At 39.0% G+C, this 72,089-nt stretch overlaps 1 long non-coding RNA gene across 1 annotated transcript; it reads left to right on the forward strand.

Moving 5' to 3' along the window:
* Window positions 1-12,171: 12,171 nt before the first annotated feature.
* LOC123379261 lies at window positions 12,172-48,073 on the forward strand. Its single transcript, XR_006583515.1, has 3 exons — window positions 12,172-12,373; window positions 14,805-14,972; window positions 40,407-48,073. It is a non-coding gene; the product is annotated as an uncharacterized LOC123379261 (long non-coding RNA).
* Window positions 48,074-72,089: the final 24,016 nt, after the last annotated feature.

Consider the following 72,089-nt stretch of genomic DNA (forward strand, 5'->3'; position numbering starts at 1 on the left):
AAAGAGATGTGATTAACTCTTCTACATCCTAACAGAAACGAAATGAGTTGAATTCCACTCTCTTCCCATTCCATCTAGTTTTGTTTAAGTGACTGCTTTTACCTTGCATAGGTGGTAGCTAGAATAGTAATAGCAGGACACTGTCCATTCATTCATTCGTTCATTCATTCAACAAATATTTATTAAGCACCAACTATGGACCTGGCATTGTGTTAAATGCTGAAGATGCTCAGAATCAAAAGACAAAACATAGCCCCGCCTCCTTGGTGTTGTCTAGAAAAGTCAAATTGCTTAGATAGGTCTTCTTTCTTTCCCTCCTGCCATTTCTTCTGGTCTATCAACATTCTCTTCCTGTTCTCAGTGTTTCGCCCAAGCACACTGGTAGCATTTGAACCCTATACTTGTTTCAAGCCTGTATCTTAGCCACTTAAGATAACCTACAGTGTAATGAAATCAACACAGTAAAAAGTGCAGTCAGAAAGGAAGTAGGTGATACTCTGGCAGTTCTCTGTCTAGTGCTCACTGTGAAGGGCTCTAATAAACCCAGTGTGGATCCACGCCCTTTTTTCCTTCCACTTGCCTTGGCAGCGCTGGCTGCGAGGCACAGGTGCTTCTCATGAAGGTGAAGGACACTTGGCTGGGGCTCAAATTAGACACTGAAATGCTGGCTCTCATTGAAAAGTTACGTAATAAAAAGATGAAGTTGCAAAGAAAAGATACCTGGCCAGAGTGATTCCTTTCAAATAAGTCTGGTATCAGCAGAAACTAAGCCCCACGTGCTAAAGCTGTAGCTCAAAGGCTATACATTTGGCAGATCAGAGGAACAGCATCTTGAAACACTTTAATGACTTGCATTTAGAGCGCAAGTTAATATTACTCCAGGGATTATGCTGCATATCCTCTTATTTAAAATGTTATCTAATACTTGAAAAGGGGAAATATATGCTGATCTTAGCCTCATTAACTTTGTGAGTTGGTTATAGAAGATTGGGTTATGTCTTTTAGAACTAAAGCCCCTAGAGTCCTGTAGTCCTGTGTGTGTGTGTGTGTGTGTGTGTGTGTGTGTGTGTGTGTTCAAGTGTGAGCTGATCATCATTTCCCTTAGGAATCATCATAGTTAAGACTGGGAAAAAATGAAATTAAATGAGGGCTAGCACTTTCCCTCATTCTTTCTTAAAGACACTAGTGAGATCAGCTATCTCTTGGGTTTACTTAACTTTTCTACTATGCTATCTGCAAGGGAAGCAATCTTTTCTCCTAAATGCTTATTTCTAACACAAAAATACCTCATCTGCTCATTTAATTCTCTGTAATACCAATTCCTCACCAGTGCTTTATAATTTCTATTTTATTAAGGTACTTTAAAATCTCTTCCTCCCTGGAAGCTACCTGGAATGAAAACCAGAGCAGCCCAAAGACAGGTGCCATCAGGCTCTCGAATGAGTCCCAACAGATTCCAGGACACCACCTAGGACCACTTAGTAGCTGGCCATTGGGTATGATCTTAAGGGGACTCCATGCTTGTCATTTTTCCGTACTGTCTGCTGCTATGTGCACAGGCATAAAGAGCAGTTCTTGATGGAGCACCTAAAGAACAGAAATGTTTTCCTTGCTTCACAAGCTGGGAGCACATTCTGTAAAGAACTCCTGGTAAGTCCAGCAGGAAAGGATTATGGCTAAGAGCGAACAATTCAGTGCTTATTGCTGGCACATGTCATACATCAGTATCACGATGCATTACACTTCAATGTACGAAATTCTATAAAGGATATTCTATAAAGGAATTCTATAAAGAACTATAAAGTTCAGTGAAAGGAACTGGGCCTGTTCATTTCAAATATTGCTTATTAACAGCTGTAACAGCTACCGATTATTTTCAGACTAACAGATACTTCATATGAGAAGATCCACAACAAGCGTTTTCAAATACAAGCAATTATGAGGAAAAGCTTCTGTTCTGGCCCAGTGAATTTTCTACCCTGAAACCATGCTGAATATATTAATTTAGGATTAGGAAGCATGGAAACAACTTCTATAGCACAATGCTGGAGATTTCATTTTCCTGGCTGCAAATGCCCATAAATCTTTCCACGGTTTGCTTTATGTCCGATCCCAAATAACTTCTTCCTATAGACTTTTAAATAGTTATTACTCTTGCCTGTCTAGCTCATGTTTCCCTCTTTCCTTCCAAATTCCTTTCATGTTTTATCCTAATTTTTTTCTAAAACACTTAAAACTCACTAGTCATTAGTCACCTCTAAAATGTTTGGACAGCACGAGTATCATCATGTTAACCACTGCTCAAGCGACCCCACCCTACAGCTCATGTGCACACATTCTCCATACGTGATACATCCTAAAATGTAGGGAGTGAACCCAGATGTAGAAGTGGAGAGTAAATACACACACAGGCACACACTCTCATGGGGTAAAGACAGGGCCTCTAAAGCCAGACTTGCTGAGCTGAAGCTTAAGTTTCTAATTTACTGGCTATGTAACCTGGAATAGGTACTCAGCCTTGCTTTGCTTCAGTTTTCTCATCTGTGAAATGGGGATACAAAGAGTATCCACACCACAGAACTGTTCTGAGATTTAGGTTAGTTAACGAATGCCAAGACTTAGAATGGTGTCCTGGCATATAACATTAGTTACTGCCATATGTGCGCACACACTGGATCCTGTCATTCAAATGTCAATCCCAGCAACGTTTTATTAATAGGCATCATTTTTAATCTTTACTTCTGTCCTTTATCAGTCAAATGATCATGAAACTGCATATTGATGATCCTCATTCCCTTGGGAACCAAAATTTACTCCATATATTTTATTATTAAATTACTGAATTCTTGTTTCTGAACATCAGTAATAAATTGTTAACTCTCAATTACTGCCTACAAAATTGATTATTCACAATACTTCATTCCTGGATAAGCATGAACCCCAGAGCAATGTATTACCGTAACTGCCTCAATGGCCAATATGAGACAGCTGCAGGTTTGAACAATTCTCCCCTCCTTTCTTTCCTAGGGTAAAGGCATCTTATTTCTGTGTTGTGAATAATAATAATTAAAAAAAAAAAAAAAAGGTAAAAGTCAGTTAAGCCTCTGACTTAGGCTCAGGTCATGGTATCACAGCTTGTGAGTTCAAGCCCCGCATCGGGCTCTGTGCCGACAGCTCAGAGCCTGGACTGCTTTGGATTCTGTGTCTCTCTCTCTTTCTCTCTCTGTGTCCCTGCCCCTCCCCCACTTGGGCTCTGTCTCTCTCACTCTCTCAAAAATAAACATTTAAAAAAAAAAAGGTAAAAGTCAGGAATACAGACTGTAAAACTGCACTGTGACACACACAGCATGTAAATATGTAGGCTTTAGTGAAAATGATGCTTGAATCCTATTAAAAGCCTACACTGACCGTTCTCATCACTGTGTTATATATATCCTCTGCTTCCATTTTGTAATAAAAGCCAAGATAATTTCAGTTGTAAACTAGTTTGTAAAGGCAATGTACTTTCTAAAGCAATGACTTGCTACTTTTAAATTTTTATTTATCCTGTACACATCACCCTTACCAATAAAGCATTATGCACACAGTGTTTTCTAAAGCATATATAACACAGGTACAGAAATTCTAATAAGTAGCTTGTCACTCTTAGTCTCAATTTTTCCTAAAAAAATAGAAAGTGGGAAAAAATGATGGGAGTCCAATTTTTCAGTTTTAAGTGCATATGTGATATTAAAAACACATGGGCACGGCACCTAGGTGGCTCAGTCGGTTAAGCATCCGACTCTTGGTTTTGGCTCAGGTCATGATCTCACGGTTTGTGATTTCGAGCCTTGCATTGAGCTCTGTGCTAGCAGCAAGGAGCCTGCTTGGAATTCTCTCTCTCCCCCTCTCTCTCTGCCCCTCCCCTGCACATGCTTTCTCTCTCAAAATAGATAAATAAACTTAAAAAAATAAAAGAACAAAACAAAACCACATGGGCTTCTTTACTAAAACTTTCATTTTCAAGATCAAGTGAGCAACTGAGGCAAATCCAGTGATAGCATGAATGAGGTATTATGAAGCTGGACAGTTTCCATTTGTAGCTTTTTATAGTCACGAAGCAGAAACACAGACATATGACTATGGGGTTTACTATGGATTAATGCAGGGTACAAACAAATTAAGAATTTTATAACCCTGTGACAAGCAAGCCGGAGTTTGAGAGGATGTGGAAAGGAGAGGCAGGTAACGTTTCAGTCACGCTGAGAAAACGCTAACATCTCCCAGTCTTTAGAACCAGTTGCAGCCCCTTTCTTGATAGAAGTTACACTTAGCTCTAGAAAAATTACTTATGAATTGGCATTCCTATCATACTTGCTTTCAATGGCAGGTTTTATGAAAGGACTATTACTTATTGAAATGAAAACAAAATTAAAATAAAAGTGTTTTGAAACAAACTCCAAATGTGAGTCTCCCTAGACACCCAGAGCAGGCAAAATATTGTTTAGGAAACTTCAAAATATTTTAAAGATAAAAATTCCCTCCAAATTGGCAGACATTAGAGATCTTTCTATAGGTGGAAAAAAATTAAGGCTCATTGTCCAAATGCTTTGTGCAAACAATAAAAAAAATCATTTTTCTTGTTATATAGGACTTATAGCAGAGATTACTAGGATCTTACCCCAAATCCACTTAACCCCAGCTAACAGACTACGTTTACTATCCTTCCTGACAGGAGTGACCATGTGACTATGTTCCAGACAATGAAAAGTAGGTAGAGTTGAAATGTTGAGTGGGGCTTCCAGAAAGTCCTTTAAAAGGGGACGAGGGAAGCTTGTTGGATGAGAGGGCTCAGTTGGTTAAGCTTCCGACTCTTGGTTAGGCCCAGGTCATGATTTCACAGCCATGGGATAGAGCCCTGCATTGGACTCCATGCTGACCGCACAGATCCTGCTTGGGATTCTCTCTCTCAGCCCCTCTTGGCTTGTACTCTCTCTCTTAAATGAATAAATAAACTTAAAAAAAATAAATAAAGGAGAGGAATGCATTCTTTTTTTTTTTTTTTTGCCTCTTTTTCCTTTCTGCAGCCTGAAAGGCTGATGTAATGCATTAATCTTCAGCAGTGATCTAGCCAAGAGGTAGACGCCAGTGGCTGAGGGATGATAGAGCAGAAAGATATCCTGAGGCCATTATATCAACCCTGAACTGCACTGGCCTTCTTTTACAGAAGAGAAAAATAAACCTCTATCTTATTTAAGTCACTGTCATTTTGGTTTTTTCATATATGTGCAGCAGAACCTAACCCTATTCTAAATCCTAATTCTATCTGAATGAGCATGAACTATTAGATCATACTTCCACTGGGGAATGAAACTTAACAAAATAGGATGGTAACTTAAAGTTCTAATTAATAATAATCATAAAGTTCTCTCATACAAACTACATAATGATCACCAAATGCTCAATAAATACCAATGTTGACGAAGGTGATCAAGTTTTAAAGCTTTTCTGTAATAAATTAGTGTTTCCCAAAGTAATATAATTTGGACAAGTTAGCAACAAGAACAAACAACAATTAATATTTATAAAAAATATGACACTAAATTTTGGGAACAAGTTAAAGAAAACAGAATCCTTATTTTCTAAAAAGTATCCCTCTTTGGAAGACAGAAAGGGGAATACAAAGAGTAACATACAAATTAATACATAATTATGTAAACACTGGTTTGACACACAACACCAAGTGTGTTTATTACCTTAAAATATTTATGAATCCACTTAATGGCAATAAAATAGCAATAATGAAGAGATGATACTTGGTAAGACAGAACAATGGGAAGAGAAGGTACTGACATGATTTCTTGTGTCAAATTAACATTACGTAGTTTCTTATGCAACTCAGAGTTTTATGCGTCTGAACACTGGCAAGGGAACAAAAGCATTTTACTTACGAAAACATTGGAGGAGACAGTCCATTTTATGTGGGAATAATGGCTTTTTAACAGTGCTCAATTAGCAGACATCAGGATCCCTTCCCTCCAAAGCCATTAGCAAATTTATCTAGAAGATTTTATGCTACATCATAAAACAACCCAAACTGCTTAGTATGCCAATTTGCCTAAGACACTTGCCATATAAGCTGCTTTCAGGAGCCAGCAGTAAGTATCATAAATACTTAAAGACAAAAAGTTGAAGGATATTGGCATTCAAAGGAGATGACACTGGAAACTCATACTGCCAAAACATTTAGCCACACTTGCATTTTGCTTGGAGTGGAATTCCTTTTCTATTTCCTCTTCTATTTAACCTTTAGTATCTCATTCAGCCCCAGCAGTAGAGGGCCTGACTGGTTTTTCAACATTGTCAAAATACTAATTCAAACCTGAAGTCAATCCCCACTTCTTTTCTCCCTAAAGCAACGTACCTTATAATATGAAATAATAATAGCTCACCTGAATGAGTGAGTAGGACAGAGATTTCAGTCATTCTTTTTGTAGTCAGGGAATTAAATCTAGCCATCTGTCTTACTCTTTTTTTTTTTTTTTTTGCCAGGAATAACAAAATAATAGAAACTCCAAATATATTGGGAAAAGATCTGTAAGTGTGGGCTTTAGATGTGGAAATCAAGAGGAAAGCTAAAGATAACCACACATTGTACTTGTTCTATTTTGCTCAAATACTTGTAATTTTTTTTTAATTTTTTAATTTTTCTAAAGTTTATTTATTTTGAGAGAGAGAGAGAGAACATGAACAAGGCAAGGGCAGAGAGAAAGGGAGAGAAAATCCCAAGCAGGCTCCCCTCAGTCAGCGTGGAGCCTAACGTGGGGCTGGCTGATCCCATGAACTGTGAGATCATGACCTGAGCCAAAACCAAGGGTTGGACACTTAACCAACTGAGCCACCCAGGAGCCCCAATTCTCACAATTTTAAATAAAAAATAGTAATGTTCATTTAAATGAGAAATGTTGTTACAACTTTCTTCTTGAAGCAAAATACTTTCACATTTATTCTCATTTTCAATAAACCTGGTATTAAGCTTCTAAAATCCCCCGGAAGTATAAAACGAAGCTAAGAAGGCAGGCCGAACATTAACTAGTCCATTCCTTTTATTTTAGAAAATAATGACCTTAAATATCCTTAACAGAATTTTATTCTGATTTTTATCTGCCTCCCCGCCCTCATAAGGACAGAATCACTTGTCATTACTAAAAGGTTTGCTATTAGTAAATTCCTGCCATAGAAAAACTCTCCAAGTGCAGTCCACAGAGGACTATATACATCAGGACCACTGAGGCTTGCAAAATGCATATTCCTGGGCCTCACTCAAGACCTGCTAAACTGATATCTCCACTGTGAGGCCCAGGAACCTGCATTTTCATGACAAGCAACACTGCCTTGAAATCTAATTCCTTGGGCTGAAAACTTGTTCCTCCTTTTGCCTTCTTTTCTGAGTAACTGGAAAACAGGGAGTCTCTAAACCGTGCTTCTTCAAGATTATAAAGCCGTCTTTCTGTCTCTCTACATCAGTAAACTCAAGTTCTTCAGCGTTCCTTCTTTGGTTTCTCTCTCTCTCACTTCCTTGAAACCTATATACTATTTCTTCCCAAACTTTGTCCATGTCTCAATGACCAGCAAAACAGTGAATGCAAACCAACTAACGATGACTATCTGGAAGGATCAGTTCAAGCAATCTATGGTTCACGCTGTGTTCGTGTACGATCCCTGTTTGTTTCCTGTGGATAAATTGCCTTTATTTCTGTCTCACATGTTGTATTCTGAGATGCTTCCCAGCTCTTCCCACTGAAATTCCATCTCCAAATTGACTATGTAATGCTAAGCATCATGTTTTCTTTCCACAAGCAGCTATCCAAATTTGTGTCAGGTATGACATATTCCATGAATATGCTTACCCTGCCCTAAATTCAGAGCACTGTTAAAAACCCAAAGATATCAAGGCTAGGCTGAGAGCACCGCATTCTCCCGGAAGCAATTACTCATATACAGATGCAGTAAGCACTTAAGGGCGTCCCATTCTCTCAGACAGCTCTCCAAAGGTAATGCTTTGGCTCTCCTCTGTAATGCTTATGCCAGCTCACGGTCAGCACTTCATACCTGTCCAGCCAGTGTAAACAGTGCTATCCCGAGGGTCTGCTGACTTTAGGCCTCTCTCCATTTGCTGAAGAAGCTCTCGAATCTTATTGTTCAAGCGTTGTGAGAACTCGGGAGTTAGCTGTAGGTATTAAAGGGAAAACAAGTATCAAAAAATATGGACCACTCAACTTCCCAGACTATAGGCTATCAAAAATAGGAGGGTACTTCATTTCCACTTAGGTCACATTTTTTTTTTTTGCCTGGGAGAACTGGACAATTATTTTATTCTTAACAACAAATTAATAAAACTTTAAAGTGCTACTATATTTTCCTACTCAAGGCAGGAAATACTTTTGTTGCAACTTAAATGTTTTACATAAAATTTGTAAATAAATGCTAAAATAGACTGCTGTAATTTCCACCTATTAGGGAACATCTGTTATTTAAACCAATATTTTTTATTATAATAAAAATCATTTTAATAAACTAAGCACAAATCATAAGATGTTTGCTATTTTCTAGCCATTCAAGCAGCAGCAATATTAATTTCCAAAAGAAACACTCTAGTTGTTTTTGTTATTTAAAAAATGAGGATAAACATTTATTAAAGTCCATCTGTGAAAAAATGGATAAACAATTTTTACAAATTGTAGAAGTAGGATAAGAAAATCAAAATAAATTCAGGGATATCAGGAGGCTTAGGCAGAGGAGAAAGAATATCAGACCTAGTATCAAAAAACCCGTGCCCAGCATAGTGCCTGGCAAAGGAGGGGCTTTGCCCAGATGAATAAGGCTGCCTATATCTTTATCTGTGATTGGCTGGGTGATCTCGCTCTACATATGACTTCTTTATGCTTCAGTTACCTCTATAAAGTCAGGATGATAATACCTGCCCCACCAATTTCAAAAAGTACTTTGAGGATCAAATGAAATCATGGGCCTTGGGTCTTTCACATTTCAGGGATATAAATGTTGATATTTTTAAAAAATTTAAGCAGTCCAAGGGTCTATAACAAGTAATTAGTTGGATATGGATTAAAAGCACACAATGGGGCGCCTGGGTGGCGCAGTCGGTAAAGCGTCCGACTTCAGCCAGGTCACGATCTTGCGGTCCGTGAGTTCGAGCCCCGCATCGGGCTCTGGGCTGATGGCTCAGAGCCTGGAGCCTGTTTCCGATTCTGTGTCTCCCTCTCTCTCTGCCCCTCCCCCGTTCATGCTCTGTCTCTTTCTGTCCCAAAAATAAATAAACGTTGAAAAAAAAAAATTTAAGAAAAAAAACAAAAAAAGCACACTAAAGTGGGGGCTGTGGGTTAGTGACATCCATATGAAGGCCCACAGATGCTGGGCAAACTGTGAGGCCCACACAATCATTATGTTATTCATCCTACAGGCAACTGAAAAACATTTTGAAAGTTCTGTATACACTGAATCATGAAGTGTCTTAAAAGGTCACTTTAATGTACCCCTCAACAATTTTAGGAACCTGCTGTGATTTGCAGACTTGGACTTTACAAAGCAGTAAAATTTCAAAAAGGGGAATATCGCATGATTACAAACATTTCATTTCACCATGTAAGGATTATAAACAAACCTAACTACTACCTGTTAGCATCATAATTTCATTTTTTAAAAAGGGCATCTCAACACTGAAAAAAGTAAGACAGTATCAGAATTATTATAAAAGATATAAGATTTTACTTCTGAAGAGCATCTCTGATAAGGCAAACCAGACTATCAACCATATCTGGATTATTTATCCTGAAGCACCACTATGATCCCTTATTTTATACTCTGAAGAAGAAACCACATTTTTGACAGACACACTCCCATTATTTAACAATTTCTGCCAAGAGCTTAAGATTTCAACAAGTCTTGAAAATACATTTAGTAAGATAAAATATACTTCAGTATTAATATAAAAGGTCTATAAATCTCAACTAGATAGAAGAGTGCATCTACATGAGAACATGTCATTTTCTGTTCATAGATCACGGATAATTTATCGTCTTGCCTGGCCTTACTCTGAGCCCAAGAATGAGAACACCTCAATCTCAGGAAGGGAAGTCACTTCCTATTTGTCATATAACTGCATTTAATAAAGGTAACCTGCCTGAGAAAATTGATTGTTTGTGGCAGACCACAAAATTATTCAAACTCTAGCAATAATTTGCAGAGTCTCCAAAAGCCCCCCCCCCCCTTTTTTTTTATAGACACAAGAAAACAGACCAATTCCTAATTAGAAGGTCTGTGTTAACAAATTAAGGAGGACAGATCTCCAGGGTCTGAACCTTGATGTTCGACGTTAAACAATTTTAGAACTGGTATGCTCGTTTCTTTCTGGAATCTCTCCAAAACCATGTGTTAGGTGATAAATCACTTTATTTTTGGACCAGAGTTTAAATTTATGAATACCTTTTTTTCTCCCGTGGAAACAGTTAAATTGGTAAAAGCATTTAATTTATAAACAGTCTGAATAGCAAGCTGTATTTTACTGAAGGCTTGTGTCGTTTGGATAAATCCTCAAACGTTCTCTTTGCCAAGTTAGCATGAAACAGCAGGTCTTTCTCCAACAAGACCAGACAAAATACTTGAGCTTCAGGATCGGCAAAGCTAGACAGAACACAGGTCCAAATGGCCAAAAGGAAGCCATATGACGTCAAGATTGTTCTAAGAAGCTTTGCTTGGGTAGTTCAATTTTGGTCTAAAAAAAATCGACTGACTCTAGATTCATACATACTTTGGTACTCTTCTATCCTGCAACTCTTCTCCATCTACTTCATCCCTCCCACTTGCATTACTGATGATTATGTTAAGTTAATCCATAGTGACAAGTGTTTTAAGGAAAGAACCAAGAGAGCCACATAGAGTTGACTTGGCAGATACAAAATCTCTAAGGCCTTTATACATGTGAAATGCTTTGCGCATGATGAGTTTAGAAGGAATAAACTGGTAGAATTAAAAGTGTGTGCACTTCAAAGAGATCACTCTTCCAACCTAATGCACTCTGATTTCTCAACTAGGTATTCTTAAAAAGAACTGTATTCCCCCTTAACAATTACATTCACTCAAAGAGGCATAAGAAAACACAGGCCTCTGGTATCTTACATCCAGCTTCTCTTTTGCTCAGTGGCTTATAAAGTGCTAACCATTAATTTACTGTTTTTTTGTTTGTTTGTTTTGTTTTTGCTTTCCAGCTGTGGGGGTGTTCTGCAGCGTGGCAACAGTAGGAAGAATTTCAGGCCTATGTCCCTAATTTCTCTTAGCACTTTCGGTTTAAAGATGTCTTTACCACACTCTCCAATTTACACTCGTCATTTACCCTGCCCGTATATGTGTACAAATATAAAGCAATAACATGGCACATGTGACATACCACCAGGACTCCTCCCTTCTTAAAAATGCATAGCAAAATCGAACAAAACTGCAAAATTACATGGAAAACGCCATATTCGTCATTTTTGTAATTTAAATTATCAATGACTGAGGTTATTTCAATTATAAATTATTAGTAACAATGACTTTTACAAATGTTAAAACTCAAATTGCATATTTTGACATGTATTTGATATATTTATCTTCCAATTATATATACATATTTTAAAAGGGGATGCTCATCCCTTTCTTTCAGGCAAAACTGAGCTCCTTTCTGAACACCAGGGCCTGGATGGAGGTAGGGATGCAGGCAGATGTATCCCAAACTCACCCTCCCGGCAGAATCAAAGTAGCCTTCGGCCAGGGATTTGTTAAAATCGGCATAAGGATTCGGGAAGGCCCTTTGAGCCATGACGCCGGAAGCGAGCCTGCAGAACAGGGGAAAAAAAAGAACCTAGGTTGAGACAGGGGCCTCGGCCGAGTTGCCAGGGCAGGGGCAAGCCGCCGGGCAACACCTTCCTTGCAGCTCCTGGGACACCCCGCGGTCTTGGTGGTCTGAGTGGACCCCGCGCCGATCGTGGCCCGGCTGCAAGGGCGCTGCACCTCCGCGAAAAGGCTGTCAGGGCCCCGCGCCCACAGCGATGAAGGGACCCCGTTTTGCACCCTCCGTTCCCACTCCCGCGATTTGAAGCTACGGCACAGCGTCCAGACGCCCAGCCAGGCCTCGGCCTCTCACCCAGCAGCCTCGGACACCAACAGAAGCCACGCTTTCACCGCCCACTTCCTGCCAGTCGGACCAATCAGAACCTTCGGCACTCTGGAGGCCCGCCCTCTTCTCGCTTACAGTTTATTAAAGAGACAGGAGTGTGATTTCTAAAAGCTATAAGGGTGATTTAATTCCTGGGTACTTCGGATGCGGACGTACCTTAGGGTAACGTGCAATTGTGCCCCATATTTCCTGCCTTTCTTCTCTCTTAATATTTGTTTATTAAAAAAATAATTCAGGTCCACATGATTCATAAAAATTAGGAATGTATGTGTAGAAGAAAAAAGACTGCCTTGAGATCTGAACATATTCGTATTTCTACTGCTCAGACTGAATAAAACAGGGAGGATAATGTCTCTCCAGAGACCTTCCAAACTTTTCCTTTTGTTTCTAAAAAACAAACAAACCCCCAAAACCCAAAGAGACAAAATAAAAAACAAAACAAAACAAAAAACCCACTGCCACCATTAGCTTCATCAAGGACAGAAAACAGGATTATGTTGAAGAGCTGTAAAAAGAGTCTTTTGGGGATAATTGATAATTTAACCTCCAAGGTACTGAAGAAGAGATGTGAATGCCTAAGGGACAAGCTGTCAAATGGCAATTAACACTTCAAGGAAAATGCATGAAAACACAAATCACAGCTCTTAAGAATTTTGATCTGCTCATTAGCCTAAATTGGACTGTAACACTGTGTACCCGAGTACTTAAAAAAATTAACGAAGTCCAACAAAGCAGGACATCCATAACTTCGAAATTCAATGTTTTAACTGTCTCCATTATCTGAAAATCAGTCCTTTCATTTACACTTAAATCCCACCTGGTACACATTGGGCCAGTTCTGTTGCTCAGAGAATTTTGGAGTTCAGTTTAAAAAGTCAGATACAGTCACTCTCTCTGCTCTTTGCCTTTCTCTGGTTTCAGTGGAGGACTCTCAAGCATCAAACATCCAATGACTGAAGCTCAATCACCACCCCACTGCCACCTTGGCTTCTGACCCCCTCTGGCTCAGTCTGTTTTTTAACTGTTACTTCTAAGACATTTGTTAGCTCCTTCACCTAATTCATGAAGATTTAGTAGAGGCCCTCAGTGAATCTCAAATTGGATAGCCTTCCTATTTTAATAGATGGGTGTGTGGGGGAGCAACTCATAAGGAAGAAGAGGAAAGGGAGTGAGAGGCACTTTATCAATTACTTTTCTTGAATTATTAATGGCTTACTATCATTTTATCTCATTCACAGTCTTTGTATGAGCAATTAAAAGCAGTGTGGTATTTAATAGATTAATGACTACTACGGGGAAAGAGGCAAACTAAGACTGTTGATTGTGCTTGAGCAGAAATAAAAGAAGAGTAGAAGCGGGCAACGATGGAAGGAGAGTAAGTAGGAGAGTAGGATGGGAAAGGGGAAAGGAGTATCTTGGTCAGCTTGAAGGACAGCCTCTCAAAGACCGAAGAAGTAAATGGAAAAATGCAGTGAGGATGTGTAGAGACTATAGGGGTTCCCAATCTCAGCACTACTGATATTTGGTAAGGGATGCTTCTCTGTTGCCTGTCTCGTTCATTGCAGTATGTTTAGCAGCATCCCTGGCCCCTGCTCACTAGGTGCCAGTAGCACCCAATCCCTGAGTGGTGACAACCAAAAACTTTTTTACAGACATTGCCAAATGCCGACTATCCCTGGGAGGAGGCGACAAATTACCCCAGGGATTGTGAATACAGAGATAGTATAACCAAAAGTGTTTAATAAGATTAGGCAACTGTCTGGTTAATTCCAGTATCCTCATTCAAGACTTAGGTTGCTGGAATAATGTGCTGAAAAATACAGGAGGAACTTGGGGAGAGGTTTTGTTGTATGTGTGTGTGTGTGTGTGTGTGTGTGTGTGTGTGTGTGTATTTAAATCTCAGGTGCAGAAACGAGCTAATTATACTCCTTGGTTTTTAGTATAACATTATTGGTGCATACAAGACTCTATTCTAATTTTTCTCTTAGTTCCCAGTTCCCACCCATTCTTCTCCTCTAGAAGGCAAACACCACAATATGTTTAATTTATATATCCTTTGGAAAATATGGGTTTTGTAGGAATGTCCTTTAAAGACTTTTTTTTAACATTTATTTATTTTTGAGAAAGAAAACGTGTATGTGCGAGTGGGGAAGGGACAGAGAGAGAGAGAGACAAAGGATCTGAAGCAGGCCCCTTGCTGTTAGTGCAGAGCCCTGCTTATGGTTCAAACTCAGGAACCCTGAGATCATAACCGGAGCCGAAATCAAAAGTCGACTTCTTAACCAACTGAGCCACCCAGGCGCCCTCGTATGTGTTTTAATAAATGGAATAGTGCTGCAAATACTCAACAACTTGTGATTTAGATCTCTGTTGCTCTATATACAGTTGGTTGTATTAGATAATGTATAATATCTTCATAGTTGTCTCCACCTCGTTTTACTTATCCTTTCCCCTAAGGATGGGCATTGTTTCTCACTTCCACATCATAGATAATACAGCCAGGTAAATCCAGGCACATCTTCTCAATCTGTATGTGAGAATTCTTGAGATATATACCATAGTCCGCCCTCATTGGTGGTTTCTTTCTCCGCAGTTTCAGTTCCCCATGGTCGACCTTTCGCTGGAAGCAGATGATCCTCCTTGTGACAAATTGTCAGAAGCTCAATAATAGCCTAATGCTACCTCATGATGCCTACGTTGTTCACCTCACCTATCTCACTGTGCAGGCATTTTATCATCTCACATTATCACAAGAAGAAGGGTGAGTATACTGTGATATAGTACAATAAGATATTTTTTAGGGACTCCTGGGTGGCTCAGTCACTTACGCCTCCAACTCTTGATTTTGGCTCAGGTCATGAACTCATGGTTTGTGAGTTCGAGACCCACATTGGGCTCTAGGCTGACAGTGTGGGGCCTGCTTGAGATTCTCTCTCTCTCTCTCTCTCTCTCTCTCTCTCTCTCTCTCCCTCTCTCTCTCTCACTGCCTGCCCACCCCTTCTCGCTCGCTCTCTATCCCTCTCTCTCAAAATAAATTAATAAACGTACAAAAAGAAAAAAAATTAAAAATAAGATATTTTTAGAAAAAGATACCACATGCACATAACTTTTATTACAATATATTTTTATAATTTGTCTATTATTATTGTTGTTTATCTCTTACCATGCTTAAGTTATAAATTGAACTTTGTGGGGCGCCTGGGTGGCACAGTCGGTTAAGCGTCCGACTTCAGCCAGGTCACGATCTCGCGGTCCGTGAGTTCGAGCCCCGCGTCAGGCTCTGGGCTGATGGCTCGGAGCCTGGAGCCTGTTTCCGATTCTGTGTCTCCCTCTCTCTCTGCCCCTCCCCCGTTCATGCTCTGTCTCTCTCTGTTCCAAAAATAAATAAAAAAAGTTGAAAATAAAATTTAAAAAAATTGAACTTTGTAATAGATATGAATGCCTAGGGGGAAAAACATAGTATATGTAGGATTCAGTCCTATCTGTGGTTTCAGGCATCCACTGAGGATCATAGCTTCCACAGATAAGGGGGGACTACTGTACCCATTGCTGAATCAAAGGACATCTTATACTTAGTTTCCCTAGTCCCTTTAGATTGCTTTCCAGAATATTGGACGAATCTATATTCCCTTCAATAGTATCTAATAGTTTCTGTCATTCCCATATCCTCTCCAACACTGGATATTATTTAGTGTTCTAGTGTTTGCAGTTTGTTTTTGAGAGAGAGATAACGAGAGTGAAGGAAGGGGGAGAGGGAGAGAGAGAGAGAGAGAGAGAGACAGAGGAGAGAGAGAGAGAGAGAGAGAGAGAGAGAGAGAGAGAGAGAGAGAATCTTAAGCAAGCTCCATGCCAAGCTCAGATCCTGACATGGGGTTTGATTTCCCCACCATGAGATCATGACCTGAACTGAAATCAAGAGTTGGATGCTTAACTGACTGAGCCAGCCACTCTGGTGACCCAAGTTTTTGCAATTCTAATGGACAATGTGGAAAAGTCATCGATGGTTAAACTTCCAGTATTTTTGTTGCTAAAGATGTTGATTGAGTTTTTCTTCATATACCTTTTAGACATCTGGCCTTTCTCTGAGATTTATTTATTCATATCCTTCACCCATTTTCCTCTTAGGTATTGCACTGTTTTCTTGTTGATTTGCAGGGGTTGTCTTTTGTTTTTGTTTTTGGAGGGGAGGATATTGCAGGTATCCTTTGGCTTTAGAATCTCCACTAATCTGTTAGCTTTTTCTAGGGTATCTTTCATTGAACTCTAATTCTTCATTTTAATGAAATTAAACCCATCCAACTTTGACATTGGGATTTGAGGATTTAGCTTCGTGTCCAAAAAGTCTTTCTCCACTCTGAGGCTACAAAGATGGCTTTCTGCATTTTATTTTCTTATATTTTAGATCTTTAACCTATCTGGAGTTTACTTTTGAATATAGCATAAGGCATGGATCCAAACTTGCTATGGGGAGTGTATAGAATTGTTTTGAAAGTTCAGATACAAAGTATGAACAAGTTCTCTCTTTGCTAGTTTGAAGAACCCAAAGAATCTCTCCCTAGTTCTGACTGAAAAGAAAAAACGTTTGGCATTGACATACCTGTGCTAGTCTTCTGGAGCTGTCATAACAAAGGGCCATCAGATTGGGTGGCTTAAACAACAGAAATTTATTGTCTCACAGTTCTGGAGGTTGGATATCCAACATAAAGGTGTTGGCAGGGTTGATTTCTTCTGAGGGCTCTCTCTTTAGCTTGCACATGGCTGCCTTCTCCTTGTGTCTTCCATATGGTATCTCTGTATGTCTGTTTGGTAATCTCTTCTTATAAGGAAACCAGTCCTAATACAGTAGGGCCCACTCTAATGACCTTATTCTACCTTACTTGCATCCTTAAAGGACTGTATCTCCAAGTGTAGCAACATGCTGAGGTACTTGGGAGTTAGGGCTTCAACATATGTATTTGGGGAAGGGGGAGGCAATTTAGCCCATAACAGTACTGTTTCATCTATGGCTGTGGTGGCTGAACACATCTGTGGTTAATATAGTTTTGACTGTTGACAACTTTTCAAGGACCATTTCATTTTTGATAAATCTAGAATAATTTATTTTTGGAAAACATATTATAGCGTTCCTTCTCCTAATTTGTAAATGTGCCTTGTGTAAACTCTCAGGAAATAATCATTGTATTATTGCCTTTAAAACAGAATACTCTAAAATTTGGTAATGTCAATGGTAAACTGAGAAAACGAGTGTCTTCTGAGGTCTCTTTCCTTCTGTTCTAAGACCTTAGTTTCAAAATGTTATAATGTGTACTAGTTAGGGTGAAAGTAAGTTATAGTTACAAAGAGGCTCAAAAACATGGCAGGGAAATAAACACATTTGTTTTTCTTTACTTTAGGTTAGCTTTGCTCCTTGTAGCCATTCAGGATCACAGATTCATTCCATCTTACTGTGTCACACTTGTCTGTAAGATCCATAGTGGTCACAGGCATATCTGTATTCCAGCCTGTGGGAAGGTCAGGGAAACACAGGGGTGCACATGCCTTCAGCTCCAGACCAGGAATCCATTGCTTCTCACACGTTATTCCACGGAGGATTAAGCCACCTCTAGCCTCCCAGCAGCCTGTGAAATAGTCTTCTGCTGAGCTGCTGAGTGTCCAGCCACAATGCAAGAGGACTGCTTTTGGTGGCCAGTTACTGGCTCCAATGCATAATGGCAGTTCTAGTAACTGCTACTACGTGTATCTGATCGAGGGCATAGCATGCTTACATTTCTGTGGTATTTCCTCTGCTTCTGACCTCCCAGCAACTACACATTCTCTGTTTCCTCCTCCAATTTCCCTAGAGCTTTCTTGGCAACTAGGTCATTGACCTTTGGTAGAAGGTGGATCATAAGACTCCATAGTCTCTCTTTTTTTCTAGAAAATTCTCCCCCTTCACAAAACAAAACTCATGCACAAAATTTGGCAAATGGCTGTTGCTTTTTACACTTTTCTCCTCAGTATTGCATCTGTTGTGGAGAGTACCCTATTTCCTTTTCAGCTCAAAGAAGCATAAAGCAAGAGTTATCTAAGCTTGAGTTTAAAATCACCATGCTGTTGGTTTAACATCCAGCTGGGACTTTTTAATACTGAAACAATTTCCTATTTCATTCATAATAGAGAATTCATGGATTGACAGGAGCTATTGCCAGTGAAAGAAACAAGATCATAAACACACATACACCATGCACACTGCAGTATACTTTTAATTTCCCAGAGATAGTATTTCCTATGGTGCTGGCAGCGTTTCCTCCCTCCCTTGTCAGGACTGTTATTAGTGTGCTGACAGATTCTTTTCTCTAAATGTACCTGCTGGGTGAGAGCCGCTCTCATGTGAAACACAGGTGTGCTGGGGTTTTCTTAGGAGATGAAAGACCGTGGAGTACGGAAAGCCGGTAAAAAATGTATAAACATTTAAACTGTCTTTTCCTCTCGACACTTAATATTTGAGAAGGGATCTTGATCAACCGTGTTAGCCCATGTCTTTACAAGCAAAATGAAAAAGGAACTTTCCCCTTTGTTGTTGAAAATATGTACCTACATTGCATTGTTGAAATTATGCGGGTCCCCGTTTCTCTCTATGCTTAAAATGCGTGATGAAGGTAGAAGTGGAAAGTATCCCTTACCAGAGCAGACTTCTTGCAGCAATGAGTCATTAATCAGGAAGATTACATTTTCTCCCATCCCCAGTCAACCATATAAAACTCACCTATGGAATGGAGATGATGTATTGCCAAAGCCCCATAAAACAGTGCCCCATTTTGAGGTATTTTTTTGGCATATCTGGCAGTCCTGTTTCCTGGCAGGGTAAGGTAACCAACAGAGAGACACTGTGGCCCAGACAGTCTCTCTTTTAAGCTTCAGAATTGCCTCACAGCAGGTACCTTTCGATTATTTAAAAGAGAAACTTCAAAATTTTCTGACTTGCTCGGTAGCCACGTTTTCCGTGCTTCTTTTTTCCTTCCTATTTGCCACGAGAGGCAAGAGTTCAAATGTGACGGCGAGTAACTACAGGAGAAGATTAGCTTATGATAAGAGTTGGGGGAAGCTGCACCTGTAGAGCAATGTGACTTGAGGAGTATAACTTCGATCTGGAAGGAAACTTGAGGAATTCAGCTGCTGCCATGTAGGATCATCTGGAACCGATCACATTACTGGTCGACCTATGGCTGCGGTGTAGACAAGAGGGGCTGTAGCCATGAGGAGGAGCTGGCTTCTCTGCCAACGTCCTCCAAACCTGGGTTGAGCCTTAAAGCTGGGGGCCAGAGCAGCTCTCGGAGTTGGCACAGAAAGCAGGGATCAAATGCTCAGGCTTAACTTTCTGCCCCCTGGGGGACGGGACTTGGAGTCCAAAGGGTTATACAAAACTTTTTGCCCTGGTAATTTTAAGTTCTACAGTAGTATTGCTGATATATTATGACACCTTGAGAGCTTATTAAAGATACAGATTTTCAGACTTCACTGCCAGAGGTTTTGATTTAGAAAGTTTGGGTTGAATCTGTATTTTTAAAAAGCATCTTCTCCGTATGATTGTCTTTCTGACTAAACTTTGAAAAATAACTGGTAAGACACACACACACAGAGAAAGAGAGAGAGAGAGAGAGAGGGAGAAAATCTTGAATACAAAAACTATGGTGCTAAATGGTAACAAGTAAATTCTGTGAATTATCATAATATCCAGTTTATATTTGACATGTTATTGTTCCTCACGTATTTCCTGGGCTACTGTTAAAAAACAAAAGAAAAAAAAAGAAGGAAGAGAAATGTCTGTTTAACCTATCACAACCTCTACTTATGGGTAGCTATTTCACCTGAGATCCTTCTGGAAAAGGAGCATCCATACTCCTTTTGGCGGCTGATTAGGGATTTTAATATCCTCATACTTGTAGGAGCTCTTTGTTGGATGTAGCCTAAATATCTCTCAACCAGAAGTTTAGAAATGTTTTGAACAAGGTGGAGAGCAACTCGTCAGGACACGTCTTTTTGAGTTGCAAAACTTTAACTCGATTTTCTTCAGGCAGAATTGTTCCATTGTACACATTTTCATCATGGGGCCTAACTCAAAGCTCTTTAGTAAAGCCCTGGTCCTGAAGCCCAGGGGCCAGGCAGAGTAGTGCTGAGGGTTGTTTTTTCATCTTCTTAACCCTGTCTCTGGAGAACATCTAATGACCGGTCATTTGGGGGAAGTATAAGCGCCCAGAACCCTTGCTTCAATCTGGGATCAATCTGAAGGGCCACCTTAATCTAGAGCTGCCCATGGGACTGGCCGGGTCCTCTGCTGCAACTGCATTGCCATCAGCTTCTCCCACTGCTCAGTCTGCCACTCTCCTTTACCACCCTCATTCCAGAGGGGCCTTGCAGTAACCTCCTACACGCAGCCCCTCTCTCAGGGTCAGTTTCAAACGACCAAGCTTAAAGCAGGACCTATGACTGTCTTTGCTTGCTTTAAATCCTTACTCTGTAAATGAATCCTACCCTATACAAACACACACACAAAAAGTACATTGAAACACATCTTTGTCGCTACTTACAACTTCTGGACATGAAGTCTAATTCAAGTATATTCTTCACCTTCTACCCTCTCATGTCCTCAAAGAGTCTATACATTGCTTTCTCAGAAGAATCTACTGAATAACATGTCACTCTGCTTGCCTTTCGTGTGGCCCTAGCTGTAGCGATGCTCCAAACCACCACCTCTTTGCTGCTTCGAGCTTATGGTCATCTCTCCCTTGCCCTCTGCCCTTAGCCATTTAGATATTCGGCAGGAGGGTTTGCACTCCGGTGACTTACAAGTAGCTTACAAATCATAGGTGGATCCTGATATATAACAGATTGAATTTGAATCATCTGAATTTTGTGGCAGCTCCATAATTTATACATGGGAGTGGCTGAGGCAGCTGTCCCATGGGGCGGGACACAGAACAGGATTGTTTGGACACGCATGTGCAAAATGCTTCACATAAAACAGAAGAGCATCAACTGTGCGATTTAAGTTACAAGGGATGAGGAAGTGGATGGAAATTACACCATGTTCCTCCAAGCCACTTCCTGGCAGCTGCATTCTTTGAATGACCTGCTGTCTTTGTGTTTAAGATCATCTTAGGTGTTAGTTAGTACATCATGATGCCCCCATGCCCCCTTTAAAGCTAAGTCTGATTTCTCTTTTTTAGTTTTCTTTCCTCCACAGTTTGTCTTTCTTCATTCAAGAGTTTGGATAGTAAATTTACCTTTACACATGTTTGTGCTCCCAGCTATATGTATCAATTTGTAAAAAGCCAAATGGAGAACAGTTTAGCATCAGTGAAATGTCAGGAAAATGCCCAGAAGGCACCAATGCAATACTGGAGTTTCGAATTTTGAGAATGGAATTAGGCCACTAAATCAGTTTTCCTGCCTATGTCAGGGACCACAGGGATATGTCCTAGTTCTTTTTAAAAAGGGGCATCTGAACCTCACTCAGTATAACTCACAGGTCTTTGCTGGGGACCTGTGGGAAACCTTTGGACTTGAAACTAATTGAATCTGCATTGAAATGGCCTTTTCCTTTCTTTATTAAATATCTGATTTGCTTTACAACCTTTTTCTTTGGCTTGCTTGCATTATTCTTTTTTAGCTGCACATGTTGGCTCTTCTCCAAGGTTGAAAGAGAAGAAAGAAAAAGAAAAAAGATCAGGACTGAATTATACTGTTTGTTAGATCATGAGTATAACTTTCCCCTTTGTGTTAGAGGAAAGGACACACCTCCTCTGATTTAGAGGGGAGATGAGCCAGTTGTCAGTGTAAAGTATTATTATAATGTTTCCAGTGCTGTAGGAGGAGCAAAAACATCCTTTCTATTTGAAAAGTGAGGAAGGAGGGCAGCATATGTCTGGGCTCATCATTATCATTCAGACCCATACCAAGAAAACTCTGTCTCTGATTGCAGGCTGAATTTGCTCATGACCACATTTCTTTTCCAGGGCTCGACAGATTGCAGTTTTCTAACCGTCTCCTTATTAGCATGCTGCCTGTTCTCTCTATCTACTCCTGCTGCACCTGCTGTGGTAGTGATTGTGTATATAGGTACCATTGCCTTGAGAGATTAAGGGCGCATTGTGAGCAGGGCTAAACCAATGGATTTATCAGGGTATAAATTCCGCCCATCTTTTGAACAATAACTGAAACATCTGTCTTGTGAAAGTAATGTTTCTCTTTGGGAATTCTGGGTTAAAAACTTGTGTTTACCACTGCACCTATATCCCCTTTCCCACGCCCGTATCTCCTTTACTTTTTAGTTTGTAATTGCATGCAATAGCCAGAAAAATGGTAGAAAGATTTACTTTTATATTTATAGAAAAAAGTAAAAATTATTTCTCAAGTTTACTGAGATTTTTCTAGCAAATCTAAGAGAGGTCTTAGTGGACTGCAGATTCATACTTTTCATGAATACTTTACTTTCATACACATCTGGGAAATTAAAGTTGCAACAGATGATTAAGGATTATTGCAATTTGTCCATTGGAGATCTTAGTAAGAAAATTACTTATTATTTTAATATTTGAAAAATTATTTGGTCTCCATTGCAAATTTATAGATGATGGGAAAGCTTATCTCTAAGGCTTGGATCAGGGCAAACAGCCTTCAAGAAGGACTTTAGTTTGATTACCTTTTAGGACTGAAGAATATATATCCCACAGTTTAAAAGGAAAGGGGTTTGGGGACACCTGGGTGGCTCAGTCGGGTAAGCACCCAAGTTTGACTCAGGTCACGATCTCACGGTTTGTGAGTTCGAGCCCCATATCGGGATCCATGCAGACGATGCAGAGACTGCCTGGGATTCTCTCTCTCTCTCCCTCTCTCTCCCTGCCCCTCCCCTACTTGCACTCTCTTTCTCAAAATAATAAATAAACTTAAAAATTTAAAAAAAATGAATAAAAGGAAAGGGGTTTTCCCCTTTCTCTCTCAGATGTTACTGTTTGCCACTAGGTTTAATTTGACTTGAAGAGTGAGGTATTCAACTGCTGCTGACTTTGTCTTGAATTTCTGGCCAGAGAGCTTTTTAGAGGACAGATGAAATCTCTTGGTGCAATATGGGTGGAGGTGTGTTGGCACTGGTTCACTCCCTGACAAATCTCAGGAATGAATGCTTTCCTGTCTGCATGTTGACTACCAGAAGTAAAGTGGAGCAACCTAGAAACACGGCTACTCTATTTTCATGTGTGCATGAGGGAAAAACGTTCCCTGGTGCATTTATTGGCTAGAACTTTGACATTTCCATTTTGGAGGTCATAGGAGCAAGTAAATAAATATTATGTAAGGAGCAATCAAAGGTATGGAAATGTAGTAAGCCAAAAATCATAAAATGGGAGACGGAGCCATAAACTAGTCACAGGACCTCAGTTATACTTGCCTTTCCCCATGGTATCATAAGAATGAAAAGAAGAAGGAAGGAGGGAAGATAGAAAGGAAAGCAGGAAGGAGGGAGAAAGAGAAAAAGAAATTTCACTTTATATACAGTCTTGCTTCAGTTGGAGGGCGACTCAACTGTGAACAACATTCTGTGTTATGTTAGCATGTAAGTTACCAGCATTGTTCTGCCTCTCAGCACACCAGTTGGGAAATTTCTTAGGGCTGGAGCCTGGTTGCTAACCTTAATACTCTCAAAGGTTATGGAGGTATTTGTACGTTTATAGACCTACCACTCACCCCACAAACTGTCCCCACTATAGATTGTAATTGTTCATAATTCCTTCTTTTCCCTCCTGCACAGCCAGGGTGAGTTTCTGTATGTGGGTTTATGTCACTTTAGTTGAAATAATGTCAGCATTGGTTGTATGAGAGAATTTTGTATCTAATACATGCATTGACTTTTATAAGTAAATACAGAAAATCTTTAAAAAGTTTTAAATTCTTAAGTGATTTTACAATAGCATTTTAAATGCAGAATTGAAGATTTAAAAATGATGCATATTAACATCTAAATGTATCCACTGCAACTTGAACTCCTGTTCCAGTTGTGGAGTTGACTTTTGCATTTGTATTGTATTGCATTTGCAGACAGCTCCGGGATACTTGGGATACTTGCAGGAGATAGTGAGGATATGGGGAAGGACCTTTAGTGGCATAATAAATTGTGATAGTGTATATCAAGTGTTAGAAGAGAGGCTCTCTTTTTCCCATGGTGGCCATGACCATAATTAACCGAAGTCAATTCCTTGGAAAACTGAAGTGGGATTGTTCAATTTTTGGACCCACAAAGTATCATCTACAATTTGAGCCGTGCAACACATGTGTGTACAGTGTCTTTGTTGGCCTGTTAATGTAATTCTTGAAAAGCTTAGTTTATACTTTTCCTGTGTGTGTGAAATAAGAATATTGTCTATAGAGCTCTAGCTTGGGAGTCCAGTCCTATTTCTTCCTCAGAAGTCTCTTATCTCAGTCTCTCAAAGCTCCATGGTCTCTGGATTCCTCATGTATAATAAGATGCAGAAGGTTGTGGGGGCAAAGCTGGAAAATCCCCCAAAGCTGTGATGCTCTGGACTGGGACACTTTATAATATTTCCAGGGAGCTAATTTCTGAAAGCCATTAATCAGTTTATAAACACATTCTTTGACACGAAGGTTTGAATTGTATATTGGCAGGAATTGTTTGAATAATTGACTTGAATGAGTTTAATTGGTTATAAGGGAGTGCTTTGTTTCTTTGGCTGATGTAATTACTGCCTGTACTCAGTTCCTGCAGGAATGATTTAAATGTTGGATGATGTATCTGAATTGCATTGGTTGTACTAGTGTGCATTTGATGCCTGTGGATTTGTTTAGCTCTCCCTGGTGCTCTGAGTGTCCTGTGACAGTGGGCGTTACCATCTTGCCATCACCATTAGGGAACCAAGTCTCCACCAGTTACCCCATAAAAAAAATATGTAGGATCACCTTCAGCAGATCTGTTGGCACTAGGGATTGAAGATGCCTCTCTCCTAGAGGAATCTTTTCCTGGGGGCCCTATTCCAGTTAAAGGACCAAGCTTTCCCTCCCTCCTGTTAGCCTGAAGAATAGTCACATCTCAGTCTCTCCGAGTCTCAGTTCTATCTCCTTAACTTAACAGGGGCCTCAGTAGAGATTTAAGCATGGGTGGCATCAAAGCTGGTGAGAATCAGCTGATCCACTGGCAGCCGCCGCCACTATGACGGGGGAGTTGCTTGTAATCAAAAACCTGGTGGCACAGCCAAAGCCAACACAGTTGGTTGTTATGAATTGAGGTTGAGGCCAACCCAATATACCAACTGACAAGAGTTGGTCAACAAGAGTTGACAAGGCTTCACTATCCTTCCAGAATTATTCTTCTGTGCTGTACCATTTTATGATTATATAACATTCATCTCGGAAGTCTCAAAATATTTGAGCCGTGCAACGTTTGCTCACTAGAGAACCTTTAAATGTGGTTGTACAGTTTAATGACCCACAACTTTATGCTTTTTACACACAGAGAAGTAGAAGTTCCAAAAGGTTAAGTTAATTGCCATAATCCTCTCGCAAGTCACTACAGAAGTCAGAAATAGGGTAGCTACCGTGAATGGGTAGTGGACAATTTCTTTTCTTCATTGAGAAATGCAGGCGAAAGCCTTTCATAGCATTGAAGTGATCATCTGCAGAAAATAACTTTTCATGTGTTCTTTGGATGAAGTGTAGAGGATACCTGCTTTCTTCACCCCCACCATAAAGCCCAGAGGGCCACTGCTAGCAAAGAGTCTAGTAGAGGAGATTTTGTTTCTTGCCTTCCTTGATATGAATTTAGTATTACATACTCAGGATAGCTAGTAAGAGAATATGGAAATCTAATTTCCAATAATTACAATGAAAAAAATTTCTCTATTTCAAGGTTCTTGAATATTTTGTGTTTTGACTGCTTTGGCTTGTTACTCCTCCTCAAAAAAAGAAAACATTTTTAAATAAAATATAAAGGATTCAAAGAAAACAATCACATTGAAATATAGTTATCAAAATAAACTAAAAATCATAATACAGTAATGTATGTGCTTCTTATTTACACATTAAATTTTTTTTAAGTTTTACTTATTTTGAGAGAGAGAGAGGAAGAGAGGGAGAGAGGGAGAGAGCGAGCATGAGTGGGGGAGGGGCAGAGAGAGGGAGACAGAGAATCCCAAGCAGGCTCCATGCTGTCCATGTCAGGCTCCATGCTGTCCATCCCGCTTGGGATTCTCTCTCTCCCTCTCTCTCTGTCCCTCCCCCACTCATGCTCTCCTTCTCTCTCTCTCTCTCTCTCTCTCTCTCAAAATAAATAAATAAACATTAAAAAAAAAGAAATGAAAAAACATAAGTAAATTCCTTTAAATTCTATTCCCAGACCCCTGTCTGTGGGTTCAAGATGAAGAATTCCTTCTCTGAACTCCTTCTCTGAGTGGGCTCCAACTCATGCACCATGGGATTATGACCTGAGCTGAAACCAAGAATTGGACACTCAACCAACCAAGCCACCCAGGCACCCCTAAGTAACACAATCTAGTGGCTGGCCTAATAATCATCACAAATTCAAAGTAACAGTATATATGTTATTTCAATATATGTGGAAAAACTGCAATAAGAAATAAACATCAGGGGCGCCTGGGTGGCTCAGTCGGTTAAGCGTCCAACTCTTGATGTCGGCTCAGGTCATGATCTCACAGTTGTGAGATCGAGCTCTGCATTAGGCTCCGCCATGAGCATGGAACCTGCTTGGGATTCTCTCTCTCCCTCTCTCTCTGTCCCTCCCCCACTCATGCTCTCCTTCTCTCTCTCTCTCTCTCAAAATAAATAAACATTAAAAAAAAGAAATAAAAACACATAAGTAAATTCCTTTGAATTCTATTCCCAGACCCCTGTCTGTGGGTTCAAGATGAAGAATTCCTTCTCTGAACTCCTTCTCTGATAGAAGATGAAATCATCTTCCATCACGCGCTTGTCTGAGATGGTGTTCAAATAGGTTTTCCGATAGGGGGCAAACTGGTGGCTTCATTGGAGGAGAACTTCATTGGAGGAGTACAGATGATTGCAGTAAGAACACAGGCCAGGTGAATCCTAGATCAAGTAATAAGGTAATAAAGTTGTGGGGTTTTTTTTGTTTGTTTTTTTTTTTGTCTCATTGATCATTTTTTTTTTCTCCATAACCTTTCTCCAAGTGAGGTGCTAAGTGCTTTTGAGTGATATTAACAATTAAATTAGATTTAATTGTTAGTGACAATGCTTTAGACTTTACCTGGATATTAAGTATGTACATTTACATAGAGTCTACAGGGAGACAGCACTATTAAATCCAAAGGAATCTATTGCCAATCATGGATCTGTGGGTTCTTTTTGGGCACTTGGATAATGGGTAAAGGGATATTTTTGTTAGTTACGGATACCTTTCATTCACCTTGTGGTTGGCTGCTTTCACACGTACTCATAAGCTAGTTGTAGGTTTTATTGGGCAAACAGGGGAAGTAGTTCTTTTTTCAGTTTGCTCTTGGTTCTATTTATCCTGGCAGTAACATTTCCCTAGGGGCAGGCAAATAGTCTTTCAAGTTGAACATCTCATTTGCAGTGCTGTCATTTGAAGTGATAGTCATTTGTAGTTTGTAGAGGAATGATTTCATTCATATGAGTGAACAGATGGGTTAATAAAGCTGTCTGAAGTTGTAATCTGGTTCACAAGCTATTTCAGGGACATCCATCATGGTGTCATGATGCTGGATGCTGAACTACCAATAGTCTGTTAGATTATAAGCACCTTGAAAACCAGGGTTAAACCTCATCTAAAGCAAGTCCATATTAACACAGAGTAGAGAAGTATGCTTTACCTCTAGGCTTTAATAAATAAAGGTGGTGTAGAGTATGTTGCTGTCATGCATCATAGAGGAAAATATTTAAAATAAATTAGTTTCATAAAAAAGAATTAAAATCAGTTTTGTGCTATTTTATTCTGCATGTGTTTTCTTTACTTCCTAACACTTATTATAAAATGGCTTTGCCATCTTGAAAGAAATGCTCATGTAAATGCAAACACACTTTTTAAAGAATCAATATTGTATGAGCTTTAGGGGAAGGGATTCTTTTTTCTTTTTAAATATTTATTTATTTTTGAGAGAGAGAGAGAGAGAGAGAGAGAGAGAGAGAGAGAGAGAGAGAGAGTGATCAGGGAAGGAGCAGAGAGAAAGGGAGACAGAATCTGAAGCAGGCTCCGGGCTCTGAGCTGTCAGCACAGAGCCCCATGTGGGGCTCGAACTCACAAACTGCAAGGTCATGATCTGAGCCAAAATCAGAGGCTTAACCGACTCAGCCACCCAGGTGCCCCGGGATTCTTTTAAATTCGTTGTTTGAATTGTGTTTCCAAGCTCTCTTACTTTTTGTAGCGAGCTTGGTTTTGTTTCATGCTTCACTGAAGTATGCACTGAGATTTGTTTTGAAGCCATATAAGAAGGGAAGATAGGGAAGACGGGGTGGGGGGGCTGCTGTTTTGCTGGACCTCTGCTAGGCTCAACTGTCAGAATGTACGTGGCATGCACCATGGTGCTTGTTACCGTAAGTCAATGGCTTCTGGTCCTGGCTTCATGTTAGAATAACTTGGAGAGCTTTTAAAACATACCAATTAAATCAGAATCTCGGGGTGGAGGGTGCTGTATCTTTGGTACGTATTAAACGCACTCTAGGTGATTCTAATGTGCAGTCAGTGTTGAGAATTATTGACAAAATGGGTGTGAACATCAGCCTATGAATTCAATGGACAAGAAACATAACTCAAATTATTTTTTATTCCTAACCTTGATTTTGCTATTAACTTCACTTTTTCCCTTAAGGTTTACGTAACCTCACAGTTCCAAGTTCTTACAGAGTGCAAAATTGGAGGGAACAGAGGAGCTTCTATTTGTAGGTCGTCTGTCCACTGAGGTTACCTTTGGGTGCCTGTCATCACACTGGCATGATATTCTGGGTCTAGCGGTGTGGCATGCTTGGAACCTTGGCATCTTTCTGTGATGTGCTGCATTCAGACACCAGAACTAGGTACGACTAAGGGGGGGCCACAAAAGTCAGCAGAGCACGAATCATATTCCAACGCAAAAAAAGAAAAAATTTGAATTAATGCAAAAAAAAAATCCTTGTCAAAGAATAGAGCAGAATTTTAAAGAAAGACGAGATCTGTACACCTTCCATCAGCAGCCTCTTTCCTTGTGGGAAATACAGTCTCTCTAGCAAGAGTACACTTTCTTCCTTCCTGTCCCTTCCAGGTGAGGAAAATCTCATTTAATCCAAGAAAAATCCTTTTGCCTTCATGTTTTCATATTTTACTTGCATATCTGATCTCTTAGGACCATTTTCTCTTATCCTCGTCCCCCAAATGGGCTTAGACTTTTGGAAGCAAAAAATATGAAGAAAAGTTTTTAGTGAGCAACTTCCTTTTTTTTTTTTCCAATTTGCCACATCTCTCTTTTTTGTCACTGAGCACAGAATTTATTACTTGAGGTATGTGCATGTGTGTGTGTGTGTGTGTGTGTGTGTGTGTGTGTATGTGTGTGTGTGTGTGAGAGAGAGAGAGAGAGAGAGAGAGAGAGAGAGAATATGGAGGAAGAAGGTACCATAGGTTTTCTCTCTCTCCCTTGTTCCCTTCTTTCCCCCCTCCCTCCTTCCCTCTATTTCTTTCCTTTTTCTTTTCTAAATAAAGACAAATTGGTAGGGAATATAAAATATTTCATTATTTTTTAAAAATTCAGATCTTGGTTGTCACTGAAATGCCTTGTCCCCTGCACCAAGTATTTCTTGGAATATGTCTTATATAGGTTTTGCACCAGAAAGTTCAAGACAGCAGGTCAGCTCTGATGCACCAGAAGTGTCCATGGCATCTGCTGCTTCCCATTACACATTTTGCTATTTGAAGAATTGATAAACAAACAAACTGTGTATGTCTCTGTCTCCAGAGCCATTTGTGGAAACAAGGTCTTTATCAATATCTCAGATGATCTTCATGGTCTAGGAAGAGCCACCATATTAATATTTCCTGCTTCACTTCCCTGGGTGTTCTAGAATAAAAATCTTCCTCCTCTAGTGTGCTCAGGTGGCTCAGTGAGTTAACTGTCCCGTAATTTATCTTGGCTCAGGTCATGATCTCAAGGCTCGTGAGTTGGAGCACCACGTCAGGCTCTATGCTGACAGTGCAGAGCCTGCTTGGGACTCTGTCTCTCCCTCTCTCTGCCCCTCCCCCGCACCGTCTCTCTCAAAATAAATTAGTAAACATAAAAAACGAAAACAAAAACAAACTCCCTCCTCTGGCCACAAATAGGAGCCATGTAGGAATTAACTCAGGCAAATGGAATCCTCTCAAGATGCCTCTGTGAGGACCATGTGAACTTCAGCAGTTCTCTCTTGGCTTTCAGCTTGTCTCCCCTCATTTTCTCACACTCAACATCTGATTCCTAAGTAAACCTTGTCAGCTGACTCAGAATAAATCCCGAATCTTTTCAGTTTTCACTAGCTCCACTGTCATCACCCTGGTCCCAATCAACACGATCTTCCCTCTGGATAACTGCAGTAGCTTCCTAACTGGTTGTGTGGGTAGGAACCGCGGATGCTCATCTACATGCATATTCTTTCCTTCTTCTTGGGCACACCACTTGCCTACATTTTCCAGAGCTGCGGCACCCATGTGGAGCCGTAGGACCGGTTCTCACCTTTAGAATGAGAGAGGGTGATGCCTGGCTCCTTAGGTGGAGAAGTGCCACCCACCCCAAACTCCTCTTTCCATGTTCTCCTGCTGAGTGGAGAGAAAGACCCTGAGGCCCTGTGGGAAAGCAAGGCCACAAGATGGCAAAGTCCTGGGGTCCTGAATTATTGTATGGATTAGAATCATCACGCTGACCTGCACTGGACTTCATGTGAGTAAGAAATAAGCTTACTATGCAGAGAGCTGCATGGCTCGGTGCCTCCCCCTCCCATTTTTCTTGGTCACCCCATTCAATATTCAACTCCTGTCCTTCTCTGCTCTATTTTTTCTTTATAACACTTAAGACCATCTAGTACTATGTGGAGATTTATTTCATTTGTTTTCTGTCTAAGGGAAGTACTCTTATTCTGAACAACTGGTCTATTTTTTATCAAATAAGGAATGGGAATCTTGTAACTGATCATATCTCCCTTTAAAACAAATTAGTCCTGCTAAACACAGCAGAATTTGTGTAAGATCTAATTAAGGAACTGGGTACTAAGTCTTCCTGATTTCGTCTTACTATTTGGTCTTCATTACCTTTCCCTCTGATTTAAAATTTAAAAAAATACTGTTTTCTATCTACTTTTATCCTTAATATTTTTGGAATTGAGGCAGATTATAGATAAAGGAGAATTTATCTTTATACCTCCTAATACCAGGAAAATTTGTTAAAGAGAATTTTAATAAATGCAATAAAAATATTTTAAAAAATCTACATTCTGTTTACTTGGGGAGATTTATACTTTTTTTTTTTTGTCAAAATCAACTTTTCAAATGAATGCAAGGTTGATTTAGGTCAACATATATTGATTTAGTTTGGATGTGTTTGGAACTATTTCAGGAGAAGGGAGAGAAAAAAGAAAAGAGCAAACAAGCCCATTCTAAGAGGAAGTCGCTGGGGAATTAAGGAGAGAGGTGAACCTGAGAGGGCATGGAAGCTCCCTGCCCTTTCCCCAGACCTGGATCCTCAATGTTGCTTCGTCTGCCTACTGATTCATATCCCTTATCATATCCTTTAGTAAACTAGTAAGTGTAAAAACAAATAACAGTTAACAAATAAAGGAAGTCATATAGTTCTAGTCCAGATGGTGATTCTTGCACCCCTCTTGCCCTGCACTTTCACAGTCTCATGACTTTGACCTTGATCTATCAAGACCTCGCGATCTGGGGTAGCGCTTCCATTTCCATCCGCGCCCCCCTGGCGACGTGACTCACGGTAATTCATTCTTCCTCTCCACACTTTAGAACGAGAAGTGGGGGGTTGGGATAGTTCGTTGGTTCTGAAGGGTAGATTCAGCTTAAGGAGGCTGAAGAGCTTTTAAAAATTGCCATTTCCAGGAACCCTGAACTTCCAATTCCTTTTATTTGAGCAAAATCAATTGTTTCATTAAAAATTATTTTTTATTGTCATAAGTATTTGAGCACGAGACCCACGTACTAATATATTTTTAAAGGATGCTTCATGTGATTCCTTTGTGCAGTCAGAGCCAGGACCATTGATCTCACTACATTCTCTCCCAGCATTGACATCCTGTGATTGTGTGGATAATTTAAGTCTTTCTTTTTCTTTTTCTTTTTTTCTTCAAGTTTTTATTTAAATTCCAGTTAATTAACGTCTAGCATAATATTGGTTTCAGGAGCAGGATTTAGTGACTCATCACTTACATACAATACCCGGTGCTCATTACAACAAGTGCCCCCCTTAGTACCCATCACCCATCTAGCCCATCCCTCAGCCACCTCCTCTTCAGCATTGGTCTCTAACTCTATAGATAATGAAGTCAGAAGCTCTAAGGATTGCGTCCGTACCTTTGGGAGGTTATATTACATGCTGCCACTAGATGGCATAGACAATTCTTGGGATGGAGGAGATTCTGGTTATTTGGAACTTTTGCTTTCCCTGGGCAATGTACTAGAGACGCCTAGCTTAGGAAGCTTTCTGGGGACATGACACTTTAGTCCCTTTCCCTGAGCTAGAGGCCCAGAAGGTGCAGCTGCTTTGCTTGACAATTTGATAGAGAGACACTCATTAAATAAATGTCCTATTGTCTGAAGGGAGAGAGAACGTGAACCTCTGCATAAATATTAGCTCCCATTTTTCTTATTTCCAGCAGGTGTGTGCTCCTCTCTTCTTCTCCACAGTTTTCTTTCTTTTTCTCTGTCATTGTTCTCTCCGTTCCCTTCTTTCTCCTCTTTTCTTGGTTTCTGCCTCTAACCACTATTTATAATCTGGTTATAGCTAAAAATGGATTATATTTTATCCTGTTACCTTTGTGGCTGATACATGTCATGAATCTAAAAATGATTCAGACACAGTATTCTTAGCAAGGTGAACACACTCAGGTTACTGGGAGAAATTCTTATGCTGGGGATTTCTTCCGCAGCCACTGTAGCAGCACCAGCCAAACCCAGGAAGAAAGAAAGAATTTTATGTGCCTATCAGGGAAAAACAGTCAAACTCCTCTCCTTTTAACAACGCAGTTCGGGTGAGGGCCAAAGCTCTGCGTGTACATGTAAGTAGGGGTTTTGCACAGTAAATAGGGTGTGCTTCTCCACTGCTTCTCATTGGAAGATCTCAAAGCATGCTTGCTGCTTTATTCTATAGAGCTGCTTCTTTTCCCCCGGGCTGTCAAAATACGAAGAGGCGTTGTGATTTTTTTTTTTTTTCCCAAAGAGATTGCATTCCTTCCCTGGCTTTGTTCCAGCCCAGCTGCTTGTCGTTCAGGGAGATGCTGTGCTGTTGGTGCCAGGATTTACTACTGTGCTCTCTTCTTCTCTGAGTGACATATACTGATGGGTCACTGCCTGGAACAGCCGAGCAAAGCATGGTGTGTGTCCATCCATGAAGATCCCTTGTTGTTTACTCTTCTCTGGTTTCCCATCTGGCAGCATCGGATACCAATCTTCATTAAAAAACCAACCAACCAACCAAAAAAAAAAAAAAACGCAAAAACAAAGAGAAATACAAGAAAAAGTTCTTTCATTAAATTAAGAGTTAACATTTATTGAGGGCTTATTGTTTGTTAGATACTGTTTCAAACACTTGACATCTTCTTCTATCCTTTAATCCCCACATCAAGGTCATGACCCAGGTTCTGTCATTATCCCCATTTTACATATGAGAAACACTAGCTAAAAGCAGGGTTAAGTCAATTGCTCGATGCCACAACGCTGATAACTAGCTGAGACATGCTTTGAACTGAGGCAATGTGATACCAGAGACAATACTCTCTTTCCCCTACATTCAGGTGGTAAAGAGTTGCGTATTAGAGTCCCACATAAAAAAAAGATTCTCCAACTGGACAGTCATTAAGAAAGTGTGTATTTCCTGTTCACGTAGCTGTATTTCCTTTGGCATAGGCTTGAATAGATGCGCCAAACCCAGTTTTTCCCCATTCTGGAGGACCCAAGTGCATTCTGGTATATACCCACTTCTCATTGGTTAGGCAATCAAGAGGAGGCACACTTCTTAATTGTGATTGGCATCATGTGGGTGTATATACAGTCTTCAGTTTAGGAAGGAGACAACTGAGAGGATGATCCCTGTTGTTTGTCTGTCTGTTTGTTTGTTTATTTGTTTTTTCTGACTCACTTTTGTGTTACTTGAGAAGGGGACAGAGGTAGGACTAACAGATGGCGTTTGGGAGCTTTCCCCTTTAGTCACACCCTGACTTCTTCAGATTCAACACATCTTTCTATCTTCACACGTGCTGTTTTGTCTCTCGTAACTCCTTCTTGGCCCTCAAAATTCAGCTCACACCATCTTCTCCAGAAAGCCTTTAAATGATACACTCAATTGTATAGTTCAGACTTTGACTTTTCTTTGTTTATCCAATATTTTCCAAATGGCTTTATTTACCATTTCTTTGGTGTCAGGGTTTCTTCTTCTTTAATAGTTATTTATTAAAATACTAGGTTTCTTTCTGTCATTCTTTTATTAATCTCTCTCTTCTTTACCTCTATGCATAGATTAATCTACATCCATTATACTAAGTTTTGATCTATTCTTTTCTATGTCCCTACTTTATTTCTCTGCATATTTGCCCTATAATGGTTTCTAAAGGAGGAAATATTTCATAAATGAATTTTTAATCCCACTTTATTAATGGTACTATGATGACCACCTAAGGGAAACCCAAGAACAAACGCATTGAACTTTTCCACCTAATTCTGTAAGTTAGTCTTCTTGCTGTAATAATACTGTTCTCAGCAGGTAAAGTTTCGGCTGTATGAAAGATTAATATGCTTTATTGGTGCATAATCTTCAAAGAGAGTCATAAGTTCTCCCGACGAGAGAGCTAGCACCAGGATGGGTCAGAAGTCCAGGGTGCACTCATGCGTGTGACTTATGGCAAGGTAAAGGTTTCTATTTGTCAGCGATAAGGTGGTGGGCCAAGAGCAGCCCCATTCATAAATTTGGTCTGGGTCAGATCCAATTCATAGATATTCAACTAACAGAAGTGTAAGTTGCAATTGTTAGTGGCCTTGAACTGCCCCACCTTGGATCCTGGGAAATCAGTGTGGCTTTGTTCAGCAGTGACTGCCGGAAAGGACCATAAATCAGGAGCTTCCCATACGAGAACCTTTTATTGTCAAGGTAATGACAAAGAAAAATGATGGCAGTTATTCCATTTACACAGGTTAGCCTCTTTTCTTTTTCATTGCTATTTCCTCCAACTCTCTCTCTCTCTTTCTCTCTCTCCCTCTTTTTTTTTTTTTGATTCTGACTAACAGATTAATAAAGCTTTTGAGTTGTTCTTAGAGGAATATATGATACAAAACAGATTATGGCTCTTAGAAGGATATCTTAAAGAATTTTATTTTTGGAAACTCATTCTGACTATGCTGTATTGTGAACCAATCAGTCAAGTGGTTGTCCAAAATGAGAGTTTCGTGCTTTTCAGAACTACAAGCCATAATTTCCTGTCATGATTCTGTATCAGAATGCAGGACATTATACACTTTATCCATATTACTGGGATTTGTTCACTTGCTCCTCCAAAAAGTGGTTAGCGATTGGTAACCTCAGGTGGTTACACTATGAGAGTTTAATTGTCATTGATGTGGCTCTGTGGACTCCTGGGTAATTTCATCAGATGTAAATGCTGAATACTTGAGGGGGACCCTTTGCAGATCTCCACTCCTCGCTGGTACACCATACTGAGAACTCTGGCTGCTGTTGTCTCCCCAGACTCAGCCTCATGTTCCTAAAGTCAGGGGACACAATGGACTCTGCCTTGGTCTCCTTTCCCCTGAGCCAAAGCCTGAAAGGTCATCAAGACAGTAAGCTGGGGTGATCACAGGGCTCGTCTCATTTGTAGTCTGTGTCAGGCACCCCTGATCCTGACTGCCTGCTTCCTTAGTCTTGAAAAGCAGTTGTTTCTGTACACTGGTTGTTGTTATTGCTGTCATTCCTTCATGTGGGAGGGTGTATCCAGTCCTTTTTACTCCATCTTAGCTAAAAAGAAAAGTCTTCAAAGAGAATTTTTAAGTTCTAATTTATATACCATAAAGTTCACCCATTTTAAGAGTACATTTCAATGATTTTCAATAAATTCTCAGAATTATACAATTATCATCACATCATTTTAATTTTGGAACATTTCCAACAATTCAGGAAGATCTCATACTCATTTGCAATCAATTATCTTTGTTCCCATCCCCAGTCCAGACAACTACTATGTTCTGTCTCATAGAATTGCCTTTTCTAGACATTTTATCTAAATACAATCAGACAACATTTGCATCGGCTTCTTTTATTTTTTTAAAAAAGTTTATTTATTTATTTTGAGAGGGAGAGAAACCATAAACGAGGGACGGGCAGAGAGAGAGGAGAGAGCCAGAATCCCAAGTAGGCTCTGCACTGTCAGTGTGGAGCCCAATGTGGGGCTTGGACTCAGGAACCGAACTGTGAGATCATGACCTGAGTTGAAGTCAGACGCTGCAGGGACTGCGTCACCCAGGTGCCTCTGCATCAGCTTCTTTTAGTTACAATGAGGCTTTTGAGGTTTATATACACAGTAGCCATTTATCAGGAGTTTGTTCCTTTTTACTACCATAGTAGCTTTTTGTATGGGTATATCACATTTTGTTTATCCATTGGCCAAGTGATGGACATTTGGATTGTTTACATTTTTTGACTGTTATGAATAATGCCTCTATGAATATCTGCATATAAGTCTTTGGACATATGTTTTCTTTTCTTTTTTTTTTTTTTAATTTTTTTAACGCTAATTTTTGAGAGAGACAGAGTATGAGTTGGGGAGGGGCAGAGAGACTGAAAAAGACACAGAATCTGAAACAGGCTCCAGGCTCGGAGCTGTCAGCACAGAGCCCAATGCGGGGCTCGAACCCATGAACCATGAGATCATGACTTGAGCGGAAGTCAAACGCTCAACCGACTGACTGAGCCACCCAGGAATGCCTGGACATATGTTTTCATTTCATGTCTTTTGAGTAGATATCTAGTAGTGGAATTGTTGGGTCTTATACTAAATTTATGCTTACATTTTTAAGAAATTGGTAAGCTGGGGCGCCTGGGTGGCTCAGTCGGTTGAGCCTCCGACTTCGGCTCAGGTCACGATCTCAGGGTCCGTGAGTTCGAGCCCCGCGTCGGGCTCTGGGCTGATGGCTCAGAGCCTGGAGCTTGCTTCCGATTCTGTGTCTCCCTCTCTCTCTGCCCCTCCCCCGTTCATGCTCTGTCTCTCTCTGTCTCAAAAATAAATAAATGTTAAAAAAAAATAAAAAAAAAAAAAGAAATTGGTAAGCTGATTTCCACGCAGCTGTACTATTTTACATTTCTACCAGGAATGAATGAAGATTCCAGTTTCTCTGCATCCTCATCAACACTTACTATTATCTGTCTTTTTGATTATAGTTCACCTAGTAGGTATCAAGTGGGTATCTCCCTGTGGTTTTTACATTTCCCTAGTGACCACTGATGTTGAGCATCTTGTGCATATTAGTCATTTGTATATCTTCTTTGGTGAAGTATCTATACAAATATTGTTATCCATTTTAAATCAGGTTATTTGTCTTCTTATTGAGCTATGTCAGTTGTTAATAAATTCTGGGTACAAGCCTTTTATTCATTATATTATTTACAAATTTTCTTCCAATCCATGCATGTCTTATCCTTTTACTTTCTTAAAAGTAAGTGAAAGTGTGAATGTGTTTGATTTTGATGAAGTCCAATTTATTATTCTTAAATTTTATGGATCATGTTTTGGTATAGCTAAAGGTGTTGTCATTTTAATAAATTCTTTTTTTCTATTTATACTAGCCAGAGCAGATTTTGTTATTTAGAACTAAGAAATGTAACTGACGTGATAATTAGGAAAGGAGACCAAAAAACTGTATTTCATTCCAGAACTTTTGAATCCAAAATGGGAGCAAGCTACCCTGGAATCCTAAAACTTTATTTTGGACAGTTATAATATAATGTTTGGATTGTTAAAATTTTTGTTGCTTGCCTTTACAGCTGTCAACCAGAGGGTGCTCTTGGCTTGTCTATCAAGGGACTTCCTCATCTGGATGGTTGATGTTATTTTGATCTAAAACACTCCAGAGATCATTGTGGACATTGGATCTCAACACAATCATAGTAAATAGAAAGAACAAGCATATCATTATGTGGGTGTGGCTTCAGACAGAGAAAGGGCAACTCAAATTTAAAACCTCTTATCACAAACCCATGATTTAGGATTCTTCTTTGGGTTCTAAGCTTATTATGAGAAGCTGGTACAGTTTCATTGGGCATCATATGGATTGAGAAAAACAATTCTGAAAGAGGCAAATAACTAAATCAAGGGGAAATATAATTAATCAATAATTAAGATAGTTAATGGAATATTTCTTATTGTAAACAACTTAAAGCAACCATGGAATCTCAATATCTAAACAAACTGATGAAATAAAAGGACAGGTGAATTTGGAGATGGGAATGTCAGAATCAAGTCATCTTCCTAAAACTAACCAGCTCTGAGATATTGAGCATCTTATTTTCCTTATCTGAGCCTCTGTTTTGTCATCTGTAAATTAAGCATGGACTAGATATTGCAAAGTTCCTTAGGCCTTTTCTAGATCTAACTGTATAGATAATGATCTGGAAACACCTTCCTTTCTACTTTAAGCTAACAGTCTTTATTTTAGGACTGAGTGAGCTAGATTCTTTCCACTTTAGTGGCTGGGGAGAAGGAAACTCTTAAAAATATCATGCCTGATTGCCTTGTCTGAAAACATGTTTAAAGAAAGAATGCTCATGTTGGCACTTATAAAGTGGTTGACATGATTTTTTGTAGTGGGTGTGGTTGAGAGTGGGGCAGAGATGGGCTGGAAAGATTGCTGTTTCTCTGTTGACCCTTTGCACTTTATCAGAGCCAACGGCTCCATTGTGCAAAACAAATGTGTGCTTAGTACCTCAGGTCAAGGGCCAAACACACACACAATTACGAAGTAAATAAAATTGCATTTCTGCAGGAGTCGTTAGTTACAATTTATGTATTCCCTGAAATTTTGGTGCACCATATTTAGTGAGAGAGCATATATAAAAGCTGTCAGAAAGTAGACACTTAATGGGTATTATTTCCCTTTCCTCATTCTCCCTATGCCTTGCCCTCCAACATGTACTACGGTATTTATCTTTTATAAGGCTCTGGAAACTTCGTATGGTTCTCTGTTCATCCAGGGTTCCATTATATTATGCCTCAGGCTTTGATCCTTTTTCAAATTTTTGCTTTTTGAACATTCACTTACTTGTAAGGACCCATTAGATAACTACAACCAAAGAGTTTAGAGTATTAAATTATTTTAGCTCATGTTTATTGAATGCTTACTGTATGCAAGGTAATATTCTAGTGATGAAGGTATACTGTGGAACAACACAAATAAAAGTTCTTGTCTCCATGGAGCTTACATTCTAAATAGGGAAAAGTAGGGATATGAATCAATAGTGGATATGTTATTTTTGCTGTTCCGAATTCCATTTATCTATTTTCTTATTTCTGGGTAGCTGCACCCCAATATTTCTATGGGAAACTATCCTCCATTGATTGGAATCTTAATGGGACTGTTGCTCTAATTACTTCAATCTCCCTTAGCCAGTTTGTGGGCACATGACCATTCTGTACCAATCAGATACTCTGTCAGATTAGGTAACAAAAGGATTGAAAATTATTGGAGTGAATTCAGCTCAAAGACAGCACTCTGACAAATGCCATTGATTTCTGTTACATAGAACCTCAGAGCTTGACTAATTCTTGTTGGTTCCAAAGGCCTCATTCTTTGTTCCTTCTGTGCAAAATCTTCAATGTTTCCTGTTTATGTTGTTGAGTTTCATGTTGCTTGGCACCTAGCAATCCTAACTATATTAAATTGGTTAAGTAAGAAGCATCACATTTATTTATCCTTTCTTACTAACTTAAATTCAACCCTCCGTTTCATCCACAGGGCTGGCAGGAAATAAAATCTATTCCTTAATGAGAGTCCTCCTTCCCTGTAGGGATGAGAACTACAGAGGCTCTTTGCTGTCATTAGTCATCTGTCCACCTTGTTGATTGTTGGAAATACCCATGATCCCAGCATCTACACTGTGTCAAGGATAAGGGAATCTTTGATGTGGATGAACACCCCTCAGTTAGGGTTCAGTTTACTGGTGCACCATGGAAAACTTAGTACATGTAAGTAATATATAATTTCTCTGAAACTTTGTACTTTCCAGCTAATTATTCTGATGCAAAACCTCTCTCAGACAGTTAACTTATCTGAGAGACTATGCTATCTCCTAAGAACAGAGGGCAAACTACCATGTTCATTCTTCTTTGTTCATTCAGTTGCCTTCTTCAAATGAACCTGGATTTGTGTACTGAACTCTAGCGAACATTTCATTTATTTATTCATTGAGCATGTATTTATTTTTTGCTCTGTGCTCAGTCCATTATGAGATTCTGAAATTACAACGAATAACTTATTATAGTTTCTGGCCAGTAATGACTCACAGTCAGAGCAAGGAAAGTTGATTGTGGGGTGGTGGCTAAATAATCAATAATTATGGCAATGGTAAGTGTTACAATAGAGGCATAAAAATATGCATAATGGGAGGACAGAAGATGGTCTTAAGTCTGTTTGGATACGCCATGCCATGGGTGATTTGTAGAAGGAAAGGGTAACTGGGCTGAGTCTTAGGAAATGAATACAAGTTTACTTGATATACAGATGGAAGAAAAGAATTATATTCCAAACCAAGTAAATGGAGTCAGGGAGGGAGACAGAGAGAAGGAGGAGGAGCAGAAGGAAGAGGAGAAGGAAAAGATTGGGAAGACGAGATTGGGTGAGAGAAAGAGTGGCCTGTGTTAGAAAATGCAAGCAGTCCATCATGACTACTAGAATGAAGAGTCCATTGGAGGACTCATGCGAGATGAGCATGGAAAGGAGGACAGAAGATCAAGCACAGTGGGTAAAGGATGAATATTATAATTAGGCTGTCCCATGCGAAAACTCAAGTTCTGCCCTTTTGGTGTGGTCAACTGAAAAAGGTTACTTGACCTGGTGTCCTTAATGGTAAATACTTCCATTGTAACATTACTGTAAGGATTCCATGGATTCGTGAATGTAAAGAAACTAGCACAGTGCATGCCACAGCAGAATTCCAGAAATCTTTTTCTCTCCCCCTCCCCACACACCTTGACATTTATCACAAAAGCCATAAAACTGAAGGTTACTGATAAAAAGTGCTTGGTGGGTGCATTTGGGAAGTAGTGGGAAATTGCTTGAAGAGAGAGGGTGAAGCTGAACTAAAGAGATCTTTCGAAGTGGAGTGGAAGCACTATCGATTTAAAATCACAAGCTTAAACATTACTTAATTGCAAATGTAGTATTAAAATGAAACCAGAAACCAATGATATAAATTGCTATGATCTTGTCACCTAATCAATCAATCGGTACTGTCATTTATTCATGATACTTCTATTTGTTAGGACCCAAATCTATATTATTTTCAATGTTTACAGATTTTTAGAAATAATATATAAATAAGATGTTTACATTTGAATTTTTACTTGAAATTAAATCATGAAAATTTTAAGTTCTTCTATAGGTTCCCCCCCCCCTTTTTTGTTCTTCTTACCTCTTTCTTCCATCAGGAATCATTGTTAATAGCTTAATGTGTTTCCCTGTACGTATTTCTTCGTGCTTATAAAACTGTATACCAACAAAAGCACCTATACTACACTGTTGTTCATTTTCCTAAAAATGGAGTAACATTATACATTTATTTGTAACTTATTTTTCTTACATAGAAATATATCAGGGAGATTTGGGGTGTGGATAGCTCAGTCAGTTAACTGACTCTTGATTTCAGTTTAGGTCATGATCTTGGGGTTCGTGGGTTCAAGCCTCGCCTGGGGCTCTGTGCTGATAAGATGGAGCCTGCTTGAGATTCTCTCTTTCTCCCTCTCTCTCTCTGCCCCTCCCCCCTCATACTATCTCAAAATAAATAACTTTTTAAAAAATTAAAAAAATATATCATTTACATCCATCTAATAGGATTCCGTAAAATTGAACGTTATACACACACTGAAAACTAATTATAGAATCTTTAGATCTATAAGGGACCTTAGAAGTCACCCAGTCCAGTGGTTCCCAAAGATGGGTCTTTTCAGTTAAATTATATTCCTAGCAGATAGAGATTTTGAACACAGGGTAAGTGTTGGACGCCTAATCAAAGATTAGTTTGGCAGTGGTGGGAAGAAGGTTTGGAGGGAGGGATCTGGGGTCATATTTCAGGTCTCATCCTTAATCTTATTTTCTCATGAAAGCATTCCTTGATAACCTTAACTTGGATAAGTGACCCTCTTATACATCCTAATAGAATCTTCTATTTGTTCTTTGTTATGTTCACTGGCATAATATTAATAAATTATTAGTTATTAATAAACGAGTTATTATCCACCTTTTATGCTGTTTATATCTCCGTTAGCTACTATAGTGCTTGACAGATAAAAAAAAAAAAGACCCAAAAATAAATGAATGAGCATGAGAGTTTTTTGGGGACGGGGATTGTTGCACAGATGCTAAAATTTGATACAGCAGAGTGGGAGTAGGGGATCAGAGTCAGTGACAAGTGGATTGCATCAATGGCTCAGAGACTGATATTTTCCTTATGAATTTGTGGCAATTAAGGTTATTTTCCTTAGCATGTTAGGACCATAAGACAGATTTTGTTGGTTCTTTTAGAAATTATTACACTCTTTGGAAGACACTCATTGTAACTAAATGCATATAGATATTGTTCATTTAAAATGGGAGCTGTCCTTTCACAGTGCTAACATTTTCAACACAGGTCACTTTGTTGCCAATGTTGAGGTAAGTTATACTCAGTTAATGGTGATTGTTTAGGGGGCATATAATTAGAAGAAAGGGGAGGTGATGATTTGGAGGCATATTTCGTCTAGGTTGCCGTGTGATGAGAAAAAACATTTTTACCCCACAGCAAAAAAATGGAAACCTTTTTAGTGACCCTACAATAGCCTCTCTAATGTACACAGTGCTACTTTAGACCCCCTTAAACGAGGTTTCAACACTGGCTTCCACTTAACATTCATGTCTTCTTTTGTATCGAGAGTATCAATTAAGCTTTAACAAAATACAGATCTGAGAGACATTCTGTCTCCTTTGACTATTTATTGATTTAATTCATCTCATTCTCAATCTTATTTCCCTTTGTATTGGTTAAGATTCTTCTGGCTGCAAGCAACAGAAATCAGTAAGTTAAAAAAAGGGTGATTTATTGGAGATACACCAACGTAGCTCACAGAAAAGAAGGATGAGCCAAACAGTAGTGCCTCAGGAAAGGCAGGAGTGACATAGAACCTGGGTACGTAAGTGGTGAATTGTGAAGCTGTTCCAACTGTGTCTACTGCATTCTTTCGTTTTGTTTTATTATTATTTTTTTATTGAGAGGGAGAGGGTGCCAGTGAGCCAGGGCAAAGAAAGAGAGACAGAGAGAGAGAAAGTCAGGGTTCACCTGAAGCAGAGCTTGTGGTCACCTGGTGTGGGACTCATGCTTACCCAAAACGGGGCTCAAGCTCAGCAGAAGTGGGGCTCGTGCTTACCTGATATGGGACTCGAACTCATGAACTGTGAGATCATAACCTGAGCCGAGGTCAGATTCTTAACTGACTGAACCACCCAGGTGCCTGAGATTTTATTTTTAAGTAATGTCAATACCCAATGTAGGCCTCAAACCCACAACCCTGAGATCAAGAGTTGTATGCTTTACTGACAGCCAGCCAGGTACTCCTGTGTCTACTGCATTCTCATTCACTTAGTTTCAAGTTCATGAGTGTGAGTGAGGCAGATCTCTGTCATCCTATTTTACTTTTGACTGTAATAGATAAAGGTCAAGGGACTCTGAAATATGGTACAGTTAGTGATAGGAATTGAAGGAAAAAGATTGTTGTGGGGTAAATTCCTCAGCCAAATATGACAGGACATGGTGGCTTACTGTGGGACATAGTGGGACAGTAGAGAAAAAGATGAATCAAGGAAAGTCTAACTTTTATAGCCTGGGTCAATTGGGAAAATAGTGATGCCATGGGAAAATTTGTAATATAGAGTGCTTTTTTGGGAGGAGTGGGAAGGAGGGAATTATTATACATTTGGTTTTATGCATATTTGAATTTATCACTATGGTGAGAAGTCCAAGTTAAGATTTTTAAAGGGAGTTATAGTGAAATACAACCGGAAATATAAAGTCAGTCTTGGCATAGCCATAAGAACAGAATAACTCTCCTTGGAGTTAATTTTGTACGGCCTCTTCTAGTTTCTTTGAACATAGAGAACCATGCCTGAATCTTCATGCAATCTCCTAAGGCTTAGCATGTGGTAGGTGCAAAAGAAGTCACTGTGGTGTTAAACTGAATTGAAGTCAAGAGAGAAAAGAGTGAACTGCTAAGGAATGTTCACTTTCTCCTGGAACTAGTTTAAAATTTTGTCTTCAGTTTTAAAGTCTCCGCCAGAATAAACCTATTTTAGAGGCCACCTCTTTCCATAACCAGAGAGTCCATCTGCACGATTTATTTCCTCCAGTCAGGTTTATAGACCAGGGAAAGTTTTTTTTTTGTTTGTTTGTTTGTTTGTTCATTTGCCCTCTCTTGGTTGTTGGGTTTATTGCATTACAGATGCTTAAACCCTAAACATTAGCCTCTTGAGCGAAAACAATGAGAGATATTTTAGCCAGAGTTTTCCTTTGATTCTGGCAAAAGAAAAAAAAAAAAAAAGAAAAAAGAAAAAAAATAACCTGGAAAGATAGCATTCCAGAATAATTTTGCTTATTCTTCACTACTTGATCAATACGCCCACCAGCAGCAAGAGACAGAGTCTTCCTTCACGCTGGAAGTAGGAACTAGTTTAGACACCCTGATAATAAGTGACGGTATTGTGGAGATTGATGGGGATGGGCAAAGTCTAGATTTTATTTGGTTTCATCTTAACTGCATTTATTCTATCTCCATTTTATTGCCCATTCGTTGCTCCATGTCAGTTTCATTCTATTCTATTTCAACTTGAGATATACACCCAATATATAAGGATGGACATTTTCACTCAAAAGCATTTTCAGATCTTGTCACCAGCTAAATCCTCTCTTATGGATTTCAAGTGTCTTATAATGAATTTTAGTGATTTTAAGCTCTCACCTTTTAAAAAGCTTAGAGACTGCAAACATTTTACTAAAAGTGTAATACTACAGTACCTTGGTAATTTGGTAAAGGTTACTGTTTATAATTACCTTCATGACAGGAAGGTTGCTATCAAAGACACTGTAGTGACCTGCATAAGGACATGAGGTCACATATAAAATTTGAGCAAAATTATTACCAAATTCCTCTACAAAATGGGTTGTTATATACTAAGTGAAATACAATTTTTGATGGGTGGAGTTACTGAGCTCTTTAAGTGACTTAGACTCTTCTGATCTGGAATCATGTTTGTTGAAAATGACAACAGTTTACGTTTCCAAATGTTGTTGATCCTTAATAAAATAATCTGCATCCATTTTTGCTCTATCCTGAACTATAAAATAAAATTAGTCACTCTTCTCCATTAAATCCCCTTTCCTATGGTACAATAATAGCAAAACTATTGAGCATTGGTGCGTACTATGCTCACCATTTTACAGGAGACAGCTACTCTTTATGCTGCTTACACAAAGGAGGAAACGAAGGCACATAAATGTTAATTTGCTCAAATAAGTGGTTGCATTGACATTTAAATTCAAATGGTTTAACTCTAGAACTCGCACTTTAGACGACTTTCGCCTCCTGTTTCAGAGACAGGAGTTGTGTTTGGTATACACGAGAGACATAAGGATAAACATCACAATTCCCGAAGTAAAGATGTTTTCTTCTGGCCTGCTGCGAAGGGCATTCAGTTCTGGGGCAGCCAATTTCTAGTAGTTATATCCACTGAGTGTTTTCAGTACTGTAAACCCAACTTTACAATAGTGCTATGAGGTAGGTATGAATGTTTACATTCCTCAGTTGAAGATACTGATGGAGAGGAAGATTACATAGCTTAACCTAAGGTAGTAGCTGTGAGTGCTAATAATAAAGTCAGCAGTTAGCCAAATTCCAGAATCTTCCTGCTGCATCACAAATACTGCCTCCCTAATTATTTTTTACCCTAACCTCCATTTATACTCTAGTTCTGGTGGGTATGTAGCTGACAACCATCTACTTCAGAAAGAACTAGAGTGCTCGTTAAAAATGCATCTAGCCAGTTTCAAATGCGCCTAGCCAGCTTCAATTGTAGCAATTCAGATTTAGTGGGTCTGGTATGTGGCCCAAGAATCTGCATTTTAGCCATCGTTCCTTGCCATTGTTAGGCACAATAAGCTTGGAGAATTACCTCAGGAAATGTTCCTGACGTAATGACTTTTTAATCTTTATTCTTATTTGAGTCTTATATATGTCTTTTGAAAAATAACCGGTAATATTGTCCTAAAACCTCTTGCTGTATCACTGCCTGAATAAAACTACAAGGCTTGAAAACTCTCCAGGACATGACTTAACATTTCTGGTTTCTGATATAGGAGAAACGATGACAGAAAGAGCAACTTGCATGCAAGTTGAAAGATCATGGCCTTGGGGCTGAAGGCCCTGGGGAATTAATTTTAGCCATAACAAGCAAAGACAGGGGAAAAATATGAACTCTGCAGAACAGATAATTCTATGTTCAGTCTATAATTTTAAACAGAATTTTTCTGCCAGTTGTTAGCTCCTGTGGTTTCTATTTAGCATTGTGTAATGGTCTCTCAATTGTCCAGTGATTTACCAGTTATTTTAGGATTTCTATTTCTTTGGTACTTATCATTCCATGCCTACTGAAAAAGTGAACAATAAAAGTAATCAATTGGGAACATTTTAATGAGGCAATCCAACCCAAAGCTTTGCATTCAAGTATTTGTTTAAATTTGAGGAAGTCATGCCTCCAGTTCTGTTTTACTTGGGCTAATGAATGAGAAAAGACAAAAAAAAAGATTAGAGAATGTCAGGTAACTTTGACCTGCAGGAAAAAAAAAAGTCATTTCTGAGGAGGAGTTCATATCAGAATCTGTTTTGAACAGATGGTTTGCTTAAATTGTTTACAACCCACTACCAAGAAGCATTGAGGAACAAGATTGTAAATTTGGCCTTGATATGATACCCATGCTGTGGGATGTCCCGAATGTTAAGATTTAAGCACGAAGAGATTGCCATAACCCTGTTTTTCAGTTCTTTTGTGCTGTACCTGGCTTTCTAGATTCCATTGTTCTTGTGAGATGGAGACCCTGACTATAATTTTCCCTATTTAATTGCTAGAAAAATGTACATCTTAATGTGTATTAAATTAGCAACTCAAGCTTCCTAAGTCAGCGAGGAGAGCAAGGATTTCTGACCGGTTCATGTACATGATGATCTCTTTCAAAGGTGCAGGAATTGGTTAACTCTGACAATTCTGCAGTTTTCTGGTAATCTTAATTAGTTAGCTCGGGGGCACCTGGGTGGCTCAGTTGGTTAAGCGTCCGACTTCTGCTCAGGTTATGCTATCGCAGTTTGTGGATTTGAGCCCCCTATTGGGCTCTGTGCTGACAACTCAGAGCCTGGAGCCTGCTTCAGATTCTGTCTCCCTCTCTCTCTGACCCTCCCCCGCTCACGTGCTGTCTCTCTCTCTCTCTCTCTCTCTCTCTCTCTGTCGCTCAAAAATAAACATTAAAAAAATAAAAATTAATTAAAAAAATTAGTTAGCTCTCTGATGAATACTACATTTCTGTACATGGTTTTCATTTAGGGCCCCAGGAGTGAAAGTTTAAGCATTTCATTAGTCTCAACTAGATCACAAAGAATTATGGGGCCTTTTAAGGGAAGGGGTAATTAATTTTGTAGAGTTATAAGGTGGCTCCAAACTTGAAAATAAGGCAACAAGGCCTGGATCATTGCCAAACTTAAAGAGAAAAAGTTAATTAGTCTTTGACCTTAGAGTCATTTGGAAGGGGAATGTGTTACTTGGAAAGTATTAGATCAAAAATTGTTCCGGAGAATAAAAAGAGAAACTGATAAAATGCTAAATGAATGGGTTTCTACGTAGTGATCCCAAATTCTGAATCAACAAGAATTTTCTTGTTTTGAAATAGCCTATGTAAAACTGAAGTAGGTGTAGGCTTTTCTGCCTTTCCACTGTTTCCTGGTAGGACTAGGCAGGTGCCATGAAGGGACTTGTGCATAAACAATAGGTAAGAATTGTGTTTGGCTTTTCAAGTTCAAGTTTGCCAGGTCCAGAAAGCTAGATGCTTTAGATTGTCACATAGTGGTTTCTGTGACGATGCTCAGAATTCTGAATTGTTCTGTTCAATGAAATTGCTTGACATTATGTCCTTAAGAGATGTAGATCTTCATATACCATTTAGTGTTATTGGGTGTGAATGAGTAATTTCGTAAATATTATTGTGCCATAAAAACGAAATTAAATTGCTTAAATTTAGTTTGAAGCTATTCATTTCAAACTTTGATTTAGGAGATAGCTATTTCTAAAGAAATCAGCGAGTTTGGTACTAATTAAAAGGTTCTTATCCGTGGTGTCTTATATCTGCTAAGCAACTCTATCAACCTGACACAGGCCTCAGCCACAGTCCAAATAGGATGATTTTATGGTTTTGTTTTTATTTTGTCTCTGACTTCTGTCCACTCCCCATTTTTACACTGTCAGGTTGCCAGGCGGAATCCCCCCTTCTGAGTTTTATCTCAGATGTGGCTGTGTTTCCTGGACCCCTCGCTTCTGAGGGACTGCGGCTTTGACCCATTCTGACCCTCTGTGGGAGGGTCTCACCGAGCAATGGCTGGGTGTTCCGCATCCAGGAACGTTCGCTGCCAATCCCCAGAGACTACAGCTGGGTGCCAGCCCGCCCCAGCGAAAGTTCACGTGATTGTGTAGCAGTAGCTGAAGAATATGAAGCAATAGCTGGACAGAAGAGCAGCATAAGGAAAGGTATGTGGGAAGGAACCGGAAGCTTCCCTGTCCTCTCTGAGTGTGCCACTCTCCACGTGTCCACCAACTCGGAAGCTCATTCTTATTTTGTTTTGATAAGACACACTCAGTACTTAGCCTTGAAGATCACACTCTTTGGCCATGGTTCAACTGGTCTTCTAGGTTACAAAGGTCTTCGAGAAAATGGTCCTGCAAGAACTAATCTCAGTTATGGTCAAGCTAAAGTGGACAACACTGTAAGAATGAGTGACCAGTGAAGTTGGGAAAGATAGGGAAGACCAATGCTGGGAAGGGAGGAAAGTCACCTTTCAGGTGTAAGATTTTTCTGGAGGGTGGCGTGACCACCAAGGACAGGGAACTAGCGTCTGGCAGGGCCTGCCATCATTGTCCTTGCACTACCTTAAATAGATAGAGTCTCCTGGTCTCAAAGAAGACCCTAAGGATGAAAAACGTTTTTGGTTTTTCAAAGGCTTAAATTTAAGGCAGAGGTTTGGGCAAATAAGAACTGCTCATGGGTAGAGTGTCTTGAGATTGCAAAAATAGCAATAACAACAATGATAAATATGTAGCTAACCCTTCTATGACACTTACAGGCTAGATAGTATTGTAAGCATTTTATCTGTAATCACTTATTTAATTCTCATTATGACCTATGAGATAAGCAATACCATTATTCTGATCATACAGATTAGAAATTGAGGCACAGAGAAGTTAAGTAGGCAGTTTTCTCAAGTTCACACATTTAGTGAATGTGAATCAAGGACCTGAACCAGGCAGTTAGACGCCTGAGTCTGTGTTCTCAGTTACAACCTGTATGAAGAGTAAGATTCCTAAGACATAGCCTTACCAATGGAAGCTGTGCGTGTCTAGTTTCATAAAGCTGAAAGCAATGGTAATGAGCTGTGTATCTGGATTTCCAAAACAATACAAATTTGTCTATTTTCTGTGAAGGAATCATTTGGAGTATTTCCTAGCTTTGCCATTTAGAGGCTTCTTGGATGAGGCACCTGAGGGATAATGCACCAGACAGTGGCTTACCAAGGGGAATCAATCAAATGATCATTAATAAAGACCATAGGAACAAGTTCATTTCAGAGTAATCAAAAATGATCCTTTGTTCCTCCTTTTCTTCAAAGGAAAGCCGTTGGGGAATAGGGAAACCAACTGCGAAAATGCTCTGTGCCTGGTTTAATCAGACAGTGAACTGTTGAATCAAGCCAGTGTCCTTAGCTGCCCTTTGTTGACTGCTCCTTGATTAGTCCAAGTGTAATATGACTGATAGAGCCATGTTGGATGTCCATACCACGTGTTCTGATGAGTTAGCCCTCAGCGGCTACTATCAGACAGCTGTGGGGAAATAAGCAATGTTTCAAAGGCAAAGAGGCTGCCGGTGGAGGGGCTGCCTACAGAAGCACACATTGCTTAGGTGCATGGCCAGCCCTGCGGTGACTGATGGAGACGCTCCTCCCTTCTGGTGTTCCCCTTCACTTGTGCTGGGAAAGGGATGAAGGGCACCTTTGAAGGAGGAGGGACCATGCATAATCACTTCATTTTTCTTCTGCCGAATGCAAACTCATTACTGAAAGATAAACGACTGTCCACTCTTGTAACAATTACCAAAAACCATTAATATATATTGCTGTAGGTCAGATTTGTACATTTCTGGGATTGTTCCACTGTGGTAGTTATTGACCTCAGCACATAGCATCGATTACGTGCTTTTGTTAACTTGAAAGTGTCTTAGAAGAAACAGGCAGTACGTTTCCAAGAGGTCTCAGTGGATCTGCTCTACATAGGAATATATAATTGATAAGACACTGTAGTGGGTTTAAAATTTACAGTCATAACTCATGTGTACAGAATGGACTGTTTATTTTTCTATTTTTAAGTTTCTTTCTTTCTTTTGGGAGAGAGAGAGAGAGAGAGAGAAAGAGCATGCGAGCAGGGGAGGGGTAGAGAGAGGGAGAGAGAGAGAGAATCCCAAGCAGACTCTGCGCTGTCAGTGCAGAGCTTGATGTGGGGCTTGAACTCATGAACCGTGAGATCATGACCTGACCCAAAATCAAGAGTCAGACACTCAACTAATTGAGCCATCCAGGTGCACCAGGATTGTTTATTTATCTATTACTGAAACTAACTTAACTCAAGCCTGTATTTACTGTTATTCTTGGCACCTCAACTTAGTTCAGTTCTAATTTATTCAGTACAATTCTGAGGTTATCTTTCTGGTCCCTTCTTCATTTCTATCTCTAGAAATGATCTAACTTGACATGTGGCTTATAAGGCATCCTGGCATTAACAGAGGAGTGTCTTGCTTCTTGGGTCTTCCCTGGTCCTTGCTGCCTTCCACCTATATATAGCAGGCCTCTTCTAGCACTTGAGCCTAATGTGCAGCATCTGGTGCTGATATATTGGGCCTGGCTGAGCCTCTGGCCTAGAGATCCAGTTTTGGCTCTCTTCAGGCCACAGACTCTCTGTGTACTTCCCTATTTTTCCTTAGAGGATGCTCCAGAACTCGTGGCTGCTTTCCATGCAGAGAGTGTACTCTGGTTTTGTAGGAGGCTTCTTTTGGCCATCTATCTAGAGCCTTGCCCAGCCATCACGGTGGCCCTTGTGCCATGTTGCTTTGGTGCCAGGCTGAATGAGGGATTTTCTTAAGAGCTTACTGTGTTCCCTGGCTATGCTTTGAGAAACAAAGCATTTGTTTCCCTGCCAGGGGTGGTTTAATCACTCCTCTATTCTGGAAGTTTTATCATAGTGGGGTAGGCAGGTAGGTAGAGAGTGGGTCTGGCATCTACCCATATCAGCATGGGACAGTCTGCCCAAGCCCTGTAAGACTCTCACCTGGTTCATCTCCTTTTTCCCTTCCCCACCTACCTCCCATTAAAGGCTCTGTCTACCTTTTAGTGTTGGCACGCCTCATGTTTTATCCCTGCTCAAGTTTTATACTATAAATGCTATGCTGAGTCACTTTTAAGCTCTGGCTCATTGGAACCCACAAGTCCGTTTTCTCACAATAGTGCCTGAAAGCCTGGCTTTCCAGATTCTGCTCCCAGCTACCACCAAGCTTTGGATATCAAAGCTGAGGAATGATGTTTTAGTTCTTTGCTATATTCATCCTCTCCTCGAAGTAGGGAATGCAGTTGTTTGAGTCAGTGAGGAAGGTAGGATATGTATCAGTTAATATTTCAAAAATATTATTCCCCCATAACACTTTCTTTTTTTTTACTGCATGCACTTAAATTAAAAAAAAGTCCAGTCTTGGGGCGCCTGGGTGGCGCAGTTGGTTAAGCGTCCGACTTCAGCCAGGTCATGATCTCGCGGTCCGGGAGTTTGAGCCCCGCGTCAGGCTCTGGGCTGATGGCTCAGAGCCTGGAGCCTGTTTCCGATTCTGTGTCTCCCTCTCTCTCTGCCCCTCCCTCGTTCATGCTCTGTCTCTCTCTGTCCCAAAAATAAATAAATGTTGAAAAAAAAATTAAAAAAAAAAAAGTCCAGTCTCTCTTCCCTTTTTCCTTCTCCATTCTTTAATGACATTGAAACTTCCTCCTTATTGGGTAAAGATGAATGCAACTGCAGCTTAACCCCTGTTCCCCCAAATCAGCTTGCTACCCATCTGTAGACCATCTAAAACAGGTGTGATGAGAAAGGTGCTATTACGATTTTTCATTTTTCAGATGAGAAAACATATTTAGAGATTCAAACCCAGATCTGTAACTTCGTATTTAACATTTTAAAAGTGGACATTATACTGCCATTTCCAATTTGAGTCTATTTCAAACTGGTCACACACATGTTAATCTAAACCCATCTTGAATACATTACATGGAAACTAATGTCCCACAAAAGGATTTTATGTGTATAGGATTAAAAAATTACATACAGTTTTTAAATTTGAAAGAAAATTAGCTCTCTAGTTTCTAGTAATCACAAAGCTTTTTTTCTGGATAGTTAAAACAAATCCTCCTGATTAAATAGTGCTTTGTGATTCTTTAGATATAAACCCAGTGGATTGGCAACCCAAAATAAACCAGTAGGTCTTCAAAGGTCACTGGAACTATAAATACTAACTGTGGGTATCTACTGTTATAGTACCTTTCTAGAGAAGAATTTAAATTGCCTGATGGATCTTGTATCCATTAAGAGGGAAATGAGAGTAAGGAATAAAGAACATGAGAATGAATTATTGAATGGGAACTTTGAATAATTTTTAGATTACTTCTAAAACTAAAGTTAAATAGTACAGGAAGAATAAATGTGAACAGAAAAAAGCCCATGTATTACTAACAGGTGATTTCACTGTTCCAAGTGGTAGAAATATCAGCAGTTGAAAGTTAGTGATAAATTTACATCATATTCATGAACACCAGAAACCCAGAAAGATATAAAGTTCACCATTCCCTTCCTTAGTGATACCAGATGCATTTTAATAGGAATTTCTTAAACTCTTGTACTTTGAAATGCTGATAAGCTACAGAGGTGTATCACATATTGTCTAAAGATGAATTATCAGTTTTGGATTTCTATTGCCTCAAATCACCACCAGGTTCACTTACAGTACATTGCTAAGGGGGTTAATTTTCAAACCAACTGAGTGGTCAGAAGAGCTGGTGATAAGGGAAGGGGAAGAAAAGCACTTGTAACTGGCAAAATTCTTTCCGTGTGAATATACGCATATTTCTTTTGTGTTTACTGTGAGTTCTGGAGGGAATAACTGCCTAATTCAATCTGGCTAGGGTAACAGGCATGGGGTTAGTAAAGGCTGTGTGTACAAGATGGTGAGTTTGCTCTAGCATGGAACTGCCATCCTCCTGCAGTGGTGCCACACGTACATAACATAACTAACACCGGCCAAAGCAGCCCTCTGAAACACTGAGTGCTGCTCTGCCTGAGTGTTCACTAAGTGTTACAGCAGCAATATTCAGCTGCTCTTAAATTCTAGTCTCAATCAGATATGACACCCTGATTCCAAGGAGAATGTCTTATACCACTGGTGTGTAGTAAGCGACCGCATTTCCCTGAACAGTGTGTCCTTTTATATGAAAATTTTATTCTTTTAGCATCAGTGGTGATGTGATTCATCAGGTACTGTTGACAGATGATATGTTTGTGCTAAATCTGGCCTTGCACAGAGGCTAAAGCAGTCTGTTACCCTACAAAACGCACTACTTTTCCGCTTCCACACTACTCTCTGGTACTACTAATCTTTCCAGGTGGGAAGAACGATACCTCAGCAATGGCTTGTCTTCCTGTAGAATACAGGTGCTTTGATCCTCCTGGCTTTGGGGTGGACAATATAATTCACAGTCTTTTCTATGGCAGCCATTTTTGTTAGTTTGTGGCAAGATTTGAAATAAGAATGGAGCTTGTAAATTATATGACGAAATTATCTTTCAAATTAATAAGGCTCCATTTTCAGATTCCCTGTCTTGTCCCAATATGCTATTCAAGTTTTAAAGGCCATTATAAACTTTACAGAGGCCTCTATTTCCTATTATAATACATCCTGTATCCTTGTCTCTTTCCATATTTATGCACATACATACATAATGATACCACATTTGAAATGGTCTACTTTTGTATATTACAAATTGTACAGTATAGCCTAGAGTGAAGGTTCAACTGGTTTTTGAAAAAAATGAGGAAAACAATTTTATAGTGGTTGAATGTATTCAGTATATTAAAATGGAATATCCTTAGATATTTAAATAAATATATGTATTTTAATTTCAGTAATTTACTTTTTGTTCTTTTATTTTTCAATAGAAATGATCTTGTCTTGAGTAACTTTTTGTTTGTGTTAGTGTTCTTGAGAGAATGCCATTGATTCCTATTTAATTACTATTGCATGATTAAAAATCAGTCCACTGATATCCAGTGGGGATGCTGGGATAAACAATGTGCAATTTATTAACTTCCAACATATCTAATACTTCTTGCATTTTAAAAATAATTTTCTATGATATTAGCATATTGCAGATAAAATAGAAAAGTAAAAAAAAATATTACTTATCACCATACTCTCAGACCCCCATTTTTGTATCATCTATATTATCAATTTTTAGCAACATGAGTAGTGCATTGCTGTATTGTGAATATGAAAAATTAAAACATTACAGATAAGGCTAAAATATTTGACAACATTCCTCCCTATGGAAAACCTCTTCCTGCTGCTAGAAGAGAATATTATAACTAATTTGATCATATCCTCTCAAACCTCTTCCCGTCATTTATAGATAAAATTGGATAGTGTTGGTTTGTGTACATGTGTGTATTAGTGTTATACTATATGTAATATTCTATGTTGCCTTTCTCACCCACCAGGGTGCCTTAGAGATCTTTCTTTCTTTCTTTCTTTCTTTCTTTCTTTCTTTCTTTCTTTCTTTCTAGTGTTTATTTTTAAGAGAGAGAGACAGACAGACAGACAGAGCACGAGTGGAGGTGAGGCAGAGAGAGGGAGACACAGAACTCAAAGCAGGCTCCAGGCTCTGAACTGTCAGCACAGAGCCCAACACTGGGCTCGAACTCATGCACTGCAAGATCATGAGCTGAGCCGAAGTTGGACGCTTAACCTACTGAGCCACCCAGGCACCCCTGCCTTAGAGATATTTCTGTCTAGATTTCATCATTAATTTGTATGGGAAGCTTAAGAAGACAACTTAACTTTGTGCCTCAGTTTTCTCATACATAAAATGAGAATAACAAAGAACCTGCCTCACAGGATTTTTGGAGGATGAAATGGGTTAACACATGTGAAGCATTTAGAACAAAGCCAATACTCGGAGTAAATGCTGTGTCAGTGTTTGCTCTTACCCTTTGTATGTAGAAATCTACTTTAGTCTTTTAATCAGCTGCAAAATATTCCATAGAATTGGTATATTGTGCTTTGTTCAGTCATATCTCTACTGATTATTTTAAGCAAGGTTTGGTATTACTCACAGAAAGCTCAGATATGCAAAGAAAATGTGGCTTAATTTTCTTTTATTTACAACTAATCTGATCTATTTCACCTGATAAAAATTAAACTTTAGAGGTGCCCGGGTGGCTCAGTCAGTTGAGTGTTGGATTCTTGATTTTGGCTCAGGTCATGATTGCAGGGTCATGGGAATGAGCCCTGCCTTGGGGTCTATGCTAAGCATGGAATTTTCTTGAGACTCTCTCTCTCTCTCTCTCTCTCTCTCTCCCCCTCTCTCTCCCTCTCTCCCTCTCTCCGTCTCTCCCCGCCCACCCACCGCCCCTCTCTCCTGCTCATGTGCTCTCTGTAAAAGAAAACAATACTTAAACTTTAGTATGAGCTGGTAGACATTGCCTTGAGCCCAACGCTGCAATGCAAATACTTAAGAAAATTTTTTTTTTAAATTTTTGAGAGAGAGAGACAGAGAGAGACAGAGAGAGGGGAGAGAGAGAGAGAGAGAGAGAGAGAGAGAGAGAGAGAGAGAGAGAATGAGCAGGGAAAGGGCAGAGAGACACATAGGGGCAGAGGATCCAAAGTGGGTTCTGGGCTGACAGCAGGAGCCTGATGTGGGGCTTGAACTCACGAACTACGAGATCATGACCTGAGCCTAAGTTGGATGCTTAACTGGCTGAGCCACCCAGACGGTCCCCAAATGTCCCTTTTAGGTAGCTCTGTCCTTGCTTGGTTGATCTATGTAGATGCTCAGTTTTTTCCAAGTTCTGCCTGTTTATTCCTCTTCAAGGTGGCATCTGGTATTTGGCTTATATGATTTGATGGTAGAGACAGGAAGGGTGCCTGGATCAATGTGTCTTCTGGGTCCTTGATATCTGCAGCGGGGCTGGGTTGGTCTGCTCTCTGCGCTGGTCCCTGCCGTGGTGTTATGTTCCACCTGCCCTTTGGGGGTAATACTGGCTTTAACTACTTGTCTCTTGTTTAAAATGATCCGCTTGCAGCAATCTTTTCCTCTCAACCCTTGGCCTCGTAATTCCTCTGGTACTTTAAAACCTCTGTGCTGCCACAGTGAGGATGGTCCTGGGTGATTCTGGGTTTCCAGTTCCCAGGCCTGGAATACCAAGAGCTCTTCCTGATGTGCATGCATCTGTTGACCTGCCACTGTCATTTGTGCTCCATGACTTCGCTTCTTGAAGAGTGGTCCTGGATGAGGGGCCTGGGTGGGACTGGGATTGAGGGATCTGGATCTGACCTCCTGGTTTCCCCTGCTCTTCTGTGTTCTTCCCACCACTTTCAGCCTAGAAGTGGTAGGCTGTGTGTTTCTTCCATGCCGTTTCCTCTTTCCACCTCAATACCCAGTAATTATAGCGGGAAGGGTTGGTCCACTGGTAATATGAAAGAGTGCTAAGTGATCTGAGTCCTCTAGGCGAGGTCTGATAAGTTAATGGGGTTTAAAGGATTTTAAAATACATCTTATTTTTTAGGACTGTTGTCTTACTGCAAAATACCATTGGAATGCCAGAAGATAAATATTAACTTTTTCTTTCTCTTTGTATTCCTGCTGTAATAATCCTAAACTACCCCAAAGCAAATGGAGTGTGCATGTGGTGAAGGTCAGTAAAGAGAATTTCAGAAGGAAAAAGAATGTTAACACATTTAAATATTATTTCCACTGGTTCATTTCTGCTGCAATGAATCTCTCTCTCTCTCTCTCTCTCTCTCTCTCTCTCTCTCTCTCTTTCTCTCTTATTTTGCGTGTGTTTTAGTATTGCTCTGAATTACACAATGAGAAATGTTAATTGCCATGGGATATGCTTAGTTTACATTTTACCATATAGTGACAAATTGTACTGTAAGTGACTAGCCAGTTCATACTCACATTATGAGTGACCCATAGAATCCTTTACTCACCAGTGCCAGACATTTTACAGAACTTACTCCACTTAAATTCTCTCAACAATCCTCCATAGCAGGTTTTCTTACTCCCACTTTATGAAGAAACCAAGACTGGAAGAGTTAAAGCAACTTGCTGAAGGTCACGCAGACAGTGGCTTATTTGCAAATCTTTGCAAGCAAGGCCTAAGAATCCTAATGTTTTATCTCTCCATTCCAGAAATCTGTCTTTGGGTTAACCTATCTAATTGTTAACCGTTGTTCTCCTCATGTCCTAGTGAATAATCTAGGATAAAATAGAAAATGAAATCACAAATAATAGACAAATGGTGCTGTTAGGTCAGTTTAAACACCTATTTACCGGTCAAGGGCAAATAGCTGACCTCACAACTTTTTGACTCACAGTCATTAGTTGCACGGGAAAAGAAGAACAAAACTCATTTGGATGAAGGGCTGGATCTGCAAGGAGATTCTGCACTAGGAATTGTGAGGCCTGAGGCACAGCCCCAAGACTAATCATCAGGGGTGCATTGTGTCCAGAGGGACACATGCCTTCAGCGTCTGCATCACCTACTATTGCAAGCATCTTTATTGAGATTGACAGAGCAAATTCCTCAGGTTAGAACACAGAAGAACTCTTTCAGCTGAGTCGTGATATTTAAAAATCTCTCCTTTTGAGTCCCTTGCCTGGCCAATCAAACTGTCCTCCCAGAACAAATTGTTGGCTAATGGAACACATATACTGTAGCTGGTGAGTGCTGTCCTATTTACAGCAGCCGCTTCAGCCTGAGGCACATCTCTGGCTGCTCTACTTCTATCTATAAGTTAAAGCAATGGCCTCGGCAAGCAGTACTCTGTGTACAGCAGCTGCAACTCGTTATCGGCTTTGTCCAGAATAACAAGCAGAACAAACACGTTTTGCAAGGGCTTTTTCCCCCTCTTATGTAGAGAAGGGGAATGAAGCAATCAGTGAAATGCTGATTGATCAGTGGTGCTGACTTAGAGAAGTCCAAGGCCACATTAGGACTATTACCCCCTGCAAAGCAAAACAAAAAAAAAATGTTCTTAGAATTTTATTCAAACCAGTATTTCTGAGATAGGAAGTTCTAGGTTTCTTCAAAGGGAAAAAAAATGGGAAAATATTTGTGTTTTACTTAACACAATTTACTCATTCAGATCGTTTTCCAATGTAACAATGGTTAATTATTTTTGTAAAGAGAATTTGTGTTATTTGGCAGCTGTTTTTTGACCATAGAATGCTAGGTTTCATGAACCACATGGTATGATGTAAACCAATTTTAGCAAACCATTCCCCCCCTCGACTCAGCATTGACTTTAGCCACCAACTCCTTGGGCACATTTAGACCTCTCTCTACCAGAAATTACACCACCTCCAAAATTCAAATATCCCTCTGCCCCGGACCCTTCCTTATTCTTTGACTTCATATACTCATGTAGTCCCACAGTTAACTGTTTCTTGAGCAACCTTCTTTCTCTAGCTTAGAGTATGCCATTATAATTCTTTCTTTGGAGATATCCTTAACTTCCACACTCCTGTTTCTTTCTAACTGGCCTGGAAAACCTCAAGCCTTGAGTGAACAATCCGACACCTTTATGCCACACCTTGTGTTCAAACTACAAGGGAGAAAACCACATATGTGGATACTCTGGTATCATTATAAATTCATGATCAAATGGAATCCAGTACTCCTGGCTCTCGCTATGGTTCTCTAATGGGAGTATGATCTGACTCTTCATAGGAGTGATTTTAAACTTTCCCATCTTCAGTTGAAAACTATATACCTTTCTTCATTATAAAGTAGAAATGGGGGGGGCGCCTGGGTGGCTCAGTCGGTTGAGCGTCCGACTTCAGCTCGGGTCATGATCTCACAGTCTGTGAGTTCGAGCCCCGCGTTGGGCTCTGTGCTGACAGCTCAGAGCCGGGGGCCTGTTTCAGATTCTGTGTCTCCCTCTCTCTCTGACCCTCCCCCGTTCATGGTCTGTCTCTCTCTGTCTCAAAAATAAATAAACGTTAAAAAAAATAAAAAAAAAAAGTAGAAATGGGCCTTGCTCTCATCTTCATACTACCAAATCAACAAGAGAGGGGATGTTTTAAACATCTACTCCTACTACTCTTCTAATACATGGATAGAAACATCACCCCTCCTATCATGAGCCAGTCCTTCTCCGTGTTCTCTATATTTCATCCTGACTCTCTTTCTCAAAGGCTCCACTTTTTGGATATACTCTTTCTCTCATACAAATTTATTCCTTCCTTTCATCAAATATGTCCTGGTCATCTTCCGTCTAAAAAGCCAACCAACCAACTGACCAACCCAACCAATCAACCAACAAAACACCCAACAAATAAAACCCTTCATTGCTCCACATTCTCAACCAGCTTCTGTTATTTAACTTAACTGTGTTCTTTTCCCATATCGTTTCCACTTTTTTACGTTCCATTCACTTTTTGATCTGCTCAGATTTGACTTCTCCCTCCACCCCTTAAATAAAATTAAATATATAGTTTTAAGTAAATTCTAGCTTTGGCTTCATCCACATGGGGAGAGCTCTGGAGTACAAGCCACATGGCAAAGTTGTCTGTTCTTGAGGGAAAGAAGTTTGGCCTTTCATGACCCTAAAATGGAGAAGGCAACATTCATCAGCCAGGGCAAGTCTCTGAAAAAGGTGTCAGGTATGACTGATTAGCAGTCAACCCTCACAGTGGCTGGGAGATGAGTATGCTGACCTGGTAAAGGGGATCTGGGAAGGACACCCAAACAGGTCTACCACAGTTAGCTTCTTACATGGACTCACCTCACATGCAATGCATTCTTTATACAGTCATCAATTTTTAGAACATAAAATAATTTCACTTTCCATGTGCTATAGACTATTTATGACCCTCCCCGCAGTTTGTATGTTGAAACCCTAATCTCCAGTGTTTGGATGGTGTTTGGAGATGGGACCCTTAGGAGGTAATTAGGTTGCGAGCATAGAGCTCTCATGATAGGATTAGTGCCCTTATATGAAATGACATGAAAGAGGTTGCTTTCTCTCTCTCTAAATGTAAGGAGACTGGGAAGAGGGCTCTTACTAGAGCCCAACTATACTGGCACCCTGATCTTAGAATTCCCAGCCTCCAGAATTGAGAAATAAATGTTTGTTGTTTAAGCCACCGGTGTGTAGCATTTATTTTGGAGACTAACATCATGTTAAAATCATTCATTGGCTTCCTACTGTACTATGAATGACAAGTATATATCCCAACAGGTCCTACCAAGGCCTCTAGGATCTGGAGTCTGACAATCTCTCAGATTTTACCTGGTCATATTCACTACTTGTTCACCATCCTTTTGCTCCACCAGTCAGTCCCTGGAAAACATTGTCAATTCCCAACTCAAAGCCTTCACGCATGGCATCCCCTCTGCCTGGAATGCTTTTTCTCCCACATTACCCATTTAATTGATATGTATCATTCACATCTCATCTTAAATATCCTTCCTCAGAGAGACTGTCCCTAACCATCCAATCTAAATTGTGTTACCCACTATTATTTTCTGGCTGAATACCCGATTTTATTTTCCCTGCAGAGTTGTAATTATACATTGTAATATAATTTGTAATCATGTATTGTGTTATTGATTACTGCTGTCTTAACACAGTGAAAGCCCCAATTCATATTTGTTCAGCACCTCCTATGAAGTATCATGAGATTTGGAACCATGTCAGTTCATTTCACCATTGCCTAACACAGTAATCTGGTATATAGTGGTAGATACTCAACTTGCTGAATGAATGAATACGTAAATGGATATGTGATGGGGGCTCCTGGGTGGCTCAGTCTGTTAAGTGTCCAACTTCAGCTCAGGTCATGATCTCATGGTTATTGAATTCGAGCCCCGTGTTGGGCTCTGTGCTGACAGCTCAGAGCCTGTGCCTGCTTCGGATCCTGTGTCTTCCTCTCTCTCTGCCCTACCCCTGCTTGCGCCCTGTCTCTCTCTGTCTCTCAAAAATGAATAAATGTTAAAAAAAATGGATACATGATGAACAAATTCGACATACAAAACCAGGGGATCAGGAAACACTCATTTTTCCACCAGTTTTCCCTTAACAATTCTACTAAGGCTATCAACATAAGGGCATTTGATGTTTAATCAAATTGGTGTCCTTTGGTGCTGTCTTCTGAGAGCATAGAGCTTGATATATATTCTCTCATTAACTCTTACACACCCCTGTCATTTACATGGCGTTGACTTGGCCAGTTTTTAGAGAAACTGGGATATAGAAAGGTTAATTGATGGATTAACAATAGAATGGGTTGCTGACAGATCTAGGGAAAGAATTGTCCTTTACTTCTTGACTAGATTAGCATGTTACACACTTGCTAGGAGTTATGGAAAATATTTTGGGGATAAATCCACATCAGTAGGTTTGTAAAACTAGAAGCTTTGTTCTGAAATATATTACTGCAAATATTCGCCCTCTGCACATAGAATGTTTGATGAGGTACACCTTTAGGGTGATCTCTTTTTTTCATGATCATTAATCTTTCTCAATTTCCTTATGAGAAAATGGTGCAGACAAATATATGTTAAATAACTTAGCTGCTGTGATAGCATGAATTCATGTCAGAGCTCCGTTCTGGGATTTCTAGTTGACTTTCATAAACACAGCTATATTTTTCATCCTCATTGGAAGAGCAGTTTATATGTTTAGTATTAAAAATTCCAGTTTTGTTGATTGCTAAGCCTTGAAACACATAAAAGGAAGATTATTCAGGATGCTTTGAGTCCTTCTAGGGAAACATTTTGTATAACATTTTACTTAACTCTTTATATATCACTCATATGTGTAAATGTTACATGTATGAATGATTTTAAATATTTAGAATATTTTTATAGCCATAAATTATTTTTAGTTGGCTTCAATGAGAATTTCCCTTATGCTAGTTTGAGTGTGTCAATAGCCCTTGAAGTAAAAAATTACATCATACTTGAAGTATAACTGCAAATAAAATTTGGAACGTATTACTGCTGGTTAATCCAAAGTGTGTGTGCTAATCTGAAGTGTAATACATTAAGTGTGTAAAAGAATGTTTGTCATATTTCATTTGAAATTTGTCGAGATATTTAGGACATGTATTTATTGAAGAAATATGTTAATTTGGAGAATTTTTTTATTGAAGTGTCAAGAACTTTTTTTTTCATCTCCATACTATTTTTAAATCAGGTGATCTGGCAAGGCCTCTAATTCTATTGGTATGAGAATATGACCTGTCTCCTGGACTTTGGAGCTATGTCTTTTCCTCAGAGAAGATAAGGAAAAGTGTCTTATCTTATGTCTGGAAGAAACACGGAGTCCAGTGTCAAGGTAGTGGAGTGGTTATTTTCCCAGACAATAGCACAGGGTTTTCAAGCCTGAAGAGAAAGATTAATCTCCTTAAAAAAGGACTTTGCTAACTGGGGCCTGGACATGGCAATCCTGTTTCCAGCCATCCTGTGTATAAGCTTGCAAAGTCAAAAGTTTGTTTGCTTTGATATTAATTTTCATCTTTTCTTAGCTGCTCGTACTCAAGATTTGGAAAAGAAGGAACAGTGGTGAGCTGAGCAATTCATTGGATTGTGATGAGGAGTTGTTAAGAAATTTTATTATTCCTAACTTTTAAAATTTTTGTAACTTTAATATAACTTTGGTCTGAGCCTTTACTTTTCTCTCTGAGATATAGTCATTATATTTTGGTCTTCCTATTGGGTGTGAGGGTAGCTAGAAATTTATAATTTCATGAGTGTTTGAGGTTTATTTGTTTTAAATCTTGCTGTCTTTTATATTATGCCTTATGTGTTTATAGGATTCAGTATTAATCTAAATTCACTTAAAATGCATTTTATCATGAATTTTATCTTTCATGTGTTTTCATAAAGCATTTGTGTTTTTAAAGAAATTAATGTGAGGTTTCATGATTTATACCTTGTTTTTGTAGCCATACATGCAGTGGATATTTACAATTTCACTCTAGTTAATTTTTTCAGTGTTGATCACTATGTCCTTTAGCCAAAATTGGCAGGTGAAAGGTGTGGTTCTTTTTATTCCCTTGATTGAGAGGTCGGAGCCGAAGTGTCTCTTAAGGGTGTGGGTCAACTCCTTTGGGATATGAAAGATTACATGAGGGCTTTCCACTTGGTAAAGTTCATTAACAGGCGATCCCATTTCATCTTGGGAGAGATGTTGGAGAGGAATATTGATTTGGCCTATTATACTTGGGTCTTGAGGGTCTTGAGTTTCTTAGGCCTTTAGTTCCTTTTGTTATTCTTTATTATTTGGTCTTGAGAGTAGAAAATGTATGGTATGTCTCTTTTATTTTATTTTTAAAAATATATTTTTATTACCTTTTAATTTAGATCAGGTTAGTTAACATACAATGTCGTCATGGCTTCAGGAGTAGAACCCAGTGATTCATCTCTTATGACACCCAGTGCTCATCCCAAAAAGTGTCCTCCTTAATGCCCATCACCCATTTAACCCATCCCCTGAACCTCCCCTCCAGCAACCCTCAGTTTGTTCTCTGTATTTAAGTTTCTCTTATGGTTTGCCTGCCTCAGTGTTTTTATCTTATTTTCCCCTCCCTTCCCCTATGTCGTGTCTCTTAAAGAATAAACCTAAAACAATAAACTCTTGAAAAGACTTTTTATCAGTGAGATTTTGGGGGTCAAATATTATTTCTACTCCAGGACTTAGCACCATGCTTGGCACATAAAATGTCGCCAATAAATGTTGAAAAAAGGAATTAGAATTAATTATGACATAGGTCTTATGTGACCGATGGGAGGTTACCACTGATACTATTTCCAAGTTGTTGATAGAAAACTAAGACACCAAAGAAACTAACTTAGGATCTCACAACATGAATGAGGCATAAAGAGTCTAAAGCTGTGGAAAGTATATATATTGTCTTTCTAGCTTTGCATTATAGTCAATAAGCAGTGTGTAGCTGTTTCAGAGTATGAAATAAGAGTATGTGAAGCAGTTTATGATACACATAAGATATACATAAAATTCATAAAGGAAGTATGATTTCACATGGCTTTGAAGGGTTAACAGGATATGGACAAACTGCCATTAATTTGCCCTCAAATTTCTTCATCAGGTAAATATTGCATCATCTTATTTTGGCTAAATGATTCACAATCCATTTCATTAATTATTCCTCCTAATTTTCTTTATCAACTCTATTTTATAAGGAGAAAACTTCAGTAGGCAGAAGTTATGTGGCCTTTGACGCTGCAGGCAGGGTGTCAAGCCACTGTGAAATCCATTTACCTATCTTAAATGTATTGTTTTGTAATTGGACAGTCCTCCTTTGACTTCTCTCTTTTCTTGTTCCCTGTACTCCTTCTGTCATGTTTTAAGTATTTTTTTGGGTGAAATTTGTGTGGCAGGATGAGGAACCTAAGAGGAACAAGTAGCAGAGATGGGGAGTACCAAGACACTTTTGATTCTAGCCAGTGGGAAGGGTGGGAAAGAAACATCACAGCAGAACTGGAGCCTCCCATTGAGTGGCTCTAGTCTCTGCCAGGAGTCAGGCTTGAACTTCAGTGTTAATTTCTTTTCTTTTGTTTTGTATTTGCATAGGACTATGCCTTGATTTCTTATACTATCATTGTGAAATAGCTGGATGTCCTACCTTCAGGGTTCAAGAGTCATCTTGGCTTGTTATCATACCTGTTTCACATCATCATGGTTGCTTAGAAGCTGAGCCAAAGACTCTACTTATAAACTCCAAGGACTGAAATTAACAGTTACAAAAAATTGATGGTGTTCAATGGACGTATTTGCCGATGTTTTTGTCAATTAGTGTTATAGACAACTTTTATGTAAATGCAAACATTTTTTAAAAAGAATGTTTTCTTTAAAAGGCTGATTTTCATTGAAATTGATTCTGGACTCTAAAGCAGAGAGTTAGCTGCAGTGATAATTTACCAAAAAAAAATGCAGACATTCAGGACTTTAATTTTAGATTATTAAAAATGTTTATTTTCAGATTTGAGTACTGTTTTCTCAGTACACTGTGGTATTTCAACGTGCTTTTAAACATTATCGAGATAAGAATTGGGATACCTTCACAGTAAAGAAGTGTCCTGTTTTTCTTACCCCCTGTATTAAAAATGGAAGGAAATGGGAAGCACATACCCTAGCAGTTCTTTTTTCTAGTGTCACAGAATGATCATTAGATCATATAGGCACTCTGATAGCCACATGAATGGGGAAATTAAACTACACTCCTGAAAGACCTTTAGTTGAAGGTTTCAGTAAACTTTCAGGTTTTAAGTTTTTGAAATTTATATGAATATAAATATAAGAAAAAACTCATGTCCTAATAAAAGATCTGTCTTTTATTTAAAAGTTTATCACATAACAAATTTATCTAGAGGATATATAATTCTATTTGTGAATTTGGAGAAGAAACATATACTTTTGAGAGAATCTTTGGTTTGTGTTGGGAATAACAATATTTTATAACTATCCTATGTCCCCAAGGGCCTTGTATCTATCTTTATTTTTTTATGATAGGGAAATGTTGATTAATTAATCAAGTACTAATCAATCCTGTTAATTAATGGTAGAAAAATAGATATTTACACAAGTAACTTTTGAGTCAAGGTCTTTAATAATTTAAGGAATATGGTTACCATATTTAATACAAATATTATTCTGACCTGACAACTCTTTTTTTTTCCAAGTTACGTATTGGTGTACCATCCAGAGTAACTAACATATAATATACTTTTTCCAATATAAAACCTTATCTTTTTCATTTATCTTTTCATAATATATCTAATCACTCTTTTTGTAGGATTTTTATTATTCCTATTTGGCTTCAGTTTCTAATCCCAGTCAATTAACTTTTAAAAATAAACTTTTGAAACTTTTTCCCAGTTCTCAACTTTCGAATGCTCAATCTGCTTTTTTGGTCCACAGAGTTTTCAAGAATGTTCTCTTGAAATAATCAGTTTCCTAATCTGAGTTCAGTTAGCAACAACATTACTTATTTTCCTCTTCCTATCAGCTGAGGATGATTTTGATGCAGTCAAGTATAAGTTAAAAATAAGTGACATCCAATAAACAATACCAGAATAAAACATTTAATTCTTCAACACCCCAGGGAGTGTCAGGAGTTGAAATCCAAGTTGGCAGTTTTTCTGTAGAATTCAAGGATCAAGATGTTGGCTTCTTTTTCTTTATCCTCCTCTTCTTTCTTCCATTGTCCACCTCCTTCTTGTTTTTCTTTTTTTCCCCTCTAGAGCATTATTTTCACCAAAAAAATTTAATCTCAATAAAATAAAAAAAAAAGACCCTTTCAATGATTCAACTCACAAGTCTCCTAATCTGGAGGAAGAAGTAGCTGTACGGTCCATTCATGAGAATTTGCAATAATATTTTAGGAAGATGGAACTTTATTATTTATGACAGTAGTTCAGGAGGGCAGAATACATCTTCCTGGACCAAGTTCCTCTGAAAATAGGAGGCCAGGGAAGAAATCAGTTTTAATACAACAAATGTAGTATAAAAGGGGGTGGAGTATGAATGTGCGTGGGTGACCTTTTTTAGTCAAAAAAGAAAAAATGTCTTCTACGTCATTCCAATGTAATCCGCTGTCTTTTACTTCATGAAGTCGGTAACTTCAAGACATGTTGCACAACTTGCTTCTTTGTGATTCTCAAAAATGTTTAATTTAAAGAGGGTCCAATACTTGCTTAGCACATGACCTGGATTACCATGGATAACCCCTCCTCATGGCCAAGTTTGCTCTTTAGAGCCTTGCAAAATCATTTGTGTTTACCCTCAACAAACGTTAAGAAAACAAGACCGTCAGAGCTGTTTGTTCTGTTCAGCACATTAGAAGATGATTTCGATGCAATGATAATTATTGTGCAAAAGGGCTGATGATGAGTTAAATTTTTTAGCTTAGAAATATTTCACTCTTTAGAATAATAGTTACCTGATGAGTTGGTCGTTTTATGTGTAAAATTTATGTTGCAGCCATGTTTAGGCCAAATTTTAAGAAATGTTAGGCCAACATCAAGTGTAAAGCTTGACTGATATAATTTATGTAGTTTGTTTCACAAGTTGTGCCATTATGTACAAAATTATTTTTATTTAAAATGTAGTAATTGTTCAAAATATACGTTTTTACAGCAATTTCTACTAAAGGCTTTAGCTCTAGTATTAAATAAGTCAAAATCATGAGATGACTGGTTTATTTATTTATTTCTTATATCTATAAAAAAAAAGAATTGAAAAGATTATTTTAAGGATCCCTTTCAGCTATCTATAACCATCTATCTACATACTTTTTTATATTCTGCTTGATGAGAATTTAGTCAATACTTTAAATTTTTTTTTCAATTTCCCATGAAGCATCTTTCAGCATAAAAGAATGCTGTTTCCTGATATACAGTGTCTAATACATGGAAAGTGTTCAGTAAATACTTCCTGAATTCATTATTCTTTTAGCAATTCTAGACTTCATTTTTTTTATAAGCAATCATGAAAATTCAATGGCATTAAATTATCCAGTTCTGGAATAAGTAACTGCAAGCAATAAGATGTAAGATAGAAAAATGTAAAATATCTCTTGCTACGTTATGTGAGTACAGCTTAATCAGTTAGCCAGCTAGAAGTGTGGCTCCCTGGCCAATTGGTTCCACCAGGTAGATTACTAGAACAAAAATTGCATGGTTTTACCTCCATGTTACCTTCTTCATTTTTTATATTATTTAACAATTTTTTAAGTTTATTTAATTTTTGAGAGAGAGAGAGCGAGAGAGAGAGCACAAGTGGGGGAAGGGGAGAGAGAGAGAGAGAGAGAGAGAGAGAGAGAGATGAAACAAACTCTGAAACAGGCTCCAGGCTCTCACCTGCTAGCACAGAGCCTGTCATGGGGCTCGAACTCACAAGCCATGAGATCATGACCTGAGCTGAAGTCGGATGCTTAGCCAACTGAGCCATCCAGGTGCCCCTCGTATGTTATTTTCATGTTAAACATAATAATAAATCAGAGAAGTTGTGGATGCATTTTCCTCATTATTTGATTTTTACTGAAGTTACATTTACTAATTTCCAGGTAATGCCATAGTATCTCTGAGCATTGCTACCTCTACAATCATATATTCTTCCTATGAAATTGGATGTTAATGTGCCTACCCTTTCCAACTCATTTCATGTTGTTTTTCCTAGTTGTAAATGACATGCTGGAGAGAGGATGGATGTTGGCTAAGAGCTGAGTTTTGATCTTGGCTTTGCAGCTTATTAGCTGTGTGATCTTGAGCAAGCTACTTAACTGTCTGTGACTCACTCACCAACTTTGTGAAATAGGGATAATGTTAGCTATGTTCAGTGCAGAGATTGCTTTCAAGATTAGCAAATAATACACGCCAAGTACCTAGGTCAGCACTTAGTAGGTGATCCACAAATGGCAAGTACTTTTGTCATTCCGATATAATGGACTTTCAGACAGGATCATATTTATCAGCATTGGAGCCATTAAAATGGATTTATTTGAATACGTTATTTACACTTACTGTCAGAACAGCAAGTGGTGTATATATCTTTCTACATAGATATAGGTATATACTAACATATTGTAGTTATAAATTCCAGTGTTTTAACTGCTATTGTAGGAGTTTTCTTATTTATTACCCAATAATTGCCCTTTCTTTTGGACTTTCAAGAAGGTTGGAAAATTTTGACTAGGAACCCTGCATGACATGCTCTTACATTTAATAGTCATCTTACTGTCAAAATTCCATTTTTAGTATTTTAAGTTATTTAATATTTAACTTTCTAGTGAACTTTGAGCTTCTTTTCTTAAATTTCACTCTAAATTCTGTTATGTATGGCTTTAATAATAACAGCTTACTATAACTAACTCTGGGCAGCCTGCTATGCTTTATGACTGCTACATACGCTTTTTGGCCTATTTCCAGATAATATATAATATATAGTCACTCCTCCATAGTTTGTATTTGCAGTTTGTTTTTCTCCCTCTTTTTGGACTGACTTACACTTGTCCTCACTTTGCTTGCACTTTACTCTGTTTGTATTTGACTATGTCTCAAATTTGCCAAGGTCACTGTGAATTCTGAATCAACTTTCTAAGGTATTGTCTACTCTGTTCTCATCCTACAAAGATATAAAAAGCTTGCTTTGTTCACTGGCTAATTCACTATGTCCTCTTACATTTATGCATGTTCTCCAGCAGATGTATATATACCTAATCCTGGTCTGGAATATGTACTCAATGCTCTTGAATGAAGGTGGATTGCATCTAACATTTCTAGTTAGTCTAGGAGTTGTGTCTCTTTTCTTAAAGGTAGAAATTAGTATGATGAGATTTATTCTTTATTAATACATGCTGGTTCCATAGATTAACCTCTTTTCTTTTTTTTAATTTTTTTTAACGTTTATTTATTTTTGAGACAGAGAGAGACAAAGCATGAACGGGGGAGGGTCAGAGAGAGGGAGACACAGAATCTGAAGCAGGCTCCAGGCTCTGAGCTGTCAGCACAGAGCCCGATGCGGGGCTCGAACTCACGGACCGCGAGATCATGACCTGAGCCGGAGTCGGCCGCTTAACCGACTGAGCCACCCAGGCGCTCCTAACCTCTTTTCTTTAAGGTGCTCTCGAGTGGGGTCTCATACATGATAGCTTTTTTATTATCTTAGGCTATAAATCCCACGTGCCTTGGATTTTAAGTGTGACACCATTTTTAGTCTCTCTTCCAGCTTCATTTTGCACTTCCTTTGTATCACTTCAACATCTATGTTATCAAATGTTATATTGATAAACACATTCATGAAAACTGGTTCCTCGGTGTCTATCCCTCTAAGTACCAATTGGATTTAATGAATGTGTCTCACTTGATTGGATTTCCAAAGCCATCTGATTTTTTAAAGACTCCATCATCTAATAACGTAATATCTGTCTACGGTCATTATTGATAAATCTTCTCTCTGGCCAAACTATTTTATCTATCAATTTTTTCTCATTTCTGTGATGGGAGAAAGTATATGCCTTCTATGCAGGTACAAATCTGCATCACTTTCCTTGAAAGAATAGGCTTTTTTGTCCATATCTTTACTTGTGATGGTGTTCCTGGTTATTTCAGGCTAATAAAAATCAGAATTGAAACATAATAATAATTTCTCCCTTTTATATTCTACTTTCTGGCATCACGACTCAAACACAAAATAGCACTTTCTCTTTTGGAGGGTGTCATTTCATCTTTCTTTACTCTGAATTTGTTTTCTCTGCAGACATACTTTGCCTCTTAAATTTCTCTCTTCAACACAGCATTTTGTATTATTCTTAATTGATGGTTCTTTTCCCCTATTCCTGAATATCCTTATTTCCTCTTATATTTATGGACATAATTTTGTTTCTGCTTAAATAATCATAATTGATCAGGCAGGTACTCAGTCCACAGGAATCCATTCATTTACTCAATCATTTTTCTAGAAGCACCTCCTGCATGCTTGTTTTTTTAAAGACTTTTTGATACATGCATAATTTTCTTAGAATTGCTTTGATTCATTGCCTAGCAAGACACACTTCAAGAGGGCAATAGGCAGTTTTTGTACTTTTTAAGTAAGGAATTACTAACGCCATTATTTTCTCTATATTCCAAAACTTGAGGCCTTTGTTCTCTAGCATGAGCTGGGTCTCATTTTTTTTTTTCACTTTGTAGCAGATCTCCCCTTGTTTATGTCAATAGATCATCCAAATGAAGACAATATTTGAAATTAGTACAAAT

The sequence above is a fragment of the Felis catus genome, chromosome C1 (genome assembly GCF_018350175.1).
Source record: "Felis catus isolate Fca126 chromosome C1, F.catus_Fca126_mat1.0, whole genome shotgun sequence".
NCBI classification, from domain to species: domain Eukaryota; kingdom Metazoa; phylum Chordata; class Mammalia; order Carnivora; family Felidae; genus Felis; species Felis catus.